Here is a 72,089-nt window from a genome sequence, read left to right as displayed (position 1 = left end):
TAATCATCATGATTATTCACAAATATGTTACAGAACATTTAAAACATCTACATTATAATAAAGTCAATAATCATCATGATTATTCACAAATATGTTACAGAACATTTAAAAACATCTACATTAGTAGATGTTTTAAATGTTCTGTAACATGTTTGTGAATAATCATGATGATTATTGATTTTATTTGTCTGCAAAATTCGTTGAGAAAGTACAATGTCTCATGTTTATATGAAACCTGCATGAAATATGAATATGCTATATTACACAAATAAACATTTAACTTTGAAGATTTTGGTATTTGAATGGTTTTGTATGCATGTACTGAAGATGTCGACTTAATAACCTTGTCAACATAATTGTGTGTGTTGACTTCACTTCATCTCTAAGATATCGTGCGTTGACTGGTTATCTTGTCGGTTAATACATTTTGATTCTTTAAATATAGGTAGAAAATACAACTCATACGAACTAAAAGAATTATAAGACTTCTGATATTGAGCACGATCATTGCATGACTACTAGATGGTCAAATCACGTGGAGACCTACGATATAAATTAACGGCACTCGCTGAGGCGAATATCGTTTAATAGCCATACCTGTTATATGTGTTAGTTATTTACAATGTAGATTAATAAATACATTTTGCATTATACTTAATCAGTTATATACATATATATGTCGTAATCATTAATATTTTGAGAGAAAAAAAGTTCGTTTATTATTTCTTTTGAATTTAAAACATCTTTTTGTTATTAAACTAACAATTTGTATAGATCTGCTTTACACCACAACCACGACTTACACCCGTAAGTTTTGTACAATGATTTTCCAAGGTTTAAAAGATTTATGGACTAGGTATTACAAAACTTTTCATTTCAGTTATAGCTGGCAGTGTTTTGCATCAAAATCCACTACTGGACGAAAAAACGTCTGTCCATACCAGTAACAGTCGTTCTAAGACTGATAATGTTTGTTAAAGTTGTAACAGTTGTTAAATTTCACTGCTGCAGTAACTGTTTTTGTAACTGTCCCAACTTTAAAAGTGTTTGTCTACAACATAAATCGACTGTTGCAACGCAAGAAATAACTGTCACCGTTATTAAAGGACTGATACAACTATTTCAAAGTTGTAACAGTTGATTAACAACTGTCCCAACTCGAAAAACATTGCAACAGTCATAAATAAACTGATTAAACGCCTAAAGGGTTGTCACAGTCGTAATAAAACTGATGCAACCATTTGAAAGTTGTAACAGTCATTTAATTACTGTACCAACACGGAAAACGTTGAAACAGTCATAAATAAACTGTTTAAACGCAGAAAAAGTTGTAACAGTTGAAATATGATAGCTACAACCATTGTATAGGCATAGCTAATTTATAAGCGTAGCAACTTCCAAACATTGATCTTCATGTACACTTAAAAGTCACGGATACAAAATGTCTAACAGTCAGGGTGTGAAATATAAGGTTGTGACAAAGAGAAACAACTATCACTCCAATGTAATACATTAATTTTAGATAGATATTGATTTTAAAAAAAAAGTATTTTGAAATATTTGCCACTGAACACATTTTTGTAATCCTCGGTTATTTAGTGAATGTGCTGAATTTATATATTTTTTTAACACTTCCTCGCCCTTATCTCTTCGAACCAATAAAATCGGAACCAGCACTAGATACCTGCAATTTCACTAGATAAAAGATATATCTACTAACAGAAAAATCGAAAAACGTTACCCAATATATTTGTTACCAAATGTATCTTTATAACTGAATTAAACAATTTTCATATCATCTAAATAACAATTTAATTATTTTTCTATTAAATTAGTTTGGTGTAAAATCATTCATGCATACACGGTTGTTTTCAATACCCGTAGTTTTACGAATCACATCACTTCATAATAACGCTGAATATACATGATATACTCTAAACCTAGCGAGGAACTCCTAATACACGCACTTGTCAAACTTATCCCCACATAAAACTGCTTTATATTTTCTTGAGGGCTTATTTCACACACTAATTTTTGGGGGGCTACATTTCTTGTAAAATTATAAATATTGCCGTATAATCATTTTGATTTCTATACATGTAAAAAAAAAATCAGACATTTAACACATCTTTTGCAGCTATGGAAAACAAATCTTAAATCTATCTGAATTTAATTTATTTTATTTTACCGTATTTTATTTTTGAATAGGTCAATATTAACTCGACTTTGTATTGTACATTGTACGGAATGGTCTATTTGAAGTTCAATTGTAATTGATACACATGATACAGGTAAATAGCACGTCAGCATTCATGATTGAGGTAAAAAAATATTATCACTCGCGAGAAAAATTCATATTTTCACCGGATTTTCCGCAAAGAATTTACCATACATAATTTATGTAAATACTAGTAGATGGACGTACTGTTCAAGACCCGACAAAATAACTGGCGCAAGTGAAAGTTCAAATGTTCAAAACATGAAAACTCGCATTGTTTAAGACAGGGAAATCAAATCTTAATTCTTTGATTTTTTTTCACATCACTTTTTAGAACTTGATGTATTCTTTAGACTCCGGTCTTATTAAATTCTAAAGACTGACATCGGATTCTCTTGTGTGGTTTCAGTTGATCAGATGTACTAACGTTTATCCAAAATATTTTCCCATTTCAATTGTTCAAATTCAAATTATTTAATCCCATAAATGCTTGTACAATAATGACATATTATTCAATCAGTAAAGAAAACTAACAATGTTACTAGATAGATAGATAGATAATTATGTACAGACAATATTTTGGGTCCCTTTATATTTTTTTGTTCGGTGTGAGCCGAGGCTCCATGTTGAAAGCCAAGGAGTGGATCCAGCCATTTTAAAAAGGAGTTGTTACTAACCCAGGACAAAGGGGGGTTCCAATTACATGTACCCATTCAATTGCCTTGATCGTCCAAAAAAGGGGGGTTCAAACCCCCGGAACCCCCCCCCCCACCCTTGGATCCGCGCCTGAGGCTATACATTGACCTATAATGGTTTAGTGCGTTATACATGTATGACTTTGTAATGCTTATTGTGTTTATGGAAAACAATGGGAAAATGTTGCTTAACTTCTTGGGATATATATTAAGAAGGCATTTATTCAAAAGCAGATAGAATTGATTTGTAGAAAAACATGAATACTAAAGGGCAGATGATCAACTATTATAGTACAAGTCTATGATTAACCACAATATTATATTTGTCATCACTGACATATCAATGTTGCTTTTGTATACATGGTATAAAAATCCAACTTGGGTTTCTCATCTGAACTTGTTTACACGGTGTTACATTATCTAATATAGCTAGGCCTGTTATAGGTTTTTCATTATCACACGTATGGGGAACTGATTTTGCTCATTGTTGAAGGATGTACAGTTACTAACAATTACGTCACTTCACTTGAAGTTCCTCCATCGTTCAATTTTCATCCATGGAGATCCCTGTCTTGGTTTACGGTTGATGGTTGTCTTATTGTAATTCATACCACATCTCCTTATTCTGCTTATCATACAGTATACATGTTATACCAATGTCCCAGGTTAGTGGGAGGGTTGGGAACTCGCTAACATGTTTAACCCCGCCACATTATTTATGTATGTGCCTTTCCCAAGTCAGTAGCCTGTAATTCAGTGGTTGTCGTTTGTTTACATGTATGTGCTACATATTTGTTTTTCGTTCATTTTTTTAAATAAATAAGGCCGTTAGTTTTCTCGTTTGAATTGTTTTACATTGTCTTATCAGGACCTTTTATAGCTGACTATGTGGTATGGGCTTTCCTCATTGTTGAAGGCCGTACGGTTACCTCAAATTGTTAATTTTTGTATCATTTTGGTCTTTTGTGGATGGTTGTCTCATTGGCAATCATACTACATCTTCTGTTTTATATGTTATACAAGACTAAAGTACCTAGTATTATCAAATGAATTATAACAATTGTTAATAGTTGTCAGACTTTTGTTATCAAAAAGCAGCTACTGTACATGTGTATAATCAAGATGTAGACATGATCACTGGTGTCAGATGTAAACAAGGGTGACTGTGCAAATGCTGAAATGTCATCTCGGCTTTGCCTACATGTATGAAGGTTTTACTACATGTACAAGTATCACATAAACTTTCAATTTTCATTAACCTTTGAAAATGAAGTTGCAGTCAAATTAACCATGCCAGATGATGTTCACCCTACAAACTGACATTCCATACCCATGATACCCAACATTTTGTGATTTATACTGTCTGTGAAATAGACTTAACATTCTTAACATCCAAACCATGAAAACTAACTTATGAATATCCAATAATATGCCAAAAATAGTGATCCTATACATGTCATGCATGTACATGTACATTTATGTAGTTTATACTGTAGCATCTGAGAAACATTTGGAAATAGATCAAACCACAAAAACTAAGCATTGTTCAATGAACCATGACATTTTCATTGGGGTCAAAGTCTGATGTAAGTCTTGCAATTAGACATATTCACCTTACACTCATTTCATAAACCAAATATAGTTGACCTACTTTTCCTACTGCTTGTAGTATTTTAAAACATGTGTGAGAAACAAACTTGACACATTACATGTAACTGAAGTAACCTTAATCACTGATCCATGAAATGAAGTCAGGATCAGGCCAAACCTGCCTGACAGACACTGAGACATGTACACCTTTCAAGATACCATAACAATTAATCCAGTAACTCAATTAATATACATATGTTATACATTTAAGACTTCAAGTGTATTTCACTGTGACTGTTCAAACAGTAATATTTTTTGTAAACAGTTACATGTACATGTAGTGTACCATGAAAACTAGGTGAAGTGCAATGAACGAATCAATAACAGAAACTTCATAACATTGTAAAGGAAGTATTCAGGCATTTCAGCTTCTTAAATGTATCTGGTGAAGCTTAAATACAAAACGGTACGCTGTAGCCACTGCCAGATTGTAATACATATTTCTTGGCTTGCATGCATGTACTTCGACTTTTGTTGCAGGAGGGATAATAAAATTATACTTTAATGTACGTGCATGGTTTATTTGTTTCAAAAACCATGAACACTTGGCCACTAACATGACTAATCATGCTAATTAAGATTTTTATTTAATTCTAATTCAGACTTTAATAATTTAAGTACAGCAAGCAGTCATTTGACTCTAAACAATTGACACGGACTGCAAGAGACCCTCATAGTTGGTTAAGATCTTTTTACACACCCTGGACATGCTGGCGGTAGTTAACAATTGCAATGCCAACATAAACTTCAGATGTGATATACATGTACTGTTTTGTTAATTTCACTGAAACTAGAAATTTACATTATCCATATTGTTATTATATTAAAATGACTGATTATCCACTAATTAAAAGTATTCATGAATTCAGATATGATGCACTATTATTAGTAGTATTCACTGAAACTAAGCATTTTCATTATTCCAAATTGCTATTTCAAATGAATAGTTATCCTGGGTATTCATGGAATTCAGAAATAATGTACATGTATGATTGCACTATTAATATTCACTGCAACTACGAAATTTTGTTATTCCAAATTCACAATTGATCATGATAATCCAAGGTAATTAGTCCTCCAGTAATGTGGTCCTCCTTTAATACAATTTGTAATTTTCCTATTTGTACAAGGCACAATTTTCTTTTTGTCCAGTTTAATCAGAACATCACATTATCATCATGGAATAATGCTGCACGCCATATTCATAATTTCCAAAAACAATAGATAACTAGCATTAAATAATGAATTAATCCATTGTTTCACAATTTGCAGCTATACAGCGACTCAGTGACATCTATATTTTCTATGCAACAAAGTGCACATGTACTAGCAGGTGTCGTATTCTATTAAAGTGGGAATCATGGTCAAACCAATACATATTCAGTATGATTCTACAAAATAAAATATACATTTAGACTCAGGTACAGTAAATGTTTAACTAATAATAAATATATAATACTACATGTATATACATTGTGCAATAATTAGAAAGTTAATTACAATAACTGTATTTACCTAGATAAAACTAGCACTTCTCATTTGATTGACCAAAAAATTCTAGCACTAATACAATTCTATTTTCAAGTCCCTATTAACAAGAAAAATAAATCTTTTAAGGGGGTCTAAATTCTATATAGTGTTGTCTTTTTTCCTGCATTAATGATTTGTTAAGTGTGATTGTGTACTTTCATTGAAGGGTTACTGTCTCATTGAGGCTCACACCATACTTTTTTTCATCAATTCTTTAAAGTCAGACATCATGGACATAGTTATTCCTCTCTAAAACACAACAGATTATTTCTTTTGTTTATTTTAATTATGTTTATGATTTAATATGAAATATATTGATACTACAAACATGACAAAGAAGAGTTTAAGGAACGAAAAAATAAAATAAATAAATGCCCTGTTACTATATACATGTAGATGATATTGACTTTACCTTTGTCCAGTGCATATAATGAATAAACCTTTGTGATGTAAAAATATTGTTCCAAGACTTAACCATCCCAGTTAATGTTTTAAATCCTTGAGTTTAATAATTTTTACATCTTTTGTGTTACCCTGAATACTTTTTACTTATTCATTTGTTATAACAGCTTGCATTAAATAATGCTTTGCAGCTCTCTTTTTTTATTTAATTTAGTTATTTACCCAATTTTATTTTAATAAATCAATATTCAGATTACTTTTAAAATTTGCATTTTAATATCCAAACTAATATATATCCTGCTGTTTCATATTTTTCTTAAATTATAATTTGTTTTGAAAAAGTTATCAAAATTTTGAAGAGGACAATTTTAATCATGATAATTTGTGAACATTATTATAAAATTGTATCTTTATACCAATGACAGATTAAATATCATCCCCCAGGGCAATAAACTATTGTGTCTTAATTTGTATATTAGCTAGATCATGTATATAAGAATTTCTGATTATCACCTATCGCATATCCAGTGTTAACATCCTGATTATTACCTATTTTAATGTCACATTTGCATGGTCATATTCAGTAAATACAAATATTTTAATTGTTAATTTTGAATTTGAATTAATTTTTTTTGTTTTAGACTAAATTAGTAGATACAACACATACAATGCAGTTAACACAGTAAATTTTATGAGAACTTACTGGATAATACTATATCTATAAAAAATATTTTGAGCTTCATAAAATACTTTAAAAAAGTTTATACCATGTTAACATAAAAAAATATGCATACAGATAGATTTTTTGTTATGTTTTCCTGACATATTGAATGTTTACATAAAATAATTATCATGGTTATGTAAAAAATGCAAAAAATCTGCAGTCGTATGTGAATGCACATGATCAAAGGAGATGTGGGATATATCAATGATGCATCAACCCAACAGTTTAATAGGCAACAATAAAGTAACCAAAACACAATTTAATGCGTGTCGAAAAATATATATGAATTATGATTAGAAGGTCCTTAATCATTGCGGAATAAATATAATGACCATTGAATGTTACTTCTTGTAAGTTAGATAACATGTATGGCACAAATGAATTTTGAAAAACAATGCTAACAGGGCACAATTTATATAAAAATTTCACATGAAAATATATAGTTTGGGTTCAAAGTATTAACAAATTATAGTGATTTAATATAAATTCTATGTTAAATCTAAAAAGAATAAAATTATGATGCTAGCTTTGCTCTTTTAATATGTGTTTTTTTAAACAATGTAGTACATGATAAAAAAATAACTAATTGAATTAGCACAATTTGTTTAATCAACTGTGTTTAAATGGCAACTGTTTATGACTCTGTGCCTTGTTTCAGGAACATTAATTTAATAATATTGTTTTATTTTGATGATTAATGCTATTGTAAACCATTTTTAAAATATTTATTCACTTTCAATGCCTGGCATATGCATGCTATTATCAAATATATTAATGTTTTGTTGTCCATGATTTGAGAATTATTTAAAATCTAAATGAAAATGGACACTTGCTAAATAAGTCACTATTTAATCTTAAAGTTAATAATTTTCTTAACATTTTATGATCAAATCATATGTGTTTGTACTATGCATGTTTTTTTATCGAAATCGTGACGTCACAATGCATTCTAAATAGAACAAAAACTATCAGCTGATAAAGCAAAACTAGGGAAATACTAGTAATCCAGCATAAGCATGATAAGAAACACATTTTTATGGATACGTACATGTAAAGATCGGTTGGTTGTTGGTTATAAAATGTCCAGTGACAAGTATTTCATGCAAATTTATGACCCGAGTTAGCAATACATTAACATACAATATGTACACTACATGATGTATAGGTCAGCATGGTCAGTGGCAGATCCAGAACTTTTCATAAGGGACAGGGCCCCTGACTGCCCTTAGGGGCACGGATCCAGTCATGCTTGAGTGATTCCCTATATAATCGACCAAATTATTCCCACAAAAAAGGGGAAGATATAGAGTAACCTTTTATGTATTCCACTCAGGGTGATGTATGCAAAATAATTAAGGGAATAAATGACATACACATGATAATAGGGGGGGGGGCGGTGTCCTTCATGACTTTCAATGATCTATTATGAAGCACAACTTTAACATTGAAGCTTAAAGGTGGCTCAAAGCTTATATTTTCCCTGGAACATGCAACTATGCACGATTGTGGTAATATAGAACGTCGATTCAAAGCTATATTTGGCCTATCGGAGTATCTCAATATAGATTCCGTAGGATCAGTGGCGGATCCAGCCATTCTAAAAAAGGGGGGGGCAACCCAGAACGAAACAGGGGGAGGGGGGGGTCCAACTATATGTCCCCATTTAAATGCATTGAGCGGCCAAAACAAAGGAGGTTCGAACCCTTGGAACCCCCCCTTTTGGATCCGCCAATGAGAACACATTGCAAGGTATGTAAGCCGACAAATGTGCACATTTTCCCTTCAAAATTATGAATCCATGATTATTCGATAGACATGCTTTAAAATATTGATAATTTCTACTCACCGATTGTATTTTCCAGCTCAGATTATTGAACATGTGGTCTAACATCTGTAGTTACCTGTGTAAAAATATAGTTTGCCGACCTGAGGTCCCGGTTTTTTTGTGGAGAAATCGTTTACGGTGAAGAATTGTTTTCCGTTTTTAATGAAACTTGACAGATTTTACTAATTATTTTTTTAATCATCGGAAATGTCCCTCTTGGTGTAATTCGAATTAAAACGGGTTTATTATGCTGTACAATATTGGTAACTTAGTCATAATCTTTAAATTTATTTCAGGTACACCCTTGTACATTTTTCTATTGCGCAGAATTTATCAAATATGAATTTGAATGAATCCATTATCATCTTCTCATTCTTCTGCAATAATATTAAAACTCTATTTTAAACGAAAGCTTCTGGTTTTTAAAACCAGTTATGAACGAAAATGTTATAAAACAGATATTATAAAATAAAAAGTAAGGATATCAAAAGGATTATTTAAAGTCAAACGCACATGACTGTCAAAAATGAACGGACAATGCTCAACAATAAATGGAAAACGACAAAAGACAAACAACGATCGCAAAATAAGTGAATAAACAGCAAAACAAGTTTACAATCGCACGATAGACGATAATAGTATAAGTAATGGACTATTTCACAACAAAATCAAATCTTGAGAGCCGGGTGAGACGTGATTTTTTTTTACACTGATGGACTACCGTCACGCTAAAATATTTGTATTAAAACATTTACCGACTGTATCAACCTATGAAGTGTTTGTTTTAAACATTTAACGACTGTGTCAACCTTTTCAAAGTTGTAATAAACATTTAATGACTGTGCCAACCTTTAGAAAGTTGTAACAAACATTTAACGACTGTCCCAACTCTAAAAACGTTGTGACAAACATTTTTTGACTGCATCAACGTCTGAAAAGTTGTCACAAACAAATTTTAACTGTCCCAACTATTAAAAGGTTGTGACGGACATTATGCATCTGCCACAACTATTAGAAAGACTGTAATAAATAGATTTTGACTGTGACAACACCGTAAACCACTGCAACAGTTCTGAAATGACTGATGGTAGCATTTTTCGACTTTCACAACCCGTAGAAAAGTTGGGACAGAGATAAATGAACTGTTGCAACGAAATATGTCAGATTTGACAGACATTACTTGTCTTTTACAGACTAAGACAGTCGTACAACGACTGTTACTGGTATGGACAGTTGTTTTTTCGTCCAGTAGTGATAGTCCCTTTTCAAGAATTTCAAATTAATCCTGCCAATAACAATATTTAAATAAATAGGAATATATGATATAATCATTTTGACCAACAGTCCGGGATTTGAATAATTCTTGAACAATTCAAAAAATCTGCAGAAATAATAAAGGACGTCTCCGGGTGCGGGAATTTCTCGCTACATTGAAGACCTATTTGTGAATTTCTGCTGTTGTCTGTTCTATGGTCGCTCCGGTTGTTGTCTCTTCGACACATTCCCTATTTCCATTCTCAATGTTATTAATAGCAAAGGAGAAACAAAATATAAGTACAGGGTACCTATAAAGTACTTTAAAATGTAATTGCATTATTAGAATCTTGTCTAATTGTAAAACCGGAAATATTTACATATAATTAGTAGAATTTGTAAATGTCCTGTAATATATATCTGTGAATAATTATGATAATAATTTACTTTATTTGTCTGAAAATTTGTTGAAGAAGTACAATATCTCATGTGTATATGAATTATGAATATGCTATGGTATACAAATGAACATTTAACTTTTATAAATTTTGGTATTTGAACGGTGTTTTACGCGTGTACTAAAGATCGTAATTTATTAACCTTGTTAAGTAAAATTGTGAGTGTTGACTTCACTTCATCTTTAAGATACCGTTCACTGACTGTTGATCATTTCCGTGTTCTTTTCTCCTTACATGCAGAGAACAATATCAACAATTTCAAATGCAAACAATATATGTATATAGCTGCTCAATGTTACTTTGTGCAATTCGAATCATTGTATATAGCTAGAAAATAAAACTTATATTAACTGAAAACATAAAAGGACTTCTGATTTTTAGCACGATCATTTCATGAATACTTGTTGTATACCAAGAGACCCATACGATGGCCGTAACAAGAAATGAGTTGTACTGATATTAATTATTATCTCATCCTCAACGCATGATAGAGGTAATTTACATGTACTTCATATTCTATAATCGGACAAATCGATTCAATACTAAACAGAAGATTTCATAATACATTAGCATGTTAATATCATGTATATCAATGTTTAATTCCACCTGGATTAAATGCACACCACAATTTAAGTCATATTTAAAAACAAATCCACGTAATCTATAGGGTTTGTGTGTTGTTTAAACGTTTTGACTCATTCCAAATATCTTAATTAATATTAGTTTTTTGTACATGCAGTACAAAAACCATAAATTGAATGCGTTTGTAAACTTATTAATCATAAAACAATAAAGGGAGGATTTTATATTTTGAGACTGTCTCATTTTCTCAAGAGTATATTTTTTAAAGAATATTGCAAAAAACTAAAATTTTACCTCAAAATGTTATAACTTTATCAATATTTAAAAACTTACCAAATTTTTCTTTATTCTTCTATATTTCTTCTTTCTGAACATTGATGAAAAAGAACAAAAGCTCAGGCAAAAATATCTCTGCACTTGTTTAACTATATATCAAGGACAAGAGATAATCCCAAATGAGCAATCATTTTTATTCTGCTGTACAATCTTCATCAGTCCTGAAGCAATAAAAGTATAATAAGATAAAAGTTTAGCTTAAATCAATAAGTAATTTAAAGGTGAACTAAAATTTTAGCTGGTTCTTTTTCAGACCAAGAGCTAAAATTTTAGCATCCAGAAAGATAAAATTTTAGCTTTGCAGAAAATTGATAAAATTTTAGCAAACATGTACACAAAGATAAAATTTTAGCATTTGACAAAACATTATATTGCAAAGAAAAATAGACTTTAGCATTGAGTTACAGGTATTTAACCACTGATGATGGCATTACCCCTGTTAACCTTAAGTTTAATTGATTGTTGGTTGCTTATTTAATGTTCAGAGGCAAATAGTTATTGCTATAAACAAACAAGTGCCTTTATGGGACTCTGTGCATAAGGTCAAACACTGACTGACAATATAAACAGTAATAAATACTGAACAATTCTTCATTGTTAATGGTATAAACAAACAAGTGGCTATATGGGACTCTGTGCATAAGGTCAAACACTGACTGACAACATAAACAGTGATAAATGTTGAACAATTCCTCATTGTTAATGGTATAAACAAACAAGTGGCTATATGGGACTCTGGGCATAAGGTCAAACACTGACTGACAACATAAACAGTGATAAATGTTGAACAATTCCTCATTGTTAATGGTATAAACAAACAAGTGGCTATATGGGACTCGGGGCATAAGGTCAAACACTGACTGACAACATAAACAGTAATAAATGCTGAACAATTCCTCATTGTTAATGGTATAAACAAACAAGTGGCTATATGGGACTCTGGGCATAAGGTTATAGACTGACTGACAAACATAAACAGTAATAAATGCTGAACAATTCCTCATTGTTAATGGTATAGTAAACAAACAAGTGGCTATATGGGACTCGGGGCATAAGGTTATACACTGACTGACAAACATAAACAGTAATGAATGCTGAACAATTCCTCATTGTTAATGGTATAGTAAACAAACAAGTGGCTATATGGGACTCTGGGCATAAGGTTATACACTGACTGACAAACATAAACAGTAATGAATGCTGAACAATTCCTCATTGTTAATGGTATAGTAAACAAACAAGTGGCTATATGGGACTCTGGGCATAAGGTTATACACTGACTGACAAACATAAATAGTAATAAATGCTGAACAATTCCTCATTGTTAATGGTATAAACAAACAAGTTGCTATATGGGACTCTGTGCACAAGGTCAAACACTAACTCACAAACAAAAACAGTAATAAATGCTGAACAATTCCTCATTGTTAATGGTATAAACAAACAAGTGGCTTTATGGGACTCTGGGCATAAGGTCAAACACTGACTGACAAACATAAACAGTAATAAATGCTGAACAATTCCTCATTGTTAATGGTATAAACAAACAAGTGGTTATATGGGACTCTGGGCATAAGGTCAAACACTGACTGACAAACATAAACAGTAATAAATGCTGAACAATTCCTCATTGTTAATGGTATAAACAAACAAGTGGCTATATGGGACTCTGGGCATAAGGTTATAGACTGACTGACAAACATAAACAGTAATAAATGCTGAACAATTCCTCATTGTTAATGGTATAAACAAACAAGTTGCTATATGGGACTCTGTGCATAAGGTCAAACACTAACTCACAAACATAAACAGTAATAAATGCTGAACAATTCCTCATTGTTAATGGTATAAACAAACAAGTTGCTATATGGGACTCTGTGCATAAGGTCAAACACTAACTCACAAACATAAACAGTAATAAATGCTGAACAATTCCTCATTGTTAATGGTATAAACAAACAAGTGGCTATATGGGACTCTGGGCATAAGGTCATTGACTCACAAACATTATATTTTTAACAGTAATAAATGCTGAACAATTCCTCATTGTTAATGGTATAAACAAACAAGTGGCTATATGGTTCTCTGTGCATAAGGTAAAACACTGACTCACAAACATAAACAGTAATAAATGCGAACAATTCCTCATTGTCAATGGTATAAGCAAACAAGTGGCTATATGGGACTCTGGGCATAAGGTTATACACTGACTCACAAACATAACCAGTAATAAATGCTGAACAATTCCTCATTGTTAATGGTATTAACAAACAAGTGGCTATATGGGACTCTGGGCATAAGGTTATACACTGACTCACAAACATAAACAGTAATAAATGCTGAACAATTCCTCATTGTTAATGGTATAAACAAACAAGTGGCTATATGGGACTTTGGGCATAAGGTCATTGACTCACAAACACTATATTTTTAACAGAAATAAATGCTGAACAATTCCACATTTTTATTGGTATAAACAAACAAATGGCTATATGGGACTCTGGGCATAAGGTCAAACACTGACTCACAAACATAAACAGTAACAAATGTTAGACAATTCCTCATTGTTAATGGTATAAACAAACAAGTGGCTTTATGGGACTCTGGGCATAAGGTCATACACTGACCCACAAACATAAACAGTAATAAATGTTAGACAATTCCTCATTGTTAATGGTATAAACAAACAAGTGGCTTTATGGGACTTTGGGCATAAGGTCATACACTGACTCACAACCATAAACAGCGATAAATGTTAGACAATTCCTCATTGTTAATGGTATAAACAAACAAGTGGCTATATGGGACTCTGGGCATAAGGTTAAACACTGACTGACAAACATAAACAGTAATAAATGCTGAACAATTCCTCATTGTTAATGGTATAAACAAACAAGTGGCTATATGGGACTATGGGCATAAGGTTATACACTGACTGACAAACATAAACAGTAATAAATGCTGAACAATTCCTCATTGTTAATGGTATAAACAAACAAGTGGCTATATGGGACTCTGGGCATAAGGTCATTGACTCACAAACATTATATTTTTAACAGTAATAAATGCCGAACAATTCCTCATTGTTAATGGTATGAAAAAAACAAGTGGCTATATGGGACTCTGGGCATAAGGTTATACACTGACTCACAAACATTAACAGTAATAAATGCTGAACAATTCCTCATGGTATAAACAAACAAGTGGCTATATGGGACTCTGTGCATAAGGTCAAACACTGACTGACAAACATAAACAGTAATAAATGCTGAACAATTCCTCATTGTTAATGGTATAAACAAACAAGTGGCTATATGGGACTCTGGGCATACGGTTATACACTGACTCACAAACATAAACAGTAATAAATGCTGAACAATTCCTCATTTGTAATGGTATTAACAAACAAGTGGCTATATGGGACTCTGGGCATAAGGTTATATACTGACTCACAAACATAAACAGTAATACATGCTAAACAATTCCTCATTGTTAATGGTATTAACAAACAAGTGGCTATATGGGACTCTGGGCATAAGGTCATTGACTCGCAAACATTATATTTTAAACAGAAATAAATGCTGAACAATTCCACATTTTTATTGGTATAAACAAACAAGTGGCTATATGGGACTCTGGGCATAAGGTTATACACTGACTCACAAACATAAACAGTAATACATGTTAGACAATTCCTCATTGTTAATGGTATAAACAAACAAGTGGCTATATGGGACTCTTGGCATAAGGTTATACACTGACTCACAAACATAAACAGTAATAAATGCTGAACAATTCCTCATTGTTAATGGTATAAACAAACAAGTGGCTATATGGGACTCTGGGCATAAGCTAGGTTATACACTGACTTACAAACATAAACAGTAATAAATGCTGAACAATTCCTCATTGTTAATGGTATAAACAAACAAGTGGCTATATGGGACTTTGGGCATTAGGTCATTGACCCACAAACACTATATTTTTTAACAGAAATAAATGCTGAACAATTCCACATTTTTATTGGTATAAACAAACAAGTGGCTATATGGGACTCTGGGCATATGGTCAAACACTGACTCACAAACATAAACAGTAATAAATGTTAGACAATTCCTCATTGTTAATGGTATAAACAAACAAGTGGCTTTATGGGACTCTGGGCATAAGGTTATACACTGACTCACAAACATAAACAGTAATGAATGCTGAACAATTCCTCATTGTTAGTGGTATAAACAAACAAGTGGCTATATGGGACTCTGGGCATAAGGTCAAACACTGACTGACAAACATAAACAGTAATAAATGCTGAACAATTCCTCATTGTTAATGGTATAAACAAATAAGTGGCTATATGAGACTCTGGGCATAAGGTTATAGACTGACTGACAAACATAAACAGTAATAAATGCTGACAATTCCTCATTTTTAATGGTATAAACAAACAAGTGGCTATATGGGACTCTGGGCATAAGGTTATAGACTGACTGACAACATAAACAGTGATAAATGCTGACAATTCCTCATTTTTAATGGTATAAACAAACAAGTGGCTATATGAGACTCTGGGCATAAGGTCAAACACTGACTGACAACATAAACAGTGATAAATGCTGACAATTCCTCATTTTTAATGGTATAAACAAACAAGTGGCTATATGGGACTCTGGGCATAAGGTCAAACACTGACTGACAACATAAACAGTGATAAATGCTGAACAATTCCTCATTTTTAATGGTATAAACAAACAAGTGGCTATATGAGACTCTGGGCATAAGGTTATACACTGACTCACAAACATAAACAGTAATACATGTTAGACAATTCCTCATTGTTAATGGTATAAACAAACAAGTGGCTATATGGGACTCTGTGCATAAGGTTATAGACTGACTGACAAACATAAACAGTAATAAATGCTGAACTATTTGCCTCTGAACATTAAATAAGCAACCAACAATCAATTAAACTTAAGGTTAACAGGGGTAATGCCATCATCAGTGGTTAAATACCTGTAACTCAATGTTAAAGTCTATTTTTCTTTGCAATATAATGTTTTGTCAAATGCTAAAATTTTATCTTTGTGTACATGTTTGCTAAAATTTTATCAATTTTCTGCAAAGCTAAAATTTTATCTTTCTGGATGCTAAAATTTTAGCTCTTGGTCTGAAAAAGAACCAGCTAAAATTTTAGCTCTCCTTTAAATTACTTATTGATTTAAGCTAAACTTTTATCTTATTATACTTTTATTGCTTCAGGACTGATGAAGATTGTACAGCAGAATAAAAATGATTGCTCATTTGGGATTATCTCTTGTCCTTGATATATATAGTTAAACAAGTGCAGAGATATTTTTGCCTGAGCTTTTGTTCTTTTTCATTAATGTTCAGAAAGAAGAAATATAGAAGAATAAAGAAAAATTTGGTAAGTTTTTAAATATTGATAAAGTTATAACATTTTGAGGTAAAATTTTAGTTTTTTGCAATATTCTTTAAAAAATCTACTCTTGAGAAAATGAGACAGTCTCAAAATATAAAATCCTCCCTTAATAACAAAATGGTAACCTTAAGATTTTCATGTTACATACTCGAGCCAATCGTACCAGTGAAGATACATAAATACCGGTAGGTTGTGACAAAGGAACATCACCATATAAAGATGAATAACTAACGATAGGAAAAGAAAAATCATCTCTTTTATCATAAATATGTTTATCTTACCTCCTATACATTTCCAGGAATATGATTGGTTAAAAGCGTCCGCGTGCAAACCGTGTATATTTGATATTAGGTTAGTTGGGAGGCGGGGCTTATCTCATACACGGTTAGTAGTGGAGTTACGTCCCTTTATATACCTTATTAGGTAAGAAGGGGTGGGGCTTATTTCATACACGGTTAGTAATGGTGTTATGTCCCTTTATAAAAAACAAAACGGTACTGAGAAAAAATCTTAAAAGATCCAACAGACGAAAAAATTTATGATTAAGAATTGATAAAGATTAAAACAAATTCATAAAACACATTTAAACCTTACAAGTCGTTTTTGTAGGATCAATGGAAGTATTTTCTTAGTGCTAACAGTATTGAAGACTTGCTCATTTTGAGAATCACTAGTCTTAATTTCACACGTTAAGATAGTCGGTAAGATAAATTCGTTACATAGTGTGCTAGTGACGTAATACGGTATATATGGGGTCAGTAAATTCCATATGGAATTTACTGACCCCATATATACCGTATTAGGTTACTAGCACACTATGTAACTAATAGTATTAAGCTTTCCGTTAATGATATATATATATCAATATCGAGATAGAGCAGAGGTCATTGTATGTATTAGTTTTATTTAAAGTAAGTTCAACAGGATAATTTTTGTAGTATACATACTAAAATCGTTATTATTGACAACCAGTATACCATCAAAATATCCAAAAGTATCATTAAATTTTTGTAGCAAATGTTTTGCGATGGGTCTTTGCTGATTTTCGTCAGGAATGAGACTCATAGCAATACAAAAAAAAAACACGTCCACAATTACACAGTAAGACCCTTATTTGAATTCCATTAACTTGATGATCCAAAGCGAACACAGATGACTTGCGCATGGTATGACCCTTATTTGAATTCCAATAACTTGATGATATATGGAATCTCCAAAGCGAGCACAAAGCTATCTAGTTAAAACATGAAGGGCGGTTATAAAATCAAAACATGTCCCATTGACATAGTTTTTTTGTTTATTGCTACTAAAAATGACATAAAAGAATTTTAACATATGTTATCACATTCTAGCTTTTTAAATACCCATTTAATTAGGTGTGTGATTTTTTTCTTAATGAGAATATGAGGCAAAGGGGTATATAGAGTTTTTGACGCTCAATAAGTAATAAATTACATTACTTTCAAAGGCATTACTTATACAAATATTTGAAAAAATTCTTATATGGTCATTTTAAAAAATTTCCTGTTACAACACTTTGAAATTTTCGACAACCAAGGATTTTCTTTTCCCAAGAATAGATTACCTTAGCTTGTTTACAACTTATAGTTTTATTGATTATTTGACCAATACAACAGTCCATTTATGAATTTTTCTTGTGGAACAAATCTAAGAAGAAAAGAATGATCAGATAATTAATTAATATATTATGTAATGCACTTATGTATAGCTGTATAAGAGGGTCGCAAAAAAATAGAGGGACAGTCAAACTCATAAATCGAGAATAAACTTACAACGCCATGGCCAAACATGAAAAGGACAAACAGACAAACAATAGTACACATGACACAACATAGAAAACTAAAGAATAAACAACACGAACCCTACCACAAACCAGGGATTATCGCATGTGATCCGGAAGGAAGGGTAAGCAGATCCTGTTCTTCATGTCGCACCCATCGTGTTGCTTATAAGATAACAAATCCGGTCTAATAGTCTTATTCGGTAGGACACATTCATGAAAGGGAAGGTGATTGACGTTGCGATGTAAGGAACATATTTTGTAAAAGTGCACATCTATGTATCCTCCAGTGCATTGCAATTTTTGTATTTGATTGAATTTTATTATCAAATTGTTCCAATGAGTTACATTGATTTCCCAGTAAAATAAAAACCGATAATTTCACATGTGAAAAAATCATGGTTATTTCACTCTCTGACGTCATACAACAATAGGCGTTCTCAAGACGTCGATAACGGCGGATCAAAACAAATTGCAAATGCGTCGAAAAAAGATTTATTGTCTTACATATTTTTCATTAATTTAAAAAAAAATCCATTTGCCAATGTAATAAAGAGAATAACTTATTAAAGAATGCAAATATAAAAAAGATAATCAACTCGTGACCGCACAACACTGATAATAAACTCATGCGCTACGCGCATTCGTGAATTAATGTGGTGTTCGGTCACACGTTGAATATTATTCACTACTTGAATTCTTCGATTAGTAATTCTATAGCAATCTTTAAAAGTGTCTGAATACAATTCGTGGTTACTTTTTCTCTATATATGCAACAGATTGAAACAATGTATCTAAATATAGCTTTCGACGTGGTAACACGTGTTCGTTTATAACAAGACAAACTTGCGAGCAATACTACGTATACATATATAAATATATTTATACATTCATAATTACATTACTTACAATTTACATGTTCTGAGTCGAACACCAAGATGAAATTTGTATTTGTACTTGCCATTTTCATTGTTTGTGCTGCAGCAGTGACAATTCTTAAAGTTAAAAGTAAGACTTCTTTATCGTTATTTGAAAATATATTATTTTTTTTAATACAAGGGACAAGAATTTTCTGTTGTCTTTTTTTTTTTAATTTGTGATGTGGTTTTATACACTAATGCAGAATCAAAGTACAATTATGTATGTAAAATAAAGTTTAACTCTTTTTTTGTTTTAGTTTTCCGAGTTGATTACAGTCTGGTTTTGAATACAAATGACAGCATTTGGAACGAATTTTTCAATTTAATTTTATACGAATTTGTTTAGTTTGATCTGTTTTTAACAACCTATGATAATAAGTAGTCAGGCCTACTTGATTTTAGAAAAAATAGAAATTATATGTGTATCAATTGCATATCTAGATACACGTCAATGCAAAGATGAAGGTGGAATATGTAAACAAACGTGTGCAGTAGATGAAGAAGACACGGGTCGATGTTGCTGCAATAGTTATAGATGTTGCCAACCAACTCCTTGTGATGGTATGTAAACTGCATAAACATTGTACTGTTGATTGATTTCAGGTCATTGATAAACACGGATACCAATTTTCGTAGAGTTAGTGTTACAGTGTGAACAACGAATTAAATGTTATAAAATACATTATATTACAAGTTTTCTGACCAAAAAGCAGAAACAGTTTAAGGTCACCGTACATGTACATTAATTCACGAATATTGGTACCATCAATAATTAATAATTCCACAGTTCATAACATCTTTTGGTCGTAGTTTATTGTAAACAGGAACAATGGATTTGTTATTTTGATAATTTGATGTTTCTCAACGACGACGACCTTTACATTGATAACGGCTTTAAAAGAGGGGAGAAAGATACCAGGGGGACAGTCAAACTCATAAACCACAATAAACTGATAACGCCATGGCTAAAAAAAAAAAGACAAACAACCAAATATTAGCACAAAAAAACCCATTTAAAACTAAAAAAAGTCACGAACCACATCACAAAATCGGTTGATCTTAGGTGCTCCGCAATGGTAAGCATATCCTGCTCCACACATGGCACATGTCGTGTTGCTCATGTTATAACAAAATTATTATGAAAATTATAATTCGGTAGATCACATTCGTCGTGAAAAGGAAAGTGGATTATATTTACGACATAAGGGACATATACGATATTATCATTGAAATGATTATTCCAAAACGGTCAACCAACTCGTGTTGGAGTCCGTAAAATTAACGAAGGGATGATTTTAACTTCACCATTTTGAATTCTTGGTTAAATAGCTTGATTGTGAGCAGCAACCCTCTATCGAGGAACATTTCTTTACAATTCCGAAAATTTCAGACAATCCAAGGCTTGTTGCTCGATGTGAGCCAAGGCTCCGTGTTGAAGGCCGTACATTGACCTATTATGGTTTACTTTTATAAATTGTTATTGGAATAGAGAATCGTCTCATTGGCACTCGTAACACATCTTCCTGTATCTATTTATTTGTTTAATGAAAATCTGTCTATTATGAAGTTTTAATTTTTTTGTCAATTGGATGCGGTGTCATGCACGTCTGACAACACATCTTTTAACAATTATACAATTTAACTCAGAGTAACAGTAGTGGTCAAGGAATTTGCGCGAACAGCGTTTTCCTAGAATAAATGAAAATAACGGAGATTGTTTGACAGATTCATAAAATAAAAGCAGAATTAGATGTATTTTTGAAGATACTAATAACATTAACAATACAAAAAAGTGCACGAAGACTTAATTTTAAGATATTTGTAACAATATCATTCTTTGCAATAATCTATAAACTAGTATAGCTTACAATTTATATGTAATTTTGTTTTTCTAATCTATTCTCAGATACACTTCAGTATACCCTGTGTACAGATATTAACGGATTGACTAAACCGGTGAATGAAGAAGATACAGGCATAGGCCCGTTTTGCAATAACAGATGCTGTGCCTGTAATAGTATGTAACACATTTATTATCCGTTGTATAGTATAATAATTTAATTTTGGACGTAACGCGTCTTCTGATTAGCTGCCGTCGTTTTGTTTATCAGCTCATAAACATAATTGTGTCATGTGACCGTGACGTTATCAACGTTTTTTTCATGATTTACTCCGGTTTAAATGGAATTCAGAATTGAATTGTAAGAAATAACTGTTATATATATTTTTTTTGCTACGCGGGTTAATCAGTGTGCACCCCATTTTTGATGTTATTTCTTCATGTCAGAAAAAAATAGTCATACCTTAACACATGCTTAAGAAGATATCTTTTTTTAAACAAGCACATTTCATTTCGTTTTCAAAATTGAATTTTAAAGAAAACGGTTTCACAGTAACACATAAAAATAGTCTAGTATAGTTCATGTTAAATATTTAAAAAAAACATGATTTTCCTAAGCATGGAAAGATTACTCCATTGGTAAACAGACTTTATTAAGATGAAAAGTAGTCCATAATGGTTGAACAACAGCTATTTACGTCGATACTAGAATTCTACTAATTTATATCTGAATTATTTACTATGACAGGTACTTGTGGTGGAACATTTAATGGGCCAGATTGAAGTTTCGCGTCAAATCGTTATCCATCAAACTACTGCAATAACCACGATTACTGTATTTACAACATAACAGTTAAGAAAGGTTCAAGAGTAATGTTGAACTTCACAAGTTTTCACATTGAGTACAATTCCGATTCAGTTGGGGTATACACATATTCAATTAATTCAAAATGTAGTGCATGTCTTGCTAGTAATGTTATTAGGTATTTCCACTTTTCTATGGAAAGACCTATTGTATGTGTTCTCATTATTATTATTATTTGGTCTTTCCACTTTTCTGTGGAAAGACCTATTATATTTGTTATGATTATTAGGTCTTTCCATTTTTCGGTGGAAAGATATATTGTATTTGTTTTCTACCGTCAAAATTTGTTCTCGCGTAAAATATTTGTTTCGCAATATGTCGCTCAGATATTTCTTATATATTATTATACAGTTTCTGCGCTTTTTTTTTTCACTCATACTAAATCGAACAATTTTCTATGTAAGAGTTATCTTCCTATTCACTGTTAATCAAATGTGTGCATCTCCTTCGTAACAAAAAAAGGTATGGACAAATTATTTTCTAAAATTGTTCGTTTCATCCTGAGGAATTTTTGGCTAATTTGAATCGAGATGATTCGATGAAATGTTATATGAGTTATCTACCTTAACCAAATAAATTTGTCCGTATGTGTTATTAACTTATAAACTGTTAACCGTATAACCCTGGAAGGTTTGTATTTGAGGCCGCTATGTTTTTGCTTAGAACATGAGGTCGGTTTCTTCAAACAGATACGATAAAAGGTGTTTAATTTTTACTTTTGAGTGAAATAAGGAAGATAATTAGCTACTCCGTGTGAAGTAAATGTCACTTCCGGTCTCATAGGATATTTTCTTTCACACTGATTCCAAAAAAATAAAGTTTCTATATATTCTAGATACTTTTGCCTAAAAGCCAAAAATAATTTGCCACTTTCGGTTTATAGAAAGTCACTTTAGTGATAAGTGTATGTATCTAAATATCAAAATAAATGGATTGCAGGTACTTTTTCATGAAAAAAATGCAACAAGGCTACTTCCGGTTTTTTCAAGTCACTTCCGGTTGTCTTTTAGGTTTGAGTAAACACAAACTAGCGTCTTTTTAATAAACTTCAAAATTGCTTTGAAAGACTTCCGAACAATTTGGTTTTAATTGTATCTATATTTGCTTTGAGGATTCCTAACATTTTTATTTTCCTTTATGCCGTAGATTTTTCTGATATGTTTTTGAAACAGAGACAGAACAACCATGGAAAATTAGTGCTGTTAAGATCATCATCTAACAAAAACAGCATCAAAATATAAACAGTATACAATCATCAGACAACCTTGCGCAGAAAGTAACTTTAGAAACATAGATCATTATAAATTATCGGTTGATCAAAGATGCTCTGCAAAGGAATTCAAGCAAATCATGTTCATCTAGTGGTACACGTCGCGAAAGTCAGTGCAAAAGACGGTCGACTATATGTACTTCATGTTTATGCAAAAACATGTATTGTAATACATCAATATCGTCAGTTCTAGTGAACTGTCGATGTAGTTAGATACTAAAACATTATTAGGTATTGATAATACATTACTTTGATTAGGTATATGATGGTGAGATTTCAAGAGATACATACCTTGCTGCATTGACGGGAGGACCTAAAGGAGGCATAGAATTTACTTCAACTTCGAATACGATGATCATTCGCTTCTATTCTGATTCTTCTGTAATCTATTCTGGGTTCAATGTCAGTTATCAAACATTACAGTAAGTGACAGCTAGTCCTTTCAAATGAATGATATACACGTTCAAATGAAATAGTCACATATACATTTTGTAATTCAGAAGCATTTCAAACTAGAAAAGTCAATAGGCATGATTGGGAATCGGATGAGTAGTCCAGAATGTGCCAACGAATCGAATATCGTATAAATTTAGAAATAAAACATCTACTGAAAATGTAACCAACAAGATCAACACGTCTCTTGCATATTATAATGATGTTTTTGTTTTCTACTGACCACATATATATAAACGTAGAATGAGTACCATCTTGTTATAGAAGTAAGAGAGAGGCAAACGATACAAGAGAGACAGTCAAACACATAAGTCTGATAAACTGATAACGCAAAGGCTAACAAAGAAAAAGACCAACAGACAAATAAAAGTACACTTAACACAACATACCAAACTAAAGACTAAACAACTATAACCCTTCCGAAACCTGGGGGTAATTTCAGGTACTCCGGAGAGGTTAGCAGATTCTGCTGTACACGTGTAATCCGTCGTGTTGTTTTGTTCGAAGATTAACCGTTATAGACATTTGATTCCGAGGCACTCTTAACATGAAAAAAAATAGTGGATACATTTAACAGTCTTGAAAAGTTATGCATCATAAATTAGCATTTAGAATATGTTAAATTTGGTACTTCTCATTTGAGTTTAAGTTATGAGTATGAATTTCGTTTCTCTTTAATTTCTTATTTTCAACATGTTCAGGTGCCTGACAGTGATTAACTTTCTTATGAGATAACGTTAGGTAGCAATTTTATAGAATTATCAAAATTATATATTTGTTTCAATTCATGTCTCTTTTGCAGATGATTCTCCTACACAACATCCACAAGTGGAAAAACTATAGGAAGGACAATGATAATAAAATATGTTACCTGCAGCAAACTTCGTTTACCGAATTTATAATCAATAGTTTGAATTTTAGTTTAGAACAATCACTGCTACGTATAAAAAGAATGATACTGTAAATTCAGAAATTATAGCGTTCATTTATTATTGCAATTTTGTAATTTTAGACTGAAAGGCGATTTTGATTTTTACGATTTCGAGAAAAAAAACTGTTTAATTCATATAAAATTACTCAAATTGCGAGCTTAATGTATTGCGATAACAACTCTGTCGCATTTTTCGCAATAATTTCTGAATTTTCGATAGTTAAAAAGATAAAAAAAAATAAGTTATGTTTTCAATTCGGAAATCAATCTATAAAGCTTAACAATCATAGTATACTTCAAAACTTACATATACTTAAGTCGAATGTGTTTTTTTCTCCTAGTTTCACGTGAAAACAGTATTGCAAGATCACGTTTAACATTTGAGTGTCAGTTGTGAGAAAAGGTGGGAAATTTAACGGCAACTTGAAAACATGATTAATTGTGATGTATGTAGTTACAGTTTTTGGGAATGGATTCTAATCATTGTCATGTATGTTTGTGATGCTCATCCAATTTTGTCAATATACTATAGACTATATACAAACATCATACAAGTTTGAGCTGTCCCTATTTATAGACTTAGATTCAGCTTTCTTCGGACGATTCCTGTACCGAATCAAGAAAATGACATTTGTTATCCATTTTTACAGTTGGTTGATAAAGTTAGTTGTATGATTTTGCCATTGTTTGTGGACTTGCCCCTTTATGGATTTCCGTTGGAGTTCTGTTTTTGTATTACTGTTTTTTTAAACTCCGACCCGATGAATCAAAAACCGTCTTATTTCGCATTTACATGGTACGCGTAAAAATATGTCTTGAAAGAAAACCTGCCTTGACCAAAACCATACGACAAATATATTTAACAACGATCAGCTACCCTAGTGTTGATCTGTGCAGTGGAAGTACGAAATTATTTAAGGCAAGTCTTTTTCTTGATGTTGTCAGGGGTGTTAAAATTTAACAATGCATTTTTTATTGTATCAACCTTTGGTTATTCCAAGATAACACATACTATCATCTATATATTTATGCGTTCTGTTTTACGCTATAAAAGACTTAACACTATTCTGTCTCTGATAAAGGTTTAACTTCAAAGCCCAATCCTTTATTTTTTCACAGTACTATATAAGGATTGGTCCATCATCAGTTTCTACACAGAGCCCATATATAGCAAATCTATCAATATTAAAGTTTTATACAGTATTCAAATTGGCAATTGTAAAACATTCATCATAATGCGACGTATTCACAGTGCCGATTATGACTCTCCTTTGAGATCAGTCAGCGATAAGACATGAAAAGCGAAAAAGTCTGATTACTATCCTCAATGATCTGGAATGTCCTAGGATTGTCTGAACACAGTCATATACGTTCGGAACAAATTCCTACGGATCGTAAATGATGTGGAGAGGTCGACCAGACACCCTGACAATAAAAAACGTCTCGTGACATTCGTGAAGACTTGCAATCATGACTCTGTCGTGACATATTCTGCTGTATTGGATCAAAATTGTAACAATGATCAGTGTTTTCTGAGCGGTGTTCTGTGGAATATGCATAATCTGGATACATTTGTCATTACTGGGTTTCCTCTGATAGAGTCCAGATAGGAACCAGGTTTTGAATGCCGAATGCAAACCATCTTGCCGAAACTGTTTGGGAACAGGCTCGTTATTAATACGACATTTGACACTGGTACCCACGTCAGAGTCTCGACTATTACAGACAAAAAAGACGAAGTCACAACAAGCTGTTTGCAATGCGGTACAGAACACTATAATAGCATTGTGTTCCAACAGTACCTAATCATCAAGATATGACGAATGTTTCTAACGGAAATCTCCCGACAACGCTGGTTTACTGTTTGGTCATTGTCTGATCTCTGTCGGATCTCATTTTCAATTTATAGATGAGAGCTAAGATATGAGGCATATGTAGAGCGATGTGTATGTTGTATACTTTATCTCCAGTTCGATGAGATAGATGCGTTCAACACAATGTTGTGTTGTTTAGTGATAGAACCTTTAATAGTAGCTAGTAAAGTTAATGAAGAATAGCTGTATGTATGTCTGTCATCCCTAGTTTTTGGTGGGGTTCGCGTTGTTTATTCTTTAGTTTTCTATGTTGTGTTATTTGTACAAAAGATACCAAAGGGACAGTAAAACTCATAAATCGAAAATAAACTGACAACGCCATAGTTAAAAATAAAAAGACAAATAAAAGTACAGAAGACACAACATAGAAAACTAAAGAATAAACAACAAGAACCCCACCAAAAGCTAGGGGGGTCTCATGTGCTCCGGAAGGGTAAGCAGATCATGTTGCACATGTGGTACCCGTCGTGTTGTTTATGTGATACAAAATCCGGCAAATAGTCTAATTCGGTAGGTCACATTCATAAAAGGGAAGGGAATTGTAGATACGACGTAAGGAACATATCCGATATCATTTGTGAAACGGTTATTCCATAATGGTTAAGCAACTCACGATGGCGTCCGTAAAATTTACGAAGGGATGTTTTCAACTTCACCATTTGGAACTCTTGGTTTAATAGCTTCCTTGTGACCAGCAACCCTCTATCAAGAAAATCATGATAGGAAATCCGAGCACTGGAATATCAATTGGGAGATATATACCCCGTATGCAGGTGCTGCTGGAATGTTGCTACTTAGAAATGGAAAGTTCACAACTGGAAAGCTGAAATCATCTCTTTTGTCGTAAAATTTTGTTTTTAACCGACCCTCATTGTCAATTTGTAGATGTAAGTCAAGATATATCATTAGCAACACGATATATACCACATGTAGAGCTGGATCTGCTTACTCTTCTTATGCACCTGAGATCAACCCCATTTTTTTTTGGTGTCTTCACTGTTCCATGTTGTGCCTTGTGTATTAGTATTTGTCTCTTCTTTACGACAGCCGAGAACGATCATTCAGAATTCAGAATTCAGAATTCAGAATTCAAAATTAGAAATTCAAAATTCACAACTACCAAAAACAAGAAAAACAATCCTGTCTTATTGCAGTGAAAATACAAACAAAACATATATTGTCTTAATCAGTGTCGAAAGGATAAGTGCCAACATCATGTGAGACAAGTGAAATAGTTCTTGTTATCACTTTTACTCCGGGTAAGAGATATATCGAGAATAACTTCAATCATTATTAGATGTTATAAAAAAGAAGATGTGTTATTATTGCCAATGAGACAACTGTCCACAATAGACCAAAATAACACAGAAATTAACAACTAAAGGTAAATGTACGGCCTTCAACAATGCACAAAGCCCATACCGCATAGTCAGCTATAAAAGGCCCCAATATGACAATATAAATCAATTCAAACGAGAAAACTAACGGCCTTATTTATATAAAAAAATGAAAGAAAAACAAATATGTAACACATAGATTTTCTTTCACGTTCTTTCCATAACTAAAGAATAATTCTTAATATAAAAAAAAGAAGATTAGTATGATTGCCAATTAAACCATTCATTCAATATAAACGTTTTAAATAGTATTTAAAATGTCATGTTTAAACCATGTACTATAACGCGACGTTCACACAGTGCCGATTCTGGCTCCTGTCTGAGATCAAACAGCGATAAGACACGAAAAGCGAATAAGTCAGATTATTATCCTCATTAATCTGGAATATCCTATCATTGTCTGAACACAGTCGTATACGTTCGCAACAGATTCATACGGATCGGAAATGGTGCGGAGGGGTCAACCAAGCAACCCGACAGTTCAGAGCGTCCCGTACATTAGTGAAGACTTAGCCGATTTTGTCTAGTCGGATTACAATCGTGACTATGTATGACGTCATATTTTCTGTTATATTGGATCAAAATCGGTACAATGTTCAGTGTTTTATGGACGTTGTCCTGTTGAACGGGAACGATCTGGAGAAATTTGTTATTGCTGTTTTTCCTGCCGATTGAATCCGGATTGCATCCATTTTTTGTCGAAGGGAACTGTCTTCGTCTAAACTGTTCGGGAACAGTCCCGGTATTAATACGAAATTCGGCAATGATAACCACGGTAGAGTCTCAAAAATAAAAGAACACAATACGACATAGTTCAGTAATGCCGTTTGAAATACGGTACAGTGGACCTTGATTGGCTACGTTCCGCCAGTACCTGACCATCCCGGATATTGGATTGTGATTCCCAATATAGCATAAAAAAATCAAAATCGTCAAAAAATTCTTACGGTAGCTATTATTATTTATATTGCTGACCTAGGTTGTTTACGTGGTCGATTTTCATATCGTGGTTAGTCTTCACTTCTATGCAGACATGTATATTAATTGTATGGTAATTTTTTTTTATAATATACTGTTTGCAAAAGTAGGAATTATTCTTAATACTAAGGATTGTCGTTTGGTTTTTAGTTGCACTTAAATGTTTCGGTTGTTTCATTGTTTTCCTATTATAGTTGATGTGTTATCCTCAGTTTTAGTTTGAAACCTAGATTTGTTTTCTCTCAACCGATTAATGACTTTCAATCAGCGGTATACTACTGTTACCTTTATCTATACGTCAATAAACTTTCAATAAAAGGGTCAACATTACTTTCAAATTGATTAATTATATCCTAAAAATGTATAAAAAAAAGCAACGATGAATACGCTATATAATAAAACATATTAAAACATAATTCGTCATTCAAGTAACTATGATCAGATGACGTTTTGTGTTTGCTCATGAAGAACCTTATGAAACAGCTACAAAAAAATAAGACTGCGTTACCTAGGTTGTAAGGTATAGATATAAGTTCCATGATGTGCAAGGATTAAATATTATAACAAGTTTGAAAATATGAATGAATAACCCGAACTGAAATTCTGTGTTTGAGGGTTTTGTTTAAAGGAAAATCTAATGAGCCTGTATGAAACAAACACAAGTAATTTAATTATCGTCTTCAACGGTTATTTAGATCTACACATCATCTGAAAAGTTTGAACAAATGATATATTTAGATATTTTCAGTCTATCAGTTGAATTTCAGACTTAACTCACTGCGGTCTATTCAGATAGTTCGCTTGCGGTAAATTGAGATATGTTCACACTGTTCAGTCGTTGGTATTTATTTTAACAATACTTCATTGATCATCTAAAAAATGGAAAACAAATGCGTATATTTAAGTTCCGTTATTTTTATACTATCAATTTATAACAGTCGATCTTATAAAAAAGCTGGTTACTTTAAAACAGAGTAGCAAGCATCATCAATTAAATATGATTTTTTTTTCACTTTCTGAAAAAGAAATGTAAAATGAAAGTCAATGTGACATTTTTTGAAAATTTGTGTGGTTACAATTACAGGCAGGAAAAATGGAGGCAGTGATGATCACTGATGCATAACTTTAATGTTATGTTAATCACTGTTCACACCTTTATAATAAGATAATTTACTTGAATACCTACAAGATTATTATCAGGCTATTTGTGTCTAACATGTCGGATCATGTTTATACCAGTATCATGTAAAGAGACTGTTAAAAAGGGACGAAAGATACAAGAGGGACAGTCAAAATCATAAATTGAAAATAAATTCACAACGCCATGGCTAAAAATGACAAACAGACAAACAATAATACACAGGACGCAACATAGAAAACTAAAGATTAAGCAACACAAACCCTACCAACAACTTGGGATGATCTCAGGTACTCCGGAAGGGTAAGAAGATCCTGCCCCACATGTGGCACCAGTCGTGTTGCTCATGTTATAACAAATCCGGAAAGTGTACTGCTTTATTATTGATAACTATTAAGTTACTGAGTTTTGCCCAACAAAATGACTCATATGCCATGTATGTTGAAACATGATAGAACCATATGTTACTAAAATACAAATAACTTATAACACACAATCTCAGGCACTAAAACCAGATGATAGACAAGTGCACCTTTTCTAACTTTGAGTGATTGGTTCCTATATTTTGAAATCAACGATGGATAAAAGTTATCAAAGGTACCAGGATTATAATTTTGTTCGTCAGACGCGCGTTTCGTCTACATAAGAATCATCAGTGACGCTCATATCAAAACATTTATAAAGCCAAACAAGTACAATGTTGAAGAGCATTGAGGATCCAAAATTCCAAAAAGTTGTGCCAAATACTGGGAAACACAATTCAACGAATAACAATATAACTATATATATATTTGTTTTAGGGGCCAACTGAAGGACGCCTCTTGATGCAGGAATTTCTCGCTACATTGAAGACCTGTTGGTGACCTTCTGCTGTTGTCTGTTCTATGGTCGGGTTGTTGTCTCTTTGACACATTCTCCATTTCCATTCTCAATTTTATAACATTCAAATAATAGCTCCTTCTTTGAAACTGTCTAAAAAAGATAACTAAATCTTTAATAAATGATACAACGCTGATCATATAATATTTTAAGTAGAGGGTGCCAATCAAAAAACTAACATGCCTGTCATCAAAAGAAATAGTATTCTATAGAAACTAATGAGATAAAATCATACAATTTTTTCTAGGGTGATGAACACTATACTTAACATACTTTGTAAATAAGCCAATTAATTCAATAAAACACCTATATGCTAAAAAAGGTACAAATATAGGTAAATCTTCTTGATTTTTCAAGGCCAAGAAAGAATTTAGTGTATTTTATCCTTCTTCTAACGAGAATTTCTACTGCTATTGTGAAAATAAGAGAACTGCATGTACACCATTGTCGTATCCCACGAGATACATTATAGGTTTCTGAAATCCAGCCGTTGTTTAGCATACCGCCTTTAATATTTAGTTTTTTTTTATCCTTCTTCTAACCATTGTACTCTGGATCTTATGTGTGCACCTTTAACTTTATTTAAGTAGAGGTTTTTAAGTTTGTTTTCAATGGTTTTAATTTGTTTTTCCATAGTTGGGCTTGCATTTGTTTTTTCATTTAATTTTCTTAATTTTATTTCTAAATTTTTTATATCATTTTTATTTTCAGATGACCTTTGTTTGCAGTAAGTTTGAGTTGCGGTTCTTACCTCTAATTTAAACATATCCCAGAGTGTTTTCAAATTTTTGGTGAATGTTTTTTTTTTTTTATAGTTTTCGATTGTTTCTTCCGAATTTTGTCTAACTTGTATTGAAATGGCTTGGCGATCAGTATATGAGATCATTACAGGTCGAATATCTGCTTTCATAACATGCGGTCAGGACTTATTAAAAAGAAGTCAATTCTACTGGCTATTTTTGTATCATTTTTCCTTCTCCATGTGAATTAACTTGTATTTGGATGAAGTTCTCTCCATATAACTGTTAAATTATTGTTCTTTATTAATTTTTTAAATCTATTAACTGGTTTGTTGTTTCGTGAGATATTATTAGTTTTTTTATTATTAATTGATAGGGTTTCGTTCATGTCACCTCCAAGTATAAGAATACCTAAGCGATTGTTTTCAATTATATTTTGAACCTTTTTGAAAATTTGTTTCTGTTTTTGTGTTGATTTGGAGCATATACATTTATTAAAGTAAAAATGTTGTTATTTATTTCTATGTTCTTCAAAATTATTCTGCCTTCTGTATCTTTTATCTCATTTATTGTCTTACATTTTAAATTATTTTTCACATAGATCGATACCCCTTTTGATTGTGTGTTACCATAACTATGAAACATTTTACCATCAAACTCATTATTTATTGATTTTTCATTTTTTTTTCCTATAAAATTTGACTCTTGCATGAAAAGAATGTTACATTTTTGATTTTTTTGTCCATAATTGTAATCTTTCTATTTTCCCTTTTTGGCATAAACTTGACAGTTTAGTTATACAATATATTATATGTAGATTTTCACCCACTGTTAAATTTTGAGTTTGAATGATTTTTTTTTTACATAGATGCAAAAAGAAGATATATTTGTTTCACCTCATATTTACAACATATTTTCATTAGTTGTATGATTTTATGATTACTATAAAAACTATGATACATGATCATGTGTGAGATAAGTGCATGTAATAAACAAAATATATACACAAACCTGACAGTGGTACATGTACATGAACATAAATAAAACATAACACAAACAAACATAAGCATGCATGCATGTAATTAAACACATAATTTTATTTAACTTTTCATATATATTAGATTTTGCTGTTGCTTCTTTAACATGTTTTGAGACTATATATATACACTGAAAAACAGATATAATTTGTTTATATCATGTATTTTAATTTCATGGTTATTTATTTTTAGGTCTGATGTTTTGACATAAAATTACGTAAATCGTTTCTGTTTATCATTATATTTTGTCATGTCACTACAAATGTACTTCAATCTTGATGGCAATTGAACAAACACTTATAATTAAAGTTAGAACCAATCACAGAAACACTTACAATTGGTTGATATTTGATGGCAATCGACTGTCTTGGGAGTTAACTTATTAGCAATGAAGTACAATTTTTAATTATATCTATAACACAAGTGATGAATAGGGTGCAACTATATAACGCCTAGTCAATAAGACAATCAATGATGCATTTGTTGAACCAACGCCCACCATGTACTGTTAAATTACAACATAATTACAATATTCGGATGTTCGCACTTCAAATGATCACTATAAAGGTATAGGCTTGTGTCCATAGTCGTACAGTTTTCCACTGTTCAGTTGTACACAGATTTCAAATATGTCTGCTATGCACAGTGTTGTTTGGCTTTTCTACTGCTCGATGTCTTTCGCAATTTGTGCCGCTGACGGAAAAACAAACGTACAGATTCCTTTACTGAATAATAAAGCTACAGCTCCTCTGTATGCTGAATTTAATATGTCGAATTTGAATCAACGACTGAGAGAGATTTTTAACAAGGAAGTCATAGAGAATACAGTTAATGGTAAGTGTTTGAGAAAACGTCTAGTACTGTGGATTCATTTATATTCGTAGGATATCAAATTTCGTGGATTTCGTGGGTACGGGAGAACCAATAATTGTGATGTTCAACGAATAATCCTCTTCTGAAGGAAAGCATGCAGACTTTGAATTTTAAACTTACTTTTATTAGTTAATTTCGAATTTTTATTAGCAAATATTTTTTAAGTTTAACATTTTTTTTACAGATTCAATATCTTCTTAATAACTAGCCGAAGGACGCCTCCGGATGTGGGAGTTTCTCGCTGCATTGATTTTTTTATTAATCTTATCATGCCCATTATTTATACATTTTATTGTTTATCAATGCTATATTTCTAAAATCTGTTTGATTTAGAAGTTTTTAACATGGGCGTATATATTTTTTTGGTAATACTTATATATGTGAATAGATATATGTTGTAACGCGCTTAGGGCAATTTTAATATTATATAATGCGCTGTTATGAATACTGTATAATAATAATTACAATAATAATGATAATGATGAATATTCACGAATAGGCAAATTTTCTTTAAACCACGAAAATTGGTATCCACGAAAATGAATGAATTCACAGTATATAGATAAACTCATCATAGATACTAGGACTAAATTTTGTATATACGCCAGACGCGCGTTTCGTCTACAAAAGACTCATCAGTGACACTCGAATCCAAAATGTTAAAAAGGCCAAATAAAGTATAAAGTTGAAGAGCATCGAGGACCAAAATTCCTAAAAGTTTTGCCAAATACAACTAAGGTAATCTATGCATGATGTAGAAAAGCCTTTATATTTCAAAAAAAGCAAAATGTTGTTACAGTTGAAAACAAAAATGAATTTCCTTTTAGTGTGTGCGCATGTTCTTTTTTAACTTTTCTCTATTAGAAATGGTAGAGGGAACCAGGTTAAAAAGCCTACAATTGAGTTAAAATGTTAGACCAAACAATAATGTTGACAAAAGTTAGGTGCATTTAGTTTAAAATGAAATCCACATAGCTTAATAATTCGATCAGAGGTTAGTTTTAACAAGGTGTATAGTTTGACAAACTTTGTAGATGCAAGTGTAAGCATGTACGTCCATCGATGCAAGTGAATAAATCGAATGTTACTTGTTGAGTATATCATAGTTTATATCTGGGTGTAAGAGGTAGGTCGATACAAGAAAGTACGTCAATGTGGGTATATGCAGATAATACCTTATTAAGTATAAACACGTTATGGATCCGGACTGATAAGTAGATCGATAACCGTTATTGAAAGCAAACAACTGCTTAATTAAATAGCGGTAAATTTTGAAAATGAATAGGACCTCAGCCATACATAAATACACAGGAATATGACTATTGACTATAAACACAATAAGCAGCACATTTTGATTTAAAATATGAAACTTTGAATACGCAAGATGCTTTGAAGCAAATTAAATTTTGAAAAACGTAATAGCCTCAAAGATACATGGTTAGTTATACATTACTTTTTAGAAATGTAGCTATTATAAAGATCAAATATTGTCCTGGTTTTTTGTAAAGCATGCAAATAACAACAGGTTTGCAACATTTGTTTTTGTGTCATGTTCTATGTCTCTAACTTTTAAATCTACCTATAAAAACAATGTTTGAAATCATCATTTTCTGCCATAATTGCTAAAGCATTAGTAAAGAAACACTATTAGATCAATGTGAAGAATAAAAAGATGTGGTTTTATTTTAATTATAATGATGAGATATTTTTGCCAAATTTATTTCTTTTACTTATGCATACATAATTCGTCTAAAAGCTGTTACCATCAATTGCCAGATTGATAATTTCAATTGTTTAGCCTAAGTAAATGTTTTTTTTCTACCTATTTGTTGGTGTTACCTTAGCTAGTCACCACTTCAAATTAATCATGTATATCTATTGTATAGTCATTTTATATAATTAACTGTTAGCAAAACTATGTATTATTCTTGATAATAATGATGTTTTTGTCCCAGACGGATAACCCTGGCCTCACAACTTTTTGAAACTTTTGGTCCTCGGCGATCTTCAACTTTGTAGTTGTTACGGCTTTCAAACTTTTTTACATCTGAACATATTTTTGTGTGAACGTAGCGCGCGTCTGGCGTTAACAAATATTTTTTAACCTGTTACCTTTTGAAGACTTTTATTCATTTGTTTCTCTTTCCTATATGTTGTCCCATTTACCTGTTTATATATTGTAACCCTGTCGTGTATTGTTGTCATTTAAATGTTATAATTAACACTGCCATTCAAGAAGGAGGTTTGGCATGCCACAAAACCAGATTCATCCACCATTTTTGTCATAAAATACCCTGTACCAAGTCAGGAAAATGACCGTTGTTACATTAACATTTGTTTCTATGTGTGTTCCCTGTTTGTGTTGTGTTTCTGTTGTTCCTTTGTTCTCCTCTTACATTTGATAGGTTCCCTCAGTTTAAGTTTGTCACCCGGATTTTTTGTTTCTTTATCGATTTATGAATTTTGAACAGTGGCATACTACATGTACTGTTGCCTTGACTTAGTTGTATTTGGCAAAACGTTTAGGATTTTTTATCTTTGATGCTGTTCAACATATTAATTAGGCCTTTTTAACATTTTTTTATTCGGGCGTCACTTATGAGTCTTCTATAGTCAAAACGGGCGTCCGGCGTAAATATCAAATTTCAATCTTTGTGTCTATGAAGAGGTTATTTACATGTAAATGCACATTGTACATATTGTAATAAAAGATATGAATTATGAATTTACATGATATAAAGTTATGAAGTTATAAATCTTTCGTATCTTTTTTTTTATATGTTAAACAGTGAGCTGCGAAGAACCATACGAGAAGATAGGGAAAGGTTGTTATTCTATCAAGGATGACAACGTATCTGGTGATGCAGCATTTGTATGTATTACTTAGATAGAAAAAAAAGTACGGGAACACAAGGCTATATATGCAAAAAATTTGGTATATTTGTCAATGAGACAACTATCCACAAGAGATCAGATGACACAGAAATTAACAGCTGTAAATCACCGTACGGCCTTCAACATTGAGCAAAGTCCATACCGCATATTCAGCTATAAAAGGCCCCTAAATGACAAATGAATAGATGTTCTTAGCTGTATATGACAAAACTTTAAAAATTTGTTGGTCCTCAATGCTCTTAAACTTCGAACTTTTTCACTTTGGTAGAGTCGAGCGTCATTGATGAACCTTTTGTAAACGAAACGCGTGCCGAAAATAATATATTTTAATCCTGGTATTCATGATGAGATATTTTAGTATGAAATACTGAAAATAAGAGGGAAATCACGCAAAAGCTAAACAATATTACATAAGCTAGCTTTATAAGCGTGAATTTAGCGGGTAGCCACATATAAGTATCATGTAATTAAGTGTTTTGATAAAATGTTCATGGTGATTTTCCCATAAAAAATATATCAACTTTAAAATCTTTGATTTTTCAATGCTTTACTATGAAATGGTTTACTATTTGTTTTGTTTTGGCTTTCGATTTTTTTCCATCTGAACGTCACTGTATAGTCTTGTATGGACTAAATGGGCGTCTGGAGTATTAAATGTTAAACTTGGTACCTGTTTGTTAGCATTCGCGTGTTTTGTTGTGCTACGTGTTCTCCCATTTAATTGTAATGTAGTCTTGTCATGTAGTGTTGTCATGTAGTCTTGTCATAGTTAACATTGTCATAAAACTAGGAGGTTTGGCATGGCCAAAAATAACAGGTTTTTCTTAAACTGTCCTGTATTAAGCCAGGAAAATGGCCATTGTTGTATTATAGTTCGTTTCTGTGTGTTTGTTGTGTTGTAGTTCTCCTCTCATATTTCATGTGTTTCCCTCAGTTTTAGTTTGTAACCCGTATTTGCTTTTTTTCCCAATCGATTTATAAATTTCGAACCACGGTAAACTACTGTTACTTTATCAATTATATTTGTTTTCCCTTTATACCTGATTTTGATATACTCATACATTGTAGTCAATATATTGGAATTGTTTTAGACTGTCATATAATTCAGGGGTTTTGCAAGCTATAAAACCAGGTTTATTCTAACATTTTCTACATAAGGAAATGCATGTTCTGAATGAGGAATATGACTGCTGTTTTCTATACGTTTGATGTGTTTGCACTTTGATTTTGCCGTTCTATAAAAGGACTTTGCGTTTTGAGTTTTCTATGGATGTATTGTTGTCATTTTACTTTTACTTATATCACAGGCGAGCTGTACAAACCCTGGTGCTTACCTTGCTAACTTCGAAACTATCGAAGAAGCCATGATCATGAAATTGTTCCTTCAGAAGCGGAATTCAGGTAACTATCTCTCAAAATATTTGCAGAAATTATTGTTTACTTACAATTTAAGAATTATCGATGGGAAACTATACTGTCGTTTTGATTATGAAGACAATCTTATTAATTTTGTTTAACATTCATAAGAACAATACCTGTGCTACTTTTACTGTACCATATATAATATAAAAAAAGGAAATGACTTAAAATTCTATGTGAGACACCTTTTTATCCATGTTCAAATTGCGATGAATATTTTTGACAATTTAATGTCTTAAAATCTTACGACAAAATAATTCAGTATCTGTATTGTTAAGTCTAAACTCTAGCAGACGGTTATATTCTACTAAACTTCACAAATGAATGTTCTAGCTCATCCACATTCAAACATATCTGCGTGTATAAGCCCAGACAATTTTGATTCTCAGTACTTTAGTGTAAAATGAAACATTATTGTTTAAAAGTTAAGGTGTACGTGCCCGTTGTCAATAAAATCAACAATGTCGTCATATGTCAAATAGCGACAAACAGATTATTATTGGTTAAGCGAGAAAATTCAATTTCGTTGAGATGATGAACGATAATCTATAAATGCACTATACTATCAAGTAAGATGTAAAATACAGTTTGACACGCAAGCAGCAGGATTTTAAATGTTTTACAGTGTCTCGAAGACATGTTCTCTTAAAAAAAGAAAGAATCCACATAGTTTTGTGATATTTTAAACAAAATAATTACTTCGTTTTACATGTTTTAGTAGTTTTATTTTATAAAATGTCTTTAAATGTTTTTGTTGCTACTTTAGATCTCTTCCAAACGCTCCGATTGATTAACAAAGCACCAATGATTACATTGTAACAAAATGCATGCGTCATTGAATATTTATTATGAAGATGATTTCCTTATAGGTATACATTACTACGTTGGTGGACGTAATATCAATAGATACCTACCAAATGGCGATTGGAGATGGATTAAACATGGTAAAGCCACAAAGATGACTTATTTTGCCTTTGCATTTAATCAGGGACCCGATAGTAAACTTGATAGTGAAAACGACTGCATGTTCTTCTACGCTAGATATAGATACAAGTTCCATGATAATGGATGTGACAATGGAAAATACCTAGGAGGTTATATTTGTGAAATTTGACATGTGTTATATCAATTTGTTAAGATATAAATGAATAGCAAAAAAAATGAAATTATATTTATAAGTATCAAAAGGCCTTGATTGCGATACTATGTTGATTGTTTTATTGAGTGTCTATTTTTTCAGTTATTCGAATTGCTAAAGGGGAAATTCCTTACTAGTTACAAACATACATACATTAATTGTAGGAACATCTAAGATATGTGCAAAAGTCGGTACTAAATTATAATCCTGGTACCTTTGATAACTATTTACACCACTGGGTCGATGCCACTGCTTGTGGACGTTTCGTCCCCGAGGGTATCACTAGCCCAGTAGTCAACACTTCTGTGTTGACATGAATATCAATAATTTGGTCATTTTTATAAACTTCCTGTTTACAAAACTTTGAATTTTCGAAAAACTTTGAATTTTCTTATCCCAGGTATAGATTACCTTAGCCATATTTGGCACAACTTTTTGGAATTTTGGATCCTTAATGCTCTTCAACTTTGTACTTGTTTGGCTTTATAAATATTTTGATTTGAGCGTCACTGATGAGTCTTATGTAGACGAAACGCGTGTCTGGCGTACTAAATTATAATCCTGGTACCTTTGATAACTATCATACATTTATGTATTGTGGAAGTCTGATTTAGTATGCAAGTGGTTTATACATGATGGCATTTTACTTCCATATTGAACAACGATAGGTAATAAGTGTTTTAAGCTTACAATTTAAGATATTGTTCTTCAAATCTGTCTCCATCATTTATAAAAGTAAGAATTGAACTTGTTTTCTCATTTTAACTCGTATTTTCTTGGATTAATATGAGTTTCATTGTTTGAAATAATACTTCAATGTTATATTTGTTTTTTCTGCATATTGTAAGTTAACAAGCCACATGATAATAACGATACGATATATCTCTTAGTTACTTACGTTAATGTATGTAATATAATTTCTTTTTATACTTGAGCAAATACAAAATAATATATATTATCGTTTTAAAAAATGTGCTATTGTTTACAGATGCACTACAGTGAAAAGAAAAGATCAACCAATACAGCATAATGAGGTTGAAAATCCTTTTTGTCGGTAACTCCATATGCTCACTTCTACCGTTTGTCTAATAAATCAAGGTTCTACAAAAGTAAATCACGAATTCACCAATATTCCAACTGACTCCATTTTCGGAAAACAACATCAGTAATAATCATAAACCGTTAGCTATTTCTTTATTTCTTTAACTGCAGAACCAAATATAATGAAACTATGCTCTGGCTTCTGAAGCTACACAAAATAACTCACGAATATAGATTTGTTTCGTCTTCAATCCATTGCTTCATTACTAAATTGTCTATTCTACTTACTAATACGTTAAGTAAAATCATAAACCTAATACTACATTTTTAAATTAAGGCGTTTGGAAAAGTGGAATTAATTATTTTTGGAGTGTAAAAAATTCTTTAGAAGAACTTGATAAATTGCATGCTCATATTGATGATTTTGAATCTGCTCAAAGTTTTTAATTTTCTACCCCATATACCACTTTGCATCATATTCTAAACAGAAAAACATCATGCATCTAAGTATATGGACATTAAAACAGTCAGATTTTTGTTTATTTTCTTTTGTTACATCTTCTGACATCAGACACGGACTGTTCTTGAACTGAATTTAAATATGTGTATTGTTATGCGTTTACTTTTCTACATTGGCTAGAGGTATAAACATCATAAACATGTTTAACTCTGCTGCATTTTTGCGCCTGTACGAAGTCATGACTCTCTGGCCTTTGTTAGTCTTGTATTTTATTTTTAATTTTAGTTTTTTGTGTACAATTTGGAGTTTAGTGTCGCGTTCATCATCACTGCATTAGTATATATATATTTGTTTAGGGCCATATAAAGGACGCCTCCGGGTACGGGAACTTCTCGTTGCATTGAAGACCTGTTGGTGCGTCTTTTGCTATTGTCTGTTCTATGGCCGGGTTGTTGTCTCTTTGACACATTCCCGATTTCCATTCTCAATTTTACATATGTTCAAACTATCTTTTATAAGTAACAACACACAAACGAATTATGTCAATTGGACATGCTTTGTTAATATAACTGCCCTTAGATATTTATTAGATAACACTTTTGTTCGCTTTGGAGATTCCGTATATCGTCAAGCTTTCGGAATTCAAATGGGGACTAACTGTTCACCACTTATTACGGACCTCTTTCTGTTATTGTTAGTTACAATTTATGACTAAAATTAGCAAAGACCCATCGAAAGAACGTCACATACATAAGTTAACAATACATTTAGATATTTGGAAGACATATTGGCTCTCAATAATTACGTCTACAGTATGATTACTAAAAAAAATATCCTGTTGAACTAATTTTAGGTAAGGTGAATACTATCAATACGCCCTGCCTTGTCCTTTCCTTTCCTAGATCTTGATATCTTTATCACTAACGGGAAACTTAATACCGAAATTTATGATAAAAGAGATGATTTTTCATTTCTTGCGGTTAATTATTAATTTTTAGATGGTAACGTTCCCTTGTCACGATCTTATGGTGTGTTTTTTTTATTTTATTTTAACTTGTACGATTTGATCGTGTATGTAACACCGTATCAGATTTTAGCAAGAGAAATTTATGTAGTACTGAAAAATTATTACACCAGGGTTTTCGATAACACAAACTAGTCAAAATATTAACTTGCAGAAATCTTATACGTTCGGGCATTTCACATCCAATATTTTTACGGTAATTTTCTTAACAAAGGACGAACATGTCGGCATTCACCTCAAAAGCTAACAAAACCTTTAAACAGTCGAATTCAGAAAGGTTATAGTTACGATACGGTTGTCAGGTCATTCAAGATTTCATATTTTGGCTTATAGGGTCTTTTTATGGGAAATAAACATATTTATTCTGATACCACTTATTGGCAAGCTACGGGTTATGTTCTCATATATGGTATGATGGTATAATATTAAATCACTAACAAGAGGGATTTTGCTTGATATTCACATGATTCATATGATGAGGTCATACTATTTCAATCAGTTTAATTGAGGTCTGGAGCTGGCATGTTAGTAACTGCTAGTAGTCCTTTATGAATTGATGTATTACTGTCATTTTATTTAGATTCTTTTGTTTCCTATTCTAACATCAGACTTGGACTTGTATTGAACTGAGTTTTACTGTGCGTATTTTGGTGTTGTTTTTTTTACATAACCTAGAGGTATAAAAGGTGATTTTGATCTCAAAAAACATGTTCAACCTCGCCGCATTTAGTGCCTATTGCAAGTCAGGACCCTCTTGCCTTTGTTTTCTTTTTTTTTGTAACACGTAATATAAACGTGATAACACAAAGGACATTTATGTGAAGCATCCATTTAGAAAAATGAATATTGTCTTTGTTGTTCTTGGTCATCTCTATTTGAAGATGCTTCTCTGGTTCTTTATCTTAAAAGTAGGGTAAAAGTGAGTTAAAAATCAATATATTGTCTTGTAGGTTATAACTGATTATCACCTACTTCATATGCATGTTTAATGTACCTGTTATTATCCTGAATATGTGTGTAATATTTGCAACTGGATGTTAAGCATACATCAAAATGTAACTATTTATTACAATATATTTTAATCCAAATCTTATTTCAATTTGAAAGGAATTCGATTTCGAAAATGTACCACAAATTATGCATAATTAATTCTGCTGAAGATTCGGTGATGCAGACCACAGCTTGTTCTGGTTTGTGAACTAATTTATACAGAGATGATGGATGCAAAATGTAACAGCGCTATAAAATATCTAAGTAAATGAAAACCAAAAACTGAAAAAAATATATATATTTAATCAACAAAGTACAACTTTTGTCATGATATGCCAAATGTAAATAGAAATGGAGCTTTCAATGACTTCAAATTACCCGTATTACCCGGATGGTTGGAAAGCTAGTCTTTTCTTGGTTGAATTGAATATCAGTCCTCTGAGGATTCAAAATAAGAATCTAAAACGAGTTCTATAAAATATATAAGTTTCTCACAGAAGGTAACCAAACATTTTGCGACGATGCAAATATTTAACTTAAGAATATAAAAAAACTATCTTTAACTAATGAATTCAAATACCAAAAGCTATGCAATTTAATAGATATATACTTAATAAACTTCTTGCAAATTATTAAATGAAGAAATATGAAATTTATAGTTTAATCACGGGAAATAACAATGAAATGATAATCCTAACGGCCACATTACAATGCTCATTCTTAAAGAATTATGTCCCTTGTAAGTTTATCATGATTTAAAAATAATCAACCTATGACTAAAAAACTTAAAATTCAATTATATTCATATTTTAGAATATTTTAAACAGTTCACATTTGAAAATTACTGAAATAACAACAAATAATAATTGAATGTTCTATCTCTAAAGTGCATTTTTTCAAAAGTCTAAGAATAATATTGACATGAAAATACATTGGTATATTAGTAGTCTGATCATCTTAGTTGGACTTATACAGGATTGGTAACGCTCATATTCAATATATGAAAAACGATCCTAAGATTTAATTGACTGGATAAAGCCACTCGAGGTTTAATTTTTGGTTCAGTCTAGGTGGCAGAGTTGTCGATAGCTCTGGACACAGTACAAGCAATATTGTCTCGATATCCTGGAAAAAGAAACTTTTGTTTACTCTAACGAATTTGTAGATTTAACAATGTTGTTGTGATATTTAGTGTATGTATGAATATATTGTAATGTGTGTTTTCAGCCATACATCACCTTTCACTTCTGAGTCGTTGAATGGATCTGTCGTAGATTTGTCACTTGCAAAGACGTATTTACCCTAAATCCTAATAGTATGAGTACTAAATGTATATACATAGGGGCACATGAAAAGTATTTTTTTTATTGTGTTTGAGCCATACTTTGAACGACAATGGTTTACTTTTTACACATTGTGACTTGGCTCTCACACCACTTCTTCTTATTTCTGTGTAACTTGTATATGAATTTGCGAGTATCTACTTTTGCGGAAATAAACTTGAAAATAAAAACACCGCTGTAAAAAGTATAGAGTTCTTGATATTATAAAATAGGATTAAATTACTTGTTTGTGCTCATAATGACAAAAAAAAATCACAAAAAGAAGAATCATTGGTAACTCGTATCTACCCTGATGACATTAGATAATAATCTTACAAAATGCAAGAATAGTTGGTAATTTGGTGCAATACATAAAATTGAGAAAGCTGTCAGTTGCTATTAAAATCCAAGCTGATTTTAAAAAGTCACAGACATGTTCAAAAGGTATTATCTGAATTAATTTGTCTGAATGAACTTCTTTTGTATTCTGAATGACTGAACCTTACAGAAATAAACCAAACTACCAATTGAAAGAACTTGGCAAAATTTTGAAAACTCAATATATAAATGCGCTTAGTTAGAACAAAACCAGTGTAGACCAGGAAAGACTATATTTGAAGGTCACGTCTGATCATGTCCTCGAGGCAATATTCGAAACAGGCTGAGCATTTGTGGAGAAACATACAGATTATACCAATATAACCTACTACACAATCAGACTTATTAAATAAATTACAAACCATGGTCAGCTATAGTTGATACGAAAATAAGGAGATGTGGTATAATTGCAAATAAGACAACTTTCCACCAAAGTTTAAATAACGTGGATGACAGCAATTGTAACTTAATGTATGGACTTCAACAATATGAAACCCATACCGTATGGTAGGTACTACTTAAATTATGTTCTGTCTTTTCAATTAATGTCAGTACAAAATACGGCGTTTCCAGATTCTGGGAACTTAGAAATTAATATAACAATTCTTAAAGTGTATGTATTGATGTATGCACACATGTAAAGCATACTACTTACAGTGTTAGATAAAAATACAGTTATAATTATCGTGTTTCTGTTTTGTCGATTTCACCCAGGCATACTGCATTCGTAATCTGCATTTTCTGTTCATTGAAAACTACAATATATTTAAACACATAAGATTGCTAAAATAAAAGATGTTTACTTTTTTTTTTCTTCGTTTCATTGTTAACTTATATGCAATTTATTTTCGAAAAAACGAATGTTTACTGCATCAATTTAGATTGGTTATTTAATATGCATGACAAGATCATATCTTATATGATCATGAATTATGTAATCATTACTTTTAAGTGATGTAGTTACATGAAGAACTAATTTCCAGGATGCAATAATAGATTTGATAAAGATTTTTGAAAATAAAAAAAAAATGGAAAAAATAATTATCCTTTTTTAATAAATAGACAGAAATCATACTCACAATTTTCTGTGACTGGACTTAAGGTGGTACCCAACACGTTAACTATAATTAATTTGGCTCGTTTAATTTTCTTAAAATTTTGACAAAGTATTTACTTTGACCCTTTTACAAAAATATTAAAATTCAAAAAATTTTAACCAACCGTTTTATCAGAAAAATTACACTTGTTATATAGCAGTTTGACAAACACTTATTTTGATCATCGAAAAGCTTAATATTCCCTTAACAACACAACGTAATTAAAACGTTTAGAAGATTTTACAGAGTTACATGTATCTCTCTGTAGTGTTAGGTATCACCTTAAAATTGTATTTTCCATACCTACCTTAACTAAAACCATATCTTTAAACACAGATAAACTTTCAAAATTAAAAGCAATGCGAACATTAATGTAATACATTTACATGATTTACATATACTGTAAATTCAGAAATTATTGCGATCAATTATTATTGCGATTTTGTCTCTTTAGACTTTAAATTATTGCAATAATAACGACAAACACAGCAATAATTTCTGCATTTACAGTATTGAAAATAAGTATTTTCTAAATTTTCTAAATGTGAATGAATCTTTAAACAAATATCCATTATTTAACGTCTAACTATGTAATTTTGTGTATATACAAAACGATTGTGACATTTATGAACGGCAAAACTGACGAGGGAATAATACAGTTTCAAACATGTTATAAATATACAACTTTTCAGGGATGCTATTTTAATATTAATTTGATATTATAAAGAACTGCTAATTCCAATAATAGGTATCATGCGAAGACAAACTTGAATCTTCAATTGAATTTTCTGGATTAGTTGTAATTGAAGCAAATTAAATTATATATGTCAAAGCATTATCTAGATGTTGATTATACTCATATGCTAGGAAGCGGTAACATCAAGCAGTTCCAACATTCTCAGAAAATAGAAAGTTACATATGTATATAAGTGTGTTCACACAACACTATTAACACGTTAGACAAATCAAATAATGAAGTATGTAAAGACAACTGCTTGTTTGCATTATAAAAATCCTCAAAATTAAAAACTTATATCTTAATCTACAATGTATCTAATCATGTTTTTATATAAAAATCGTTCTATTGCAGATGATATTACATATGAAATCAACTGTAAAATATATGTTTAAAGTATTTCGGAGCAAATAGTACGTACCAATTATATAATTAAATAGCAATCCATTGCGTTAAAAACACATTCAAGTGTTAAAAGAAAAGAAAATGCTGAATAACATACTAACTTGTTTCACTGTAAATAAATACACCATAAATTTGTTCTTTGTCTGTGTATGTGATATTCGCTGTAACTGTTGATGATACTGTGACCTTTAGTATTTGATTGCCATTTGAACAGTATATTATGTTATGATATGCATGTATGTCTCTATTTGTATTGGCAGTATTCGTCATGAAAACTTGTGATACGGCAGTTACTTTAACATCTGAAGACATCAAATCACCAGTTATATATTCCATCCAATAAATGTGTCCTTCATTAAAATCTGATATGAAAATTGTTTTATCAAAATTAATTTCAAGCATTCGCAAAAAAATGAACTTGTATCATTGTCTATGTTTATTAATTAAAGGTTACTAATTGTTATCTACATTTTTTAGTTGAAAGAATATATGTTGATCGTCCACAAGACAACGACTTTATTACATCTATTGGTGTGTGTATGTGTGTCACATGCTCTCATACATACTTATACCCTGAATTAAGCGATCATCTCAGAACATGAATCTATTATCACAAATATTGTTTTTTTTTATTTTGGTGTTTTAACAACGCCACGCCAAACACCACTTTTTGACTATTTCGTTGCGACCAGTTTTTTTATTGGTGGAAGAAGCCGGAGTGCCCGTAAAAACAACCGACCTTCGATAGGCAAATTGACAATCCTAGTCAATTAGGAATTAGGTCGAGTGCACCCGCACCAGCGGGGTTCGAACTCCCAACAGCAATGTTGATCGGCTAGTGATCACAGTAGTAACTCCTTAAACAACTCGGGCAAATTCGGCCCCTAATGATAAAAAGGACGATTTTAATTTTGAAATTATAAATGTCTCATACCTTATCAGCAATATATCATTTTAACCTAAATATGAGATACATATTTCCCAACTAATTCGGCATTCACACGAGGTTGCAGTTGCTCTTCAGACTTTGTGAGCAATAACTAGTATCTGAGCATAAGGATAATAACTCATGGTTATGTTAAAATACACCTCGTCCTTTATCGAAATTAACTTCAAGATACCAAGACTTGTTTATTATTATTCAGTATCAACATAAAAGATTATACGTTATGGTCTTGAAGTATAGATTCTAGACATTGACGTTGTTTGTCATCATAATTATGTGTTATATAGCTTTGTATACCAGTCTTTTTATATTTTTAACATACATCAACATGTAATTGCACCTATTGCATGTCACATATGTGTAACCTTTGTGTTTATTGTCTATTTGTAAAAGTAATATGAGAAAATAACTTTCAAATTGTAAGCATGTTTACTCATTAAAAACAATCACGTTTCGAACTTTATATTAAACAAAACTAGTTCTTTCCGGTGGTGGTATTTTTTGTAAAGCGTCTGCAAACGGCTTGGCACCGGTATCGTCAAGATAACTGTTTATCGCGTCTGCCAAGTGTATATGTTTTCACCATGTAAGCTGTTGATTTTAACCTTGATTAACAGAGAAACATTACCATTTGACTAATTTAAACACTTAACGTATCAAAGTGGTACATGTAGTAGTATTAGTAGAAAAAATAGGTGTTAAAAGTAATAATAGTGGAAGTCGCAGTAGTATTTAAATTATGATCATACCTATACTCAAACCAGATACTGTTTGTGTATGCACATCTGTAAAAGTCTGTTTTTCAGTCCCATTTATTCTTGCTCGCCGTATAACGTTGTGTGAGGTGTCAATTATACTGTAATATATCCATCTGTAATGTAAATGGTGAAATTACTTGGACATTTTCATGAAAGAGGAACATCTACATAAAGCAATTCTGACTTTTAAAAAATGCAAAACAAAAGATTTTTGATCCGAAATTTCTATCTATTAAGGCGGTATAAGACGTTTCACGGTACTTTTGTCATATTTTTTATTCCTATCAGGTTTTGTCTAATGCTTAGTCCGTTTCTGTGGGTGTTACATTTTGATTTTGTGTCGTTGTTCTCCTCTTGTAATTAATGCGTTTCCCTCAGTTTTAGTTTGTTACCCCAATTTTGTTTTTTGTCCATAGATTTGATAGCTTATATTAGGTAGTTTGCCAAAATTTAATCAGAATACTTATTTGTTTTCTTTTGATTGGGAGACCTAAAAAATAACAATGCAAAGGTAAGTTGAAAGTTCGAGTCAGCCAAAACTATACAAAATATCTCGAAATGGGGCGAAAGATACCCGAGGGACAATCGTTAAACTAACAAATCGAAAATAAACAGACAACGCCATGTCAAAAAAAATAAAAAGACAAACAGACAAATAATAGTACACAAGATAGAAAACTAAAGTCTAAGCAACAAGAACCCCATTAAAACCTGGGGGTGATCACAGGTGCTTCGGGGGGTTAGCAGATTCTGTTCCACATGTGGTACTCGCCGTGTTGCTCCTGTTATAACAAATCTGGTTAATAATAATACGAATGGAAATGGGACTGAATATTAAAATACGACTTTTTGATAAATATTCCTAAAGTAATGAACTAAGAGGAGTTCTTGCTTGGACACACACTCCATAATCTAGTATAATACAAGAGCATAAACCTGAAACACGGGGAGTCACTCTACTGTTTCCACACGGCACTAAAAACAAACTGTGTAAGAAATAAAATGTAGAATGGAAAGGGGGCATATGTCAACGCGACAACAACCCAACCATAGAGCAGACAACATCTGAAGGCCACCATTGGACTTCACTGTAGCAAGAAACTTCCGCACCCGGAAGCGTCCTTCAGCTGGCCCCTAAACACATATGTATACTAGTTCAGTGATAATGGACGTCATACTTAACTCCAAATTACACACAAAAAACTTAAATAAAAATTACTACACGACTAACAAAAGCCAGATGCTTCTGACTTGGGACAACCGCAATTTCTGCAGGGTTGAACATGTTTTTTCAGATATCAAGCCTCCCCTATACCTCTAGCCAATGTATGAAAAACAAACGCACAACAATACGCATAGTAAAACTCGGTTTGAGAGAAGTCTGAGTCAGTTGTCAGAATAAGATAAGATAAGATATGAAACTAAACAAAATAAACAAAACTGATTGAAAGCTGATAAAGTGTTTACGTATTTCTATAAAATCGGAATAGTTTAACTCGGTAGTTCATATTCGCGGACTGCAGTTATGACATAAAGAAAATATCATCTGTGAAACGGTTATGCCATAACACTCGACCATCTCCGTCTGTAGAATTAACATAGGGATAATTTCAACTTCACGATTTCGAACACTTGGTTTAATAGCTTCCTTGTGAGCATCAACACTCTGTTAAGGAAATGATGATATGATTACAAGCCCGGGGATATCGTATCTATTCGGAGATAAATACGTATGATTTGTTGAATATTGTTATATTAATCGAAAAGGAGCTCAATGACTTATGAGTAATTTAATCTTATTTTCTTTTTTAACTATTGCTCATCCAACATAAAGTATCAATTTTAATTTCGTGATATTTTTAATTTCACCTAAGTTCATTCTTAAGTGAATTCATCTACATTTTATTATATACAGAGAAGATAACATACGTGTAGAATCTGTTTGGCTTTTGATTTTGTCTTCCTGCTTTCCATTGGCTGATGGTTTAACCCTGGCGAATCGTTTTGAGCAGAACCTTTCTTTTAATATTAATCATTAAATCGTATTTCTCTAAAGTCGTAATAGAGATTTCCAATAAAATGACACACGCACGTAACTCGACGTACGGACGTAATGGGACGGGTTATTGCCAACCATAAATTTGATTGAATACGTCTCTCTAGTTTAAACAAAGTGTTCCAAGACTTTTAAAATCCCACACTTGAATGATCGTTCATATGTTGTTTTTTTTTTATTATGACGAAACATGATAGAAATAATGCATTTTGATTGATCACGTGGTTTTCCGGATTCTTGCTTTTATTTTACTGACATAAAATCATGTAACAAACGTTTCGTATACCTAGTATAAGTATCAAATTATCTTTGATTATTCAATATACTTTGCAGATGAACGCCCACTTATACGCTTTTCTGTCTTTCTTTATAGTGTACCAATCTTTTTATAACATTTGTTTCGGGGAAAATATTTAAAAGGATATTTTTCTGACAATTTCGAAAATATCGAAAGCAGATTTTTTCAGAATCTATCCTTAAAAAGGTTGAAAATTCATATTATTATCGCTTCCATTTACATTACAAACAAAAGTTGTTTTTTTTTCATTTATTACACAATGCATTGATAAAGAAATCCCGCTATATGTAAAAGTTTTTTTTTTGAGAATTAAGGTGCGTTCGATTATGGATTGTAATGTATTCTTTATCGGATATGCTATTGGAGTCCAAATACAAAAGACAATTTCAGGGAATATATTTAATATCTCTTGACGTGAACTAACTAGGAGAATTTTATCCATTTACTGTTAAAGAACTAAAATGGCCATGGGTGACTGAATTCATTTTAAAGGGGAAATAATCATTATATTAACGGAAATGTGTAAGGTAAGTAACATTGAACAACATAGCATAATAAGATTTTGTTATCGGATGCAAATCCAAGATGCATCATAAAATAGGAAGCTAGATACGGATATTTGTTTAAGTAACATACAAAGTGTAAATTGAAAACAACTGATCCGAACAAGGGGTCATAGCTGCGTTTTTTAAACGAACTTACTTTTGGTGAGCAAGGTTTTGAACAGACACGAAGCATTCCTACATTTTATGGAGTACTCTTCAACCCTATTTAATATAAACAAGACTTAATAAAGTTCTCCATGGTATTACATGTATCATCTATACATGCTGACAAAAGTAAAATTAATAAAGTAAGAAGACATAGTAGATCTTAAATTTAGTATCCCCTAATGTCATGAATGTGTAAAAAAAAAAAACATTTTAGAGGAGATCATACATATGATTTTGTCGATCAGGAACCTATCTTAATTCTAATACCGAATCAAATACTGAAAACTAGGCCTTTAAAAAGAAGTGTAATTGGAATCGTTTGATTAAATGCGCGCTAGAAATATATTTTAATGATAGAATTCCAACAATTCTGAATTTTCATAGGCAGTATGATTTTTCCATTGATTAAACACAGGTGAGACTTTAACTGCCAGGATTCAAATCATTTGCCTCACCAGAAATAAAATTCAAGTTACGCTACTGTCGACTTATTGACATTTGGCTGCTTAACGTCCAGTGGCAAATATTTTATGCACCATTAACGTGTAGAGAGCGAGACATTATATATAAAAGAGGCATCGGATTCAACTTCCGTATTTTGACCGGACGGGACTGTGTAAATGTTCATCCCGCACATCTAACGGTCTTCCAACATTGGCAATGGTTCAACTGCTAAACGGAACAAGAGCAACAGTGACCATAGTTCTATTCCGTTGATATCTTTGAGATATTAGTGTCGAGAAGATGCGACCAAGAGAGACAGTTATTAAACGCCAACTATTTTAGAAAAACATAATTTAAGAAGATTGACGTTATATTACACCTACCTGTGTACGGGCTCTTCCTAGAACCCATGCATCATATTAATTAAAGACAAGATATGTTATTAGAATTATCTGATTCAGTAAAGTGTAATCATAATTGTTCTATAGATGCGTCCTCATAAATTCATTTGTTAAAATTCTACGGAAAGGTGATACAGATTTATCAGTGATCTGATTTTTCTTTTGCCAAAGTAGCTTGAAATAATTATAGAATTATGCTAAAAAGAAAAAGAGACAAGTCGTATACACTTTTTACATTCCGGCGTGTTTGAACCTCTTTCCTTAATCTTATAACTTAAAAATGTGAATATGATCACTCTTCATATTTCATTATTTTCATTTGTTCGAACTTAATTTTGATTTCTCAGCTTTTATAATTCACAGTTTAAGAGATAAATATACGGGCCAATTGAAATGATTAAGGAATGATCGGTGTGTTTTATTACCGTTTACTGAACTAATTACTAGTTTTCCCTTTAATGTCGTTTTCTATGAAATGACTGCAAATTTAATAACAAAATATGTAAAAAAAAAAATAGTACATTGTGCTAGTTTTTTAAATAATATTTATTCCAACAAAGTGTGTGTATTCAACGAGTCAAAACTTCATACAGTTTATTGTCCCCTTCGCCAACCTTCACTGCATTAGGCCGAGATACGGTCAGATATGTCGGTTATGTCGAGTAATGTCATTTTATAGGAAATCTTTACTGAGTCACAGAGCATACGTGTTTTGTGTCAAAGTGCGAAACTACACAAAGATGCAAGCAGTATTCATAGTAAAATACAGGGCGGTTTGTACGTTTTTTTATCATTGTCAATATAAAAAATGTATCATTATGTACAAAAGAAAAGCAATGTTGAAAGCAATTTTTCGAAACACTATTTCCATTTTAACTATTATTAAATGAAATGCCACACATAGATGTAAAATGCATGTCTTTTGTGAGGATGACACAATTAATATAAAAAAGAAGATGGGATATTATTGCCAATGAGACAAATTCCCTTGTTTCTTTGTTGTAATTGTTTTTCAAGAAATAAACGCTATATTTTATGGCCAAGATATGTGTTAACAATGAAGCAGCATTTGTGTTTTTTTAAGTGTTCACCACATGTTTTACATGTTTTATGTTATTACGAGTAGAGAAAATATTACGGTCATTTCTTTACAATTTGATTCTAAATTCTATTGTAAACCGGTGAATTCATGAAAAACGTTGATGATGTCACGTTCACATGACAATATTATGCCTATGAGCTGATAAACAAACCAACGTCAGCCAATCAGAAGACGTGTTACATCCATAATTAAATTATTAAATTATAATTTTCTATATGTATGATATACCTGTTAATAATATCTAATGTTAAAGCAAACATCGGATAATCTTGTAATATTAACAATTGATTTGATCCATCCATGTTACACTGATAAAGCTTTCCTGTATATCGTTCTATCCAATACACATGGCTGTATAACGGGTCAATTGCTATACCAATAGGGTTATTTGCCATTGTCACATTTTCTATCTGGTACGTATAATTTGATGGATAACGAAATCTTAAAAAATAAAATCGCAAAACAAATTGTTATCAGAGTCGTTACTCGTTTATATATAAAGAGAAAGTCTAAAAGGGTACAACATCACCAAAAAAGTGTAAAATCATGATCAAATATTAAATATTTGGAATAACTTGTATTAGATAGGGGCGACATTTACCAGAGTGAGATTCATTAAAACTTATAAGTCGAAATAAACTGACTACGACAAGGTTAAAAAAGACAACATAAAAAGATAGCGACTAAGCTTCACGAACCCCTCTAAAACTGAGGGTGTTCATCAGCAGATTCTGCTCCACACGAGACACCCGTCGTTTTACTTATGTAAGTGATAAACCGGTAGCAAGTTTATTTGTGTAGGTCACATTCTTGAAAAGGGGACATGATTGCAGATATGAAATTATATACATATACGGTATTATCTGTGAATCAGATGTTCTGTAATGGTCAACCAAATCGTGATGACATCCGTACAATTAACATAATGAAGATTTCAACTTAACCATTTGGAACTAGTGGGTCAGTAGCTTCCGAGCATCACACCTCTCTCTAGCAAATCATCATATGATCATCTTTTAAGCCATGACGTTGTCAGTTTGTTTTCGATCTGCGATTTTGAATGTCCCTCTTGTATATCATGCTTGATTGGATAGATATCCAACATTAGTAAGATGTAAAATGTGGTTGAAGTATGGTAATCAAACTGAAATATTAATCGTAGTCGTTATATAAATTATAAGAATTTAATATGCTGATATTTTTTTTTACAGTATTGCTGTTTTTGAGGAGGACTATTTTTTTTTAATAATGACTTCTAAGAAAAATGTTCTTTATTGTTTGTATCCAAAACCTTTCTCGGGCAAGTCAGTCGGCCATTAACCAACCGTCGTTGCGGTACATGACAGTGATGATAAGGTTTTTGAGATCAAACTATAGGTGCCCAGGTTCTCTAAATTGGCGATTAACGGGGAGGTAGAGCTTGCGGATGTAGTCACTTCGATGCTCATTCGTGCGTCTGTTGAATGACTAGAAACGCTGGGCACGGTTTTTTGATTTTTTTTTATCCGGATTTTTTCTGTTGCTTTATTGACTATTATTACAGCTGTATCATCATTTAAAGGATGGAACTCATATATACATTTGTATGTACAATATTGTCACTTTAAGTTTCCTGATAGCAATGTAACTGTTTTTAAAAGCAAATTAATTTCATCTTTTGAGGCCTTCAAATAATTCACTATATTAAATATGTTATGTCGAAACCATAACTATCGTTTCTGAGGTTTTACAGCTTTTGGAATGTGTATGATACAGAACAAATATCTTGAACAACACGAATATAACATTTAGAATTGAAATTGGGAATGTTCCAAAGAGACAACAACCCGACTATAGAGCAGACAACAGCAGAAGGTCACCAACAGGTCTTCAATGCAACGAAATATTACCGCACCCGGAGGCGTCCTTCAGCTGGCCACTAAACACATATATACTAGTTCAGTGATAATGAACGCCATACTAAACTCCAAATTGTACACCAGAAAGTAAAAGTTAAAATAATAAAAGAATAACAAAGGCAAGAGGCTCCTGACTTCGGACAGGCGCAAAAGTGCGGCGGGGTTAAACATGTTTGTGAGATCTCAACCCTCCCCCTACACCTCTAGCCAATGCAGAAAAGTAAACGCATAACAATGCGCACATTACAATTCAGTTCAAGAGAAGTCCGAGTCTGATGTCAGAAGACCAACGAAAATAAACAAAATGACAATAATACATAAATAACATCAGACTACTAGCGGTTAACTGACATGCCAGCTCCAGACCTCAATTAAATGTATTGAAAAATTATGTTTTCATCATATGAATTTCAGGCACAATCCTCCCCGTGAGGGATTTAGTATCGTACCATCATAAAATATATGAGAAGAACATAACCCGTGTCATGCCAACAACTGGTTTATTAATAATAAATGTGTTTAGTTCCGATGCAAAGACCCTATAAGTGAATCAATATTAACGCCAAAATATGCAATCTTTAATGACCTGAAAACAGTATCGTAACTATATTCCTTCTTAATAAGTCTATTTAAAGGTTGTGTTAGCTTCTGAGGTGAATACTGACATTTGTGTGCCTTATAAAGAATATTTTCATAAAATATTGGATGTGAAATACCCGAACGTATAAGAAGTCTGCATGTTGAGCTATATTTCCGAATGATGTCCTTACACCGATGATAAAATTTAGTAAATGTTTTGACTAGTTTGTGATATCGGAAATCATGGTGTAATAACTTTTCAGTAATACATGAATTTCTCTCGTTAACATCTAAAACATTGTTACATACACCAGCGAATCGTGCAAGTTGAGATATATAAACACCGTAAGATGGTGGCAAGGGAACGTTTCCATCTAAAAATGGATAATTAACGATAGGAAATGAGAAATCATCTCTTTTATCATAAATTTTAGTATTAAGCTTTCCGTTAATGATATATATGTATCAAGATCGAGGAAAGGGCAGTGGTCATTGTTAGTATTAGCTTTATTTAAAGTAAGTTCAACAGGATAAATTTCTTTAGTATACATACTGAAGTCGTCATTATTGAGAGCAAAGTATCATTCAAATATCTAAAAGTATTATAAAATTTGTGTATCAGATGACAAATATGCATGTTAAATTAAAGGTGAAGATTTAACAAAAGTTAATCAAACATGCATATAAACTTCAATACTTTATATGTACAATACAGATAACATATATTGATGTATCATTCAAACCATATTTTGAAATAAGTCACAAATAGTTCGACATACCTTAATATGTCGTTTTTACTGTATCTTGGAAAATAAATATATCCATTTTTATAATCATAATCCATAGAATCAATTTCACTCTCTAGATTGGTCAAAAGATGTGTCACTGCCCTAGTCTGCAAATTTACTTCTGTAATCTTACCAAGCGTTGAAACAATAAGTTTGAATTGAACACCTTCAATGTGAATTAAAAATATTTTATATATAATTGCCACAACGCTTTACTCTCAAAATCATAACTTATTAAAAATAAGTTGAATCATTACAGAAAAAAAACATGGTTCTGATTTCTTCAAAACTGTGAACTTGTTTGTTTTTCATTTTCCTATGTATAATGGTATCCGTGTCCATTTACTGCATGATATATACACGATATAAGAGTACACATTTAATAACGTTTATTGTGCGAGATGTACAAGTACGAAGCAATATCCCGTCAGAATGGGGACGTTTAAGATGATTTACGTAGAAAAAAACGCCACGCTTTTCTGTCGTATAGAACCCTTGCAACAAACCTCTCAGTGGTTCTTGCGTGGCCTATTGCAACGCATATCTTTTTGTTAATCCAATTCACCCATAATTTTCGGTTACAATGTACATAGTGTATTTATTGTTAATTTTTTGTCATCCTTAACATTCGTGAATAAATTTGAGAAAATGTAAGATACGTTGATTCATTTCATGTTTTACTGGGTTTAATTGTTGTATTTTTACAATGTTTTAAAGAAGATTAAGTGTTTCTTATTATGCCATTCTTTTCTTATTCAACCGTATATATTTTTAGAATGTTTTCTGGTATTTTTTGCTAATTGATTGTAATATTTTATTTGAAAGTGTTTCTACGACTAACCTTGTCCTATAAGGCAGAATAAAACAAACAATTCAGACAAAACCACTAATTTGCACTCCATGTTGAACTGATAAAAAAAAATCATAATTGTGTAACTCTTCAGCATTTAATAACAGTTTTATATGAAATACATTACATTATGCAAACTTGATAAACCTAACTCATATCTCTTCGTCTCTTTGTTATAAGTGAACTTGATTTACATTATTTTTATTTGACTCATTGCACAGATCATCGTCAGATTTAGTACTGTACACCTCTTTTGAGAATTTATCTGTTTGAATTTTAATGTTAAAAAGAACTGCAGTTGTAGAACGTATGAGGTAAAACTATCAATTACTTATATTGCGAACAAACAAAAAAAAACAGTTAGTATTTTAACTGTCCAATATACAATACCTGGTATGCACACATTATTATTCATCCAAAGTTACAATAAACTAACTGCTGCAGCAATACCATATACGTATATTCTGATCCTGTAAGCAGGTAATGAATTTTGATTGTAGTGCTAGAGAAATATTACCAACAAAATGACTTTTCACATTATACCCAACAATTATATGTGTCAATTGTTGTCAGGAAATGCATGATGGAAAGTTTTCGAAACGATAGTTCAAACTGAATTTAACAAGGAACAGTCAGAAAGCAGATATACCACCAATTTATCGAACATAAAAAACAAGGGTATTATATGACAAAAAAGTCACTGTGAAATTACGAATATTTAAATTACTCAAACATCTTAAAAATGAGAAAAGTAAACTAACAAAAATACTAGACACCAAAGATAATTGAGACCTATCGAGTTATTAGACATACAGGCACGACAGACCAACCATTTTCCTTTATCCAGGATAAGAGTGAACCCCAAAAATGTAGGGTTTTGTTCGATAATTTTCGGTCATGTTATGCATACAATTTTGTTTTACTGTCAAACAAAAGTCAATCTCGCCACATTTTTGTCACTTTTTTAAGACGTTAATGTTGTGGCGTACGTGAATTCATTAAACCTTGCTTTACACATGATGTCAGTGAACGTTGGTATGTGAAGGACACTTTATATAAAACGTCGTTATGTACTTGAAGTCAAAGAAGGGTGTTATGAACACGAAGTCTTAGAACGCTGGTGTGTACTTAATGTCATAAAAAACACGTTATCACCGAGGCGAAACTGTGTAAAGTTACTTACCTAGTCAAACTGCAAGAAACTTGTATTCCAGATTTTTTTTGTTAACAAGATTCTTTCACTATATGCATTAGTATCTCATAACTGCAAAATGTAAGTGTTTCCTTTGTCCACTTCAACGTTATGGTAGAACACATTTCGATGTTTCAATAGCTATGAAAGCCAGCTTTTTAAATTGGGCGATAATGAATAGGTGATTTTGTTATGAACATATTTAGAGTATAGTTATTTTGAACATATATAATTGTGTTCCAAAACGTATGATTGTTATTTGTTTTTACATGTTTTAAAAAGGGAAATTGAAAATAAATTTTCCGGACCTATAGTTATGTTTATAAATCATTTGTATTGTATGCATTTAAAATCTAGTCTTATGGCGTACTTTTATAATGTATTTGCTACTGGACATTAAGCAATCATTCCACCCTCTCCTTTCAACACTTGCAGATATTAATGTGTATAGATTAAATACACTCATATATAACTTTTATGCTGCCTGTTTGCAAATATAAAATAAGAGCCGCTTTTAAACTTTCCCTGTAGCATATGCAGCTATACAATCAATCATATTTGGGTACAAGCAACACACACTCGAAGTTAAGACAAGGCTTCTTAAACTGATCATTCAATATAATTCTTGTATTACAATCATGTTGTTTTTGTATCAAATTTTATAATCTAGCAGAGAAAAATAATCATCGAAGTGCATTGTAATTAAGAAAATGATTCTTGCTTGTGGAAGAAACACACAAACAGAAAGGCGTGTCGAATAGGCAGATTCATAATAACTATGTTTATACGATGAATTTGATGGTATCCATCTGATGGTTTATTTATTCTTTCAACTGTTCAGTTAATAAGTTTAAGACTATACATATGATCTAAATTATATCAAATATCATGTATTGGATGATTATCCTCATAATTCCCGTATAAAAATGCCTGGATTAATGTTAATATCCATGGTAGCCAGTAAGAAGTCGCTAATTAACGCTTTATTTCCATTCGTATATCTTTTATTATATCAAAAAGAAAAATCTTAAAAATATTGAACTCCGAGGAAAATTCAACACGGAAAGGCCCTGACAAATGTCAAAATCAAAAACTCAAACGCATTAAACAAATGGAAAACTTGGAACAGGCATTTCCCCATGTCGAAAATGGTAGATTAACCCAGTTTTAAAGCTCTTACTTGTATGAAAAATTCATTTTTTTTTACAACGAGACACGAACACAAAAGATAGACATAAGAGGTAAACATGACAAAAATAGAGGTACACCAGTTATACTTGGATGAAGAGTTGTCTCATTTGCACTCATACCACATCTTCCTATATCTGCAATGTATATATCAAATGCAATACTCCCACAAGCAGGGCCGTCTAGACTCAACATCAAAGAATTTTTTTTTTAATCTGTTTGGAAAAAGTATGTGAGGGCGGGTTCGTCTAATAATGTAGTAGTTTCATGCAAAATAACATAGTATTTCTAACATCTGTTGCCTTAATCATGTCAGTTTATAGTTTTTGTTTTATTTTGGTTTTTTTTCTCTTCTAATGTCTTGTTTTTACTGTATACTAAAATGAATGCAATACGTATATTATGTTAAATCGTTTCCGTATTTCTCACTTAATTCAAACATTGCATACTGATTTGTTGGATGCATTCTGAACACCGTTTATAACATCTCCTGAGTGAGTGCACTTGTTAAAGAAAATAAAAGAAGGAACAAAGCATTTTTATCTTTACAAAAAAAGCAAGTCATTTAAGATCTAGTATCTTAGTCTCATAAACAAAGTGATTTCGGGATTTACTGTGATGTAATATAGTTTTTGATCAATTTCATTCTTTACAGAATGGTTAATGACTTTGTTTAAACAGGACATCGATAAAATCAGTTGTGTGTCACTTAAAAATTGCGTGTTAGGGGAGTTCACTACTGCGTTTTAAAATAATATGATTTTTTAAATATTGTTATATATTGATAGTATATACTTAAAATAACAAAAATTGACCAGCATTCGTGTCCTTGATTTTGAAATATAAGCTATTGGACATTTTGCGGGAACTGTTTTATTTTCTAAATATATTCATCATTGACACCTTTGCTCTTTCATAAACTATAAAAAACAAAAATAATAATAAAGAGAATTAAATGTAAATTGCAATAAAGGCTTTTTAACTTGATGTTTTTTTCAAGTTTGAGAAAAAGAGAAGTAGCTACAGGGAAACAGCTAGTAATTTGGTTTCATGGATAAATCAAGAGGATTTTGAATATCTAATATAAAAAGAAACGAGAGCATCGAATAGTTTGTTTCTACACTTGACAAAGTATACAGTAGATTGACTGTTGATTTAACTACCAGAAGATTCGTATATTTTTATATTTTTTATATTTCGTGTTTTAACACCACATTTAAACACCACATATCGGCTATTTCGTGGCGGCTAGTTTTTACTGGTGCGGAAACTGGAGTGCCCGAAGAATACCACCGACCTTTAAAAGTAAAACTGACAATCCTAGCCAACAAAAATTGGATTCGCGTGCATCTGCACAAGCGTGGTTCGAGCTCACAACATCAAGATTGACGGGTTAGTGATTACAGTTGTTACTACTTACACCACTCGGCCACCGAGGTCTCACCATAAGTATGAACAATGGATGGTATAGCTTTGATGGTCCCAAGGTCAAACGAGCAATGTCTTTTGATCATAAAGAGAATATCTTCAATAATATGTAAATATCCTTAGTAAATAATGTTGGGTTGTTATTCATTAAATTAAAGTCTTTCTACCTCGAAGATGACAAACTATTTTATGTATGCTGTTCCATCCATTTAAAGTAGATCAATTTTCAAACGGCGAATTTCCATGACCCTTGTATATTAACAGATGTGTCACTTATATTGAAACTAGTTGAAAAGAAATAGAACAACTTACGACACAAAGAGTTATCAAGACAAAATTTATACCATCGATTAACCTTATCCTGAAGTATAACCTGATGACCTGATTTCAAAATAATTTCTGGTATTGTTAGTATTATTTAAAAAAATTTACGGATAGGAAATATTTGAAAAAGGCAACATGTAATATCAATGCTATCAACATCATTTTCTTTTATCAATTACAATTACATGAATTATTTCCATAATCTTTACTTCATGTCCTTTCATTTGCCACGGTGGGTATGGTTGTCCTGCGAGAGAACGTTCTGTGCTGGTGATTTGGTCCTGTCAGGTGCTGTAGGGTCCTGATTCTGTGCTGGTGGGTTTGTTTACATTGTATCAGAACGGCAATAAAACGACTGTTTTGTTGCTTAATTTTTCTCTGATGCGTCATAAGTACCATGCAAAGAATATTACAACAATATTATATTGCAAAAGTCGTGCTAGTTCGTTAAACGGAATTGTTCTGACGCCGTGCTGGTGATAAGAAAAACGGTCCTGGTTCTGTGCTCCTATGTCCTGGTTCTGTGCCTTTATATTTTAGTTAAAAGTGGCATATATTCAAGATCATTGATGCTGTACTGTTATTGACTAATTAACTGTTGTCAGCTTTTTTTGAAATTGACATTGTTGTGAATCTGTTTACTGTTTTTATAAGAGAAAACATACCCCTATTTTTTTTTAACTAACTGTAATCTTATTTATTGGCCTGTTAATGGAACCCTTCTTGCCAAAATTGCGGGTTTGTTTGTTTGGTTTTTTTTGGGGGGGGGGATGGGGGATAAGTTAGAGCGAGGTTACAGTGAAAGTTTTAAGCTTGGAATAGTTTCCCGTAAAATTTAAAAGTTGTATTTTAAAAGAAAAATATATCTTATAGCTGTTAAGAATCACTTGCTGTATCTGTAAGATTTTTGCAACATATTTTTTTTTTGTCTGAACGGTTATCAGGTATTTTTTTCGAAAGTTCGATAGAACACTAAAATAAATTTCACTATTTTATGAAAGGGCAGACTGGAATATGTCAATTTCAAAAATTAAAATATCTCGTAGCTTCATACTACCAATTGAGTATAAAACAAGTATATAAGTTTAAAAAATAAATTCTTAGATTAAACACCTTCATTTAACTTTAAAAGGTCACAACAGTTTAAAACAATACAAATCTACACACACAAAAAAACTGGCATAGTTTCAACTGGTTATCAACCCGAATCGCTATAAGATCATATCTTAGCTCACCTGTGTCGAGGGGTCGTGTGAGGTTCATGTATTGTCTTGGCGTCCGCAATTACAAAAAGATCTTTTCTGAAATTACTTGACCAAATGTTACCAAATAATTTTTCAAGAGTGAATCTAGGAAAAACAATATTCATCAACAAACATGACCACTGTCTGTTAAAATGTATTAGAGTTTTTAGTTACAGCCGATTCCATTGAGTATGTAGGCAAAGGTAATATTTTTGGTTAGCTTGCTTGTTAGCTAATCCGTGAAGTCATTGTTAGGTAAGGTATACTACCCTCCTTTCGAAGTAGCCTGGTCCTAAAGACAGAAAGATGTGTCATTTATCGGACTAGTCTACTCTTAAAGTAGGATAGATATAGGAAGATGTGGTGTGAGTGCCAATGAGACAACTCTCCATCCAAATAACAATATAAAAATTAAACCATTATAGGTTAAAGTACGGCCTTCAACACGGAGCCTTGGCTCACACCGAACAACAAGCTATAAAGGGCCCCAAAATTACTAGTGTAAAACCATTCAAACGGGAAAACCAACGGTCTAATCTATATAAACAAAACGAGAAACGAGAAACACGTATATATTACATAAACAAACGACAACTACTGTACATCAGATTCCTGACTTAGGACAGGTGCAAACAGTTTACATAATCTAACAATGACTTTTCTGTTTAGCGAGCAAGATAACCAAAGATATTCCCTTTGTCTACACACTCATTGAAATCGGCTTTAATATTGCAAAAGTTCAAGCAATTAGGGCAAAAATTACCGAGTAAAAAAAAATCAAAAGGCCAATGTCTATCTACCTTGCACATTTCAGAAAATTCAGATCAGATAACGAAACTGGGTCCAGCAACATTTATAAGCAATTTAAAAATTTTACCCTCACAGTTTCCATTCACCACAAATATTCTCGTTACAACGAATCATTTTAAATACAAAAATACCAGTTGCAGCCTTTTGTTTATCTATTAATATATGTATACGGATAAAGTTATGAAAGGCAGCAGGATCACCAGGGTGGGGAGTCCATGTCATCTGAAACAAATGCTAAGCATAGATCTAGAAAGCGACAGATAATCATGACATTAAAAAAACTCTCTTCTTTTCGACTTTTTTCGAACAAATTGACACATAAAACACCTTTTACTAGGATAACAATCCTGTCAAGTATGAGCTGGGTAAAATATATTAGAAAAGATGATGGAAATGTGAAAGTTTCCGTGCGTCAGGTGCAACAGCATTCGAACAGCTAACATGCCTCGTCAGGGTGGAAGCTAAAAAGTCCACGAAAATTTGATTTAAAACCTTTATTCGTTCCAACAAAGTTATTGAGATTTTGTTAAGGATTTAACTATCTACGACAACAGAGTTTGAATTTACAGCTCTTCTATTAATATATGCAAAGCAAACCATTGATAAAATTGCTTGCTATGATTGTTTGGATGTTTGTAAACGACAGGTAAGTAGTCTGTTTACTATATACTAGAATTTGTTTGGACAATAAACATTAACTTCAATTCCTGTCAGTTTGTATTTGTCCAATCAAATCCCAGTATGTATTGAAACTCCGCCTACCTATTGTTTGAAAACATCCAAGCAAACATAGCAAGCAAGTCAATCAATTTTTTTTTTTTTTGCATGCTTTTATAGAAGAGCTGTACTATATAATGCAAAGAAGCGTTTAAGTCTTTCGCCAAAAAATACTATCAATTTCTGTTTTTCCTATGTAAACTTCCGTACCATTTCCTTCCATTCATGATCATTAAATTGAACTGTAAAATATTTTTTGGTACCTTCTTAATTCCTTTATAAATCTTATGTAAACATAATAATGACAATAACTGTTGTGAGCACAAGATTCACTGCACACTTTTAAAGTTCTGCTTCATCAAACATTAAAATGTGAACTTAAGTTTTAAGACTTTTTTAATCGACACGATTATGATTTTTGTATATGAGAACATGATGGTTCATCTATTAGTTGAAAATGCGGCTTTGAACTAGCTTTCAGTATCTGCGAGCATTCGTTCAATAATGTGTGTCTTTGTGTTATTATTTCATGTGATAAATTGTTGTGTTGGTACACCAATGTAACAATGAAGGAGGTAATGAGGAGTGTTGGTTGGGTGGAAGTGGGGAGGGGTATGCGGAGCGCTAACAAACATGTCTATGCGGCATGGGCTTTGATCATTGTTGAAGCATCAATGTAAGGGGCATTTAATATCTTAATAAAACTATTCTTATTTTAGATACAATATATTGTTATCTGATATTGGACGACAGATGTTGCCCTTTTATGTAATTATGTAATACAAGTTACAATCATTTGAAAACACACATTAAACAGCCAAATGGATGCACAAGAGCTAAAATAGGAGTCATAGATCCTATTGGCAACAATTACCTCCTCAATTTTATTGATTTTGTAACATTTGTTTCAATTATGACCAACTTCTTATCCGAAATCACCAGCACCGTATCAGGACCCACCAGCACAATGACAGGACCCACCAGCACAGTATCAGGACATGAATAAATTGAGAAAATGCTGAATGTTAATAAATTGCCATGTTTTTACACAAAATAGTTTTGTCGTGTGGATTGCGGTGTAGAAAGCGGACTCTACGAGCATTTTTGTTTTATTTTTTCAGTGCTAGATTTTCTGAAAATGAGCATTTTTGTGTTACGCTTACAAAAACAGTTTAGAGAGTCAACTTTTAAATGGTTTACATATGAACATATAAGAAACAAAATTGAAAAATCTCAACTGTTTTCTTCCATTTTTTATGAGTGAAAACGTCAAAAATCATCATTTTCGTCTTTGTTTACATTTTTTTTTAAATTGACATTGTTGTGAATCTGTTTACTGTTATTATGAGAGAAAAAAAAAACCTATTTTTTTTAAATTAACTGTAATCTTATTTATTGGCCTGTTAATGGAACCCTTCTTGCCAAAATTGCGGGTTTGTTTGTTTGTTTTTTTTTTTTTGGGGGGGGGGATGGGGGATAAGTTAGAGCGAGGTTACAGTGAAAGTTTTAAGCTTGGAATAGTTTCCCGTAAGATTTATAAGTTGTATTTTAAAAGAAAAATATATCTTATAGCTATTAATAATCACTTGCTGTATCTGTAAGATTTTTGCAACATATTTTTTTTTGTCTGAACGGTTATCAGGTATTTTTTTCGAAAGTTCGATAGAACACTAAAATAAATTTCACTATTTTATGAAAGGGCAGACTAGAATATGTCAATTTCAAAAATAAAAATATCTCGTAGCTTCATACTACCAATCGAGTATAAAACAAGTATATAAGTTTGAAAAATAAATTATTAGATTAAACACCTACATTTAACTTTAAAAGGTCACAACAGTTTAAAACAATTCAAATCTACACACACAAAAAAACTGGCATAGTTTCAACTGGTTATCAACCCGAATCGCTATAAGATCATATCTAAGCTCACCTGTGTCGAGGGGTCGTGTGAGGTTCATGTATTGTCTTGGCGTCCGCAATTACAAAAAGATCTTTTCTGAAATTACTAAATTGAGAAAATGCTGAATTTTAATAAATTGCCATGTTTTTTTCAAAAATAGTTTTGTCGTGTGGATTGCGGTGTAGAAAACGGACTCTACGAGCATTTTTGTTTTATTTTTTCAGTGCTAGATTTTCTGAAAATGAGCATTTTTGTGTTACACTCACTAAAACAGTTTAGAGAGTCAACTTTTTAATGGTTTACATATAAACATATAAGAAACAAAATTGAAAAATCTCAACTGTTTTCTTCCATTTTTTATGAGTGAAAACGTCAAAAATCATCATTTTCGTCTTTGTTTACATTTTTTCATTGATCACCAGCACCCGTCAGGACCGAATCACTAGCACAGAACGTTCTCTCGCAGGACAACCATACCCACCGTGATTTGCATCCAATGTTAAAGGTTACCAAGTACAATAAGCAATAACGATGTTACTTCAGGCTTTCAAATAACCATTTTATAAGAAAACAATAAGACATTTAGTGTATAAACGTTTCGTTTCTACGAGCTGTACATTTCATACATAAAGGCGTCAGTAGTATACCGCTCTTCGAAATTTATAAATCGATTGAGAAAAAAACAACAAATATGGGTTACAAACTAAAACTGTGGAAAATACATTAGCTCAAAACTGTCCGACCATCTGTTCAAAATAAAAGACGAAATAATTCTTGATTCAATTATATATATAGCTTCAAAGTGTATTTTGACCTTGTCCTTGTGATATTTAAAGGTAAACATGTCCTGAGTTGAATGATAGTAGTCTCAAATATCAACCACTTTCGATTTTCATGTTTGGTATCGCATCATATATTTGATTATTCATCGTGACGTTGGGGATTTTTAAATAATCCCATTTTTTGTTTCTTCAACTGCAATTCATTTTCCATTTAGATGATTTGAGATGTTTGTTGTTATAATGAAGATAATGCAATTTGAAATTTTGCGAATGAAGGCATCCTTTTTTTGCTGTATCAAAAACAGATGTCCACCTGCAATATTTTGAAATTGAAGAGTTTTTTGTTTTTTTTAAATAACCAAAACCATTTAATGAAAAAGAGATAATGTTTCATCTTATTTAATTCACATTGATTCTTTTTTAAGTTTCATAAGTTGTATTATAGTTATCAAAGGTACCAGGATTATAATTTAGTACTCCAGACGCGCGTTTCGTCTAAATAATACTCATCAATGACGCTCATATCAAAATATTTATAGAGCCAAACAGTTGAATTTGCACAGTTTCTTCAGTTGAAATTGCATCCTTTTTCGAATCTTTGCCAAATGAGGTCATTTGGTTTTTCAAAATGAACGTCTAGATGCGCTCTTCTAAAAAAAAAATTAAACCCGTTTTTCATTCCAGTTGGAGGGTTTTGGATGATTTAGTGCAAAGACATAAAATTTCTCAGATGTTACATATCAAAATCATTAAGCGTACATTTAAAATATCAAAGTGACTTAAGGTGGATAGGGTCATTCAGACTGAAACGTGAAAGGTTTCAGATGGTATCCCATTATTTTTTATTCTAAATAAATAATGAAAACAACACGTGTCTAATAAATGTTTTCGAAGCACAAGCTCTTCTTGATTTACCTTCATCTAATGAGAATATTTGAAGCCAAAGGATGTATAAAATCGAAACAGTTGCAGAGCTTTGTTATCACAAATGGCCAAATAATGTAGATTCGGACTATGTATAAAAAAGAAGATGTGGTATGATTGCCAATGAGACAACTGTCCACAAGAGACCAAAATGACACAGACGTCAACAACTATACGGTCGTTTTTCTAAATAGTAGTCTCTATTTGTATACTATGGTACCATATTAATCGTTATTTCTCGTATATGAAGCACCCTATTATCATCTACTATATGAAACCTGCATGTAACACAGCATTATTCTCTATATTAAATTGTATACCAATCCTTTACACTATGTTCTTCACAGATTAACACCCTTTGATTATACATTGTATATTCTTTCTATAAAGCAATTCATTATTCCATATTTCTTATTGCAGCATCTCAATATTTTGTATCTTCTATTTTATAGCAATTCGTTATTTTTCATTCCTGATATTGTATCATTTTCATATTTTTTTGTATATGATCGCACCCCATTATTCTCTATTCATTGTATTGTCGAACCCAATATTTACTATTCTGTGTATTGTCGCATCCCATTATTTTCTATTCTTTGTAATGTCGCATCCCATTATTTTCTATTCTTTGTAATGTCGCACCCCATTATTTACTTTTCTGTGTATTGTCGCACCCCATTATTTTCTATTCTTTGTAATGTCGCACCCCATTATTTTCTATTCTTTGTATTGTCGCACCCCATTATTTTCTATTCAGTGTATTGTTTAACCCCATTATTCTCTGTTCAGTGTATTGTTTAACCCCATTATTCTCTGTTCATTGTATTGGCGAAACCCATTATTCGCTATTTGTTGTATTGTCGCATCCCATTATTCTTTAATGCAAACCTATTTAAACACTTAGACTATGTCTTAAGGTAGATCGGGTGTTTAAATTTTCGCGCCGTCTGCGCATAAAGTTGCACATTGATATCGTTAGTCATGTACATTGTCGTAAATTGCAATAACAATAAAATTTGATCATTTTATTTTTATTTTTATTTTAAATACGTTGAAAATGAGTTAAATAACAATTTACTGCAATTTCAAAACTTATTAAAGGTTATTGTCATTGTCGAAATAGTACTTCCGTTCTAAAAATATGGAGCATGTTCTTGACGTCGGAGAAGACTGAAGAGAGAATAACTCATAATAATCGAACACGTGAACTGCTTTTCATGAATACTGTAATGCAGATCGAAATTATAGATAACGATCTTAATTTTGGTAGCTTTTGAAGCAGTTTCACCCTTGTCTTATGTGAGAAAATATCCGGCAAATATGCGAAAGGTGGATGTAAACAAATCATGAAAAGGGGGAAAACTAAAACATTGTAAGTAAGTAATAATGAATTGAATATAAATGCCCAAAGAGCGATTCACGACCCCTGAAAATAATTTGTAAGCTTAAAATTAGCGGAAGTAATTTCAAAACAATATCTGTGAGGGGGAGGACAGGGGGTACCCTTATCCCTTCTCCCACCCCTCTTCTCCTTTCTCCTTTCTCCCATTAGAATAAAACATCTCCTTTTGAGATATTTTTTCTTGAAATATTAGAAAAATTTTTAAAAGGAGAGATATTTTATTTTTTCTCCTTTCTCCAACTTTTTCATCTTTCTCCCAGCCTTCCTCTCCTTTCTCCTACCCCCTTTCTCCTTTCTCCCACTCCCTTTCTCCTTTCTCCTACCCCCTTTCTCCCTGTCTCCCTTACCCCTGTCCTCCCCCTCATCTGTGGTGAACAACAAACCAGTGCCCCCCTCTTTTTTAGGCTGAAATATACATGTAACCACAGACAATGCATAGGCATAGCTCATGATACTTCTATCATTCATGTAATTGATTTGAAAATTTGTGGACCTAAGAGTTCAGGTGTGTATAGGTCATCTACATAGGGGTCGGACAAAACAGCCGTTAGACGTCAAGAGTAATAATCTCAGAGTAATCTCGGACTAATATAATATATGCAAACCCAATTTTCTTGTTGTAAACCTATAATATTTGAATGCGAATGCTGGTGATTTTGTTTAGCATGCACACTTAAAATTTAGAACATTTTCTGTCTAAACTGTTTAAATTATTTCAAAAAAAGATGAATCATTTTACAAAACTAACTTTCTTACTGAGTCTGATGCATGATGGTCTGGATGGAGTGTCCTTCATTTCTCTCTTATCTAATTCTTTATACCATTTATCTCTATTAAACTTGTCTTTCTTCATTTTTCTTTGTTTCTTATAATTTAACACCCCATTATTCTTCATTGTTATGTCTATTTTCTTTATTTACAAATCTTTGTGCATATAACATGCATTTATTATTATTCTCTATTCTTTAAAACTTTTCCTGATCCTCCTATAATGTATTTCATCCTAATTTTTACTACCTAACAGCAAAACCGGTCTTGTCATAAAATGATTATTTTTTTTAATTTTAAAAGCTTATTAGGCCTCTGTTCATCATATTGCTGTTAACTGATCCGCACAGTTATTTTCTTTAATATGTTAAAGACAATAAATGAAAACTTATTAAAATTTAACCTACATTAACATTGCATCTACAGTAGGTGTTAAATTCTCTTGACAGCTTCAGACATACTAATTTTTAACCTTTTTCCAGCTGATCCATTCATGACCAGAAGTTTTTTTTACAGTGTACATGTAATTTCAACCTCTTTAAATACAAAATGTACTTCCTCTTTAAGGCATAATTTTTTAAAAGGTGTATGAACTAAAATGGCAAGATATGTAAAGTTCACACTAGAGTCTATATTTGTAAACAAAGTAAAATCAAAGGATAATAACTATGTTCCTATCTAATAGGATAGTAGGACTTAACGGAATTTAACCAACTTAGTGTGACCAGAGCTTACTAAATTAAAAGCCTGTGAACCAGATCTCAGTGCAATAAGATATTATAGACAAAATGACTACTTTTATATTCAACTTTGGAACTGAAGAATTTCAACTATCAACATTTTTTGGGGCTTTCAACATTTAAATATTAAATATATTTTAAATTGCCTAATATTAAATGTGTCATGTTTTTAAAGCAATAAACTACTTATTTGATGTACCAGACATGTCGGTTGTCGGGGTCGGGGGAGGGGCTTGTATGAAAATTTAATACTTTCATGAAGTGCTTTTGTTAAATACATAATCCTCCCACATTTACAAAATGTATTTTAAAAAGAAAGGAAATTACAAATAGCATAACATATTACATGTAATAGTTTTATAGTTAGTATTAAAAAGTCTTATGCCAAAAAAACACTTGAAATAATTCAGGGTCAATTTAGACCCTAGCTCATACATTGAATTTATATTTTAAAAATGCATACTGCATCCGTAGCTATTAAAATTTGCTTTTTTTGTTTTGCTCATTTCTATTGCATGTTATTTTAGTCTCAATAGGCATGTATTTGAACCACTAACTATCCTACAGTCATTGACAAAGGAAGATAAAATATGAAATACAGCAGTTACAAAAGATTTTGTAAAATGCACATTTACTGAAATCTTTAATTTTATGACGGATTTTTATGCACATACAAATCTTGTCAAATTTTTCTTGGTTCATAAAAATTGTTAGACAAGGATCCTGACTATTCTTTCAAATCATTTTGCACATTTTTCTGTGATAATCTACTTTTTGCTAGATTAAGAATAATACAAATTGATAAAAGCCTTCCCA

The 72,089-nt window shown here is 31.8% G+C and overlaps 1 protein-coding gene and 1 long non-coding RNA gene across 2 annotated transcripts; one reads left to right on the top strand and one right to left on the bottom strand.

Annotated features, from left to right (window-relative positions):
• The first annotated feature begins 33,743 nt into the window (after positions 1-33,743).
• Positions 33,744-40,299, top strand: LOC134694949 (uncharacterized). The gene is made up of 4 exons (XM_063556065.1): positions 33,744-34,074; positions 36,903-36,985; positions 38,316-38,409; positions 39,297-40,299. Exons 1-4 carry the CDS (start codon positions 33,870-33,872, stop codon positions 39,539-39,541), a joined length of 627 nt encoding a protein of 208 aa, XP_063412135.1. The 5' UTR covers positions 33,744-33,869; the 3' UTR covers positions 39,542-40,299.
• A 3,676-nt stretch (positions 40,300-43,975) lies between these two features.
• On the bottom strand, positions 43,976-47,198 carry LOC134695176 (uncharacterized). The gene is made up of 3 exons (XR_010102721.1): positions 47,120-47,198; positions 45,436-45,535; positions 43,976-44,205 (listed from the first exon to the last, which is right to left on the bottom strand). It is a non-coding gene; the product is annotated as an uncharacterized LOC134695176 (long non-coding RNA).
• Between the last annotated feature and the right edge of the window lie 24,891 nt (positions 47,199-72,089).

The sequence above is a fragment of the Mytilus trossulus genome, chromosome 13 (genome assembly GCF_036588685.1).
Source record: "Mytilus trossulus isolate FHL-02 chromosome 13, PNRI_Mtr1.1.1.hap1, whole genome shotgun sequence".
NCBI classification, from domain to species: Eukaryota; Metazoa; Mollusca; class Bivalvia; order Mytilida; family Mytilidae; genus Mytilus; species Mytilus trossulus.
This window is presented reverse-complemented; position numbering and strand designations above follow the sequence as displayed.

Coding starts and splice junctions, on each gene's coding strand:
- LOC134694949 (XM_063556065.1), top strand. CDS start 33,870: ATGTCTGCTATGCACAGTGTTGTTTGGCTTTTCTACTGCTCGATGTCT. Junction 34,075..36,902: donor CATAGAGAATACAGTTAATG/GTAAGTGTTTGA, acceptor TATGTTAAACAG/TGAGCTGCGAAGAACCATAC. Junction 36,986..38,315: donor TATCTGGTGATGCAGCATTT/GTATGTATTACT, acceptor CTTATATCACAG/GCGAGCTGTACAAACCCTGG.